Source organism: Triturus cristatus, chromosome 3_2 (assembly GCF_964204655.1).
Source record: "Triturus cristatus chromosome 3_2, aTriCri1.1, whole genome shotgun sequence".
NCBI classification, from domain to species: Eukaryota; Metazoa; Chordata; class Amphibia; order Caudata; family Salamandridae; genus Triturus; species Triturus cristatus.
This window is the reverse complement of record NC_140584.1, coordinates 1,086,885,542-1,086,957,630: the sequence shown is the minus strand read 5'-3', so window position 1 is coordinate 1,086,957,630 and position 72,089 is coordinate 1,086,885,542. Positions and strand designations below refer to the sequence as shown.

Sequence of the window (72,089 nt, the reverse complement as noted above, 5' to 3'; positions counted from 1 at the left end):
GATAGCTTATGTAGGTAGAGGAAGACCCCATAATAATACCAGAGGCTTTAATGATCCGATACGTGCGATACGTCCAGAATATAATAGACATTTTCCAAACCCTATGTTAAATACAAAATTCCCTGAACACCTATTCCAAGCCGCTGATAAATTACTCCGAGATCGAAGGGGGTACCACATGCTCGATTCCATGGACGAACAAGAATTAGCCAGGTCAGCAGTACAATGGGCTGACAGTCCCGGCGAATACAATGATGATGTACTTGCACACACGTTTCTGAATCTTGACCCATACGAACAGCGTTTAGCTAGTATATATATGATTCAACACCTCCTTATATTATATAAAAGCCAACACTCCGATCCAGGACCTTTACCTGACATATTGACAGAACTACTCACGAACATATGGAGAGGGTCAGGTACTGATTTGATTAAGGAAATTCTAGAATTCAGAAACCAATATTTAAATTTCGTATGCCCAGAACACGTTCCAGTTCCCATTATGGGAAGAAAAATGTATCACATAGATAGACAGAACCCGTTACGCGAAGTACACCCAATAAGAGGTGACGGTGATAATTTTACACGCGTGTTTGTGTACACGCCTATAACTAAACTGGAATTATTAGAAATGAAGAAAGTAGTACCCAGCCATGACAAGGACCCAGCAGGTTTCCACCGTGAAATAAAGGACATGTTACTCATGGGAGAGTATACCTACCCCGATATTATGAAAATATTAAAAGTCCTATTACCCGCCGGTGTTTATGAGAAACTCAAAGAAAAGGAATGGGAGGTGGGAGACCAAAAGATAGATTGGACAGCATTGGAAAACGAAGAAAGGGCCCGAGCTGCAGGAGCAGGGCTTGGGGAAAAGACTACAGCATTAGCAGGATTACTAATACAGGTACTGCCACGTTTATTAACTACGAAAAAGGAAGACTGGGGTGCAATCTCAGCCTGTAAACAAAAGCCAGATGAAGACACTAGTGATTTCTATTCCCGATTTGAAAAATGTTTTGGTATAAATAGTGGCATAAAAGCCAGTAGTGAGTCACATCCACATCTGTTTGTGACAAAATTAGTTGAAAATTCTCTGCTGCAAGACAAGAATAGAGTATTGAAATTCGAAAGTACCTGGCAAGGTAATACCCCATCACAGATGTTACAGATGTTACAATATCACCACAATAGAATTAGAGAAGAACAAGAACACGAACAAAGACGTATGAAAGATACAAAAATGAAAATGCTTGTTGCACAGTCAGTTCCAGCCGATGGTCATCAAAAGGGTGATTCCGCAGGTCCTACGAAAGGGACATGCAACTATTGTAAACAACAAGGTCATTATATACACGATTGTCCAGTCCTGAAACATAATATTGCCACAGGTAGAACCCAGGAGAGACCACGTCCACCTAGACAGGATCAGAATCAACAACAAATCCCTCAGCCTGCACAACCTAGGTTAGCTCCGCAACAACTAGCTCCACGACAGACAGCTCCACAACAGATCGTAGCACCACCACAAGCGCAGCCTATTGCTGCAACACAAGCAACGACACAACAGATGTATCAGTACGCACAAACAGATTATCCCGATTATCAGCGATACTCATGAGATAGCCTAGAGAGGGAAGTTGGCTTACCCCTTATAGAGGTTCCTGTAGACCAAGAGGGACCTTATGTACATAGTGAACTATTAGGGGAAGACAGAAAGTTTTTACTTGATACAGGGGCAAGCAGAACAACTATAAGACGCAGTGAAGTTCCAGGGGCACCCCTCTCAGGCTCACAGAATATTTCCCTTGGATTCTCAGGAAAACCTATAATAAATGACGTAACACAACCTCTTCCACTTACGGTCGGTCCATTGACATGTACTACAGATTTATTGCTTACTAAATCATGTCCAGAAAACTTGTTAGGCATAAAAACATTGAAAGCTCTAGGAGCCATTATATGTTGTTCTCCGGAAGGAGTACGACTATTTTTACGTGACTTTAAAGGTCACTACGTGTCCAGAGACATGGATCACCGACTGCAGAATTTACCTACACATTTATGGGCACAAGGCCCCACTGATGTCGGTTGCATGAACATTACACCATATCGAGTTACACTGAAAACAGGAATAGTACTACCACGAATGCGACAATACAAGTTACCACCAGATGCTGTAGTGGCTTTACTGCAAATCATTGACGAGCTCATTGCACAAGGAGTGGTTGTCGAAACCGACTCCAATGTATGTAATTCCCCGATAATTCCGATTCTTAAAAGAACGGATCCAAAAGCACCACCAGTATATCGATTAGTTATTGATCTGCGCGAATTAAATAAATGTATTGTACCACAATACCCTGTGGTCCCAGATATCTCTTCATTACTAACAGCTATTGACTCAGAAGCAACGTTCTTCACTGTAATTGATCTCAAGAATGCTTTCTTTAGTGTCCCAATCGATCCGGAAAGTCAATATCTGTTCGGATTCAGTTTAAATGGACGAAGTTTTATATTCACACGCGCACCTCAAGGATTTACAGAAAGCCCCAGCATCTATAGCCAAGCACTGAAACGAGAACTTGACAGTATCCACATGCCAGTTAACACTGCCTTGCTTCAATATGTCGATGATCTGCTGATCACCGCCCGAAGCGAACCTGAATGTGAAAAAGCGTCACTGACGGTTTTGAAATTTCTGGCCGACAAGGGGCACAAGGTGTCCCCTTCTAAGCTGCAATTCTGTGTCCAGCGAGTTGTTTACCTTGGGCACTCGCTGTCCAAGGAGGGAAGGCAGCTTACACCCGACCGTATCCAGTTAATTGCTAACATGCCACCACCCAAGACACAAAAGGAGGTGCGGGCTTTTATAGGCCTCACTTCATACTGTAGGCAGTGGATCCCTCAATATGCATTTCTAGCAAAACCACTCATCCAGTTGACAACACAGGAGGCAGCCACATCGACTGTCCTCCCTTGGACTGAAGAACATACACACGCCTTTGAAAGCTTAAAGAAAGCTTTATGCCAAGCACCTGTCCTAGCAACACCATGTTACAGTAAACAGTTTACACTCTTTGTTACAGAACGCGAAGGTACTGCCTTGTCAGTACTCACTCAGGAACAAGCAGGATCACACAAACCATGTGCTTATTTCTCTAGTACGTTAGATCCAGTAGCTCAGGCACTTCCTGCGTGCCTGAAATCGGTGGCAGCAACAGCTTTAGCAATCAGACAAAGCGATGCCATAGTGTTAGGACACCAATTGACAGTACAAGTACCACACGCAGTAGAGGTTCTCTTGAACCGCACACAAACACAACACTTGACTATAGCGAGACTCACCGGTTACGAATTAACATTGTTTCAGCCACATATAGAAATCAGACGTTGTAATACGTTAAATCCTGCCACACTGTTACCAGTAGGCGGAACAGATCCATTGGCACATGATTGTGTCGAAGTCATTACTATCACGACGAAACCCAGACAAGACTTGACAGATATCCCTTTGTCAGATCCAGACTTGACATTGTATGTAGATGGGTCATGTATGAGAACAAGTACAGGAGAGTTAGTGGCCGCTTACGCAGTCACAACAGACACTGAAGTCATTGAAACAAATTGCATTAACACTTTGTCAGCTCAAGCAGCAGAGCTCATCGCTCTAACACAAGCCTGTATTCAAGCCACAAATAAAAAAGTCAACATATACACAGATTCACGTTATGCATTCGGAGTCGTCCATGACTTCGGCGTACTGTGGCGAGAGAGAGGTTATTTAACTTCTCACGGTGCCCACATCCAACACGGACCCCTCATTCAAGCCCTATTAGACGCGATTCATCTACCTACTGCAATATCGATTATGAAATGCAAAGCCCACACAAAGGTTACCGATATCATTTCTCAGGGTAATGACCTAGCTGACAGAACAGCTAAACAGACTGCTCAGAATCAGACTCACACAACTGACACGACAAAGACAATAGTTCCGACACCAACACATTGCATGACAGTTAAGGATCCCGCCCTTGATGTAATTGACATACAGACATATGCTACACCAGAAGAAATAAAGAAATGGACTGAATTAGGAGGGATCCAAACGGATCAAGGATGGATGACGAAGGAAAAATATATATGGTTTCTTCCCGACTCAATGGTTCAAGTCATCATTAACACTATACATAGTCCAGCGCACCTAGGAGAAAAAGCTATGCTAGACAGCATTCAGCACATTTGGTTCAACAAACATTTACGAGCCGCAGCTAAACAAAAAGTTCGTACCTGTATGATATGTTGTCAGTTTAATCCAGGTAAAAGCATCCCCGTAGAGCAGGGTGGATTTCAACCTCCCGATCATGCTTTTGAAGTCCTCCAGATGGATTATATCCAGATGGAACGATGTCGAGGATTCAAATATGTTCTCGTAGTTGTTTGTGCTCTTTCCCGTTGGACAGAAGCATACCCGGTTTCAGATTACACTGCCCCGACTACTGCCAAACAGTTAGTTCGAGAATTCTTCCCACGGTACGGTTTACCACGTGTTGTCTACTCAGATAACGGCCAGCCGTTCTCATCCGAACTAATGAAACACGTTTCCCTTCTGTTAGGCTACCAATGGAAATTCCACTGTGTCCGACATCCCGAGGCGGCAGGTCTCGTGGAACGCCATAATCAAACTCTGAAAATTAGATTGTCCAAAATATGTAGAGAAAAAGGAGTCGATTGGATAGTAGCCTTACCAGTTGCGCTCTTTTACATGAGAATGGTAGCACATTCTCGAACAGGGCTATCCCCGTACGAGGTGATCTTCGGTAGACCACCAAATATGTGGGGGACGCCTATACCTCGCAAAATCACTGATGTTGACTGTAATATGCTGACAGATTACCTGGCTTCCTTGATGTCTGCACTACAATCTTGTCGTTCACAGGTAACCGCAGCTTTTCCCGATAATACTGAGGTGAAGCCCCATGACGTGGTTCCTGGTGACCTGGTTCTGGTCAGGAATTTCGACCGGAAGACCCAACTGGAGCCTAGGTGGAAGTCGCCGAAGCTAGTTCTACTCACTACAAGGACAGCCGTGAAGATCGAGGGACGGAAAGGGTGGTTGTACTCGAGTCATATCAAGAAATTTTATGGACTACCATCCAGTGTGAATACTCAACCCTGTATTCCCTCACAGACAGACTCAAAGCTCCCCTTGGTTGAGCAGTCAAAACCAGAACTTTACAAACTAAAATTAAGGTCTAGTAAGTCAGACAATTTGATTGTTTAAGTCCTCTCCAAGGTGAATCGGTTGAATTTGTCTCTGACATGTATCCTCTAGACCGGAATAGAGAAAGAAATCATCTGATGCAGCTCAAGAAGCATGCGTATTGTAAATCATTTCGTAGTCACTGCACAGTAACATTATTAATTTTGTTTTTTCTAAGTCTTCTGATCATCATTGTCAGCATACTATTGCACATGTATTACCCTATTCTTAAGCGTGCTTACAATGTAACTGCAGAACATTCTTTTAGCGAATTACCTCCGCATGAGTTGTCCTATAGATTTGCGCTGCGCAACAACACATTCATTAGTATGTTACATCATTCCCATCAAACCAGCAATGCCACAAATTGTTGGATATGTGGCCGACTCCCTCCCTATCAGAACTATAAGGGAGTTTTGCCCCTCTTTCCCTATCCGTTCACACACAATGGCTCCTGTGGAGCATGGTTTAGTTTGATTAATTCCCTAGATTCAAATTCCGCAGTTTATCAAGACAACTGGGTATGGGGAAACCTGAACTTAGTTTTGCTTAAAGTCTGCTACCCTAACAAGGAGGGACTTCCCAGAAGAACAGGAACTGATCTAGAAAATGAAGTATATGGATTAGGTAATTTTACACTTAACCTTATAATCCTGAACGTTGAATCTGAAGCTACCCCAATCTTGCCCGCCATGTCAGTATTCCCAGTAAAAGGGGAATTATGTGTAAGAAAGAATGGTTCCATACACATGGGCCATAGTAAATGCACCACTGTAATAAAATTCAGTGATCAAGGCAAGTCTACATTTAGAGCTTCCCATCATTCCTACTTCATATGTGGCCAGACCGCATATATATGTCTACCTTTAGATTGGGATGGTACCTGTTACATAGCATTCCTTCTGCCACCTGTTTTCCTAGCTCCTCCTGATTATCATAGAAATACCCATTTAGTACACAATAGACAGCAGAGAGATCTCCCAATTGTCGATTACACTGAAACAGCATGGGAAAAATACACAGATTTCAATAAAGGTTTCTTTCCCTATATAGGTACAGTCACTAATAGTAAGCTGATACGTAGATTAACCAGAACCCTTGAAGCAGTAGTGAACGAAACTATTTCCGCCTTAGGCAATTTAACAGAAGAGCAGTCTGCTATGCGGATTGTTGTGCTTCAAAATCGTCTTGTCCTTGACGTCATCCTGGCCGATAGGGGCGGAGCTTGTAGGGTCATCGGATCAAGTTGCTGCATTTTCATACCAGAAAATTCGCCGTCAGTATATAAAGCCATAACTCGCCTTCATAAGATTGTAAGCCAGATACACCAGAGTCCAGGCACCTGGACATGGTCCGGTTGGTTCTGGGGCGTGTTGTCAGCCTGGGGATGGAGAATCCTATCCTTCCTAGGTATTGGCTTTCTCATACTATTCAGTTGCTGCTTATGTCTACAATGTGGGCCAGCGATTTGTGGTCTGTGTGCCACCTCGTGTATCCCACATCCAAGTTTTCGTTCGAGATCCCGGAAGAAGAAAGAAGAACAAATGATGCTATATGAACAGATCGATGGATTGATGAAGATCGATATCTCCTGAGGGTCCGTAGGGGACAAGGAGGGAATGAGGAAATATGAATTTTGTGATCAGTTATGTCCCCTATCGTAGACCCCAACGGCTCCATGTGCATGCTATAAGTACATGTATGTTCCCTCCTGCTCCAGTTTTGAAGACGCAAATATATGTGCGTCCACCGTCAACATGTCCTCTTTCAGATTCGCCATGAATGGGTCAGATATTCCATTCCTAAGTATGAAAGGCCACCGACTTTATGTGGTTCACTTTCCACATATTACAGATTCAGGCGAGTAGGCCCCGAATTCTGTCATCAAGCCTTTTCCTGCCTTCTGCTTCTGAAAGCTCCAGTCTGAGCCTGCATCTGTATCCATGAACTTTGTCCTACTCCCTGCGCGGCTAACGGTGCCTGATCCAGCCTGTGGCAGCCTGTCGCCTGCCAAAAACTGTATTTCACCTTCAAGATTATCTACTCCGCTCCTCATCCGATGCATTCCTGTCTAGTAGTTTAGGTAAACATTCCTCCAGCTACCGTGCAAAGGGCCAGGCCTCGCTGTCCTCATGCAAGTAATTCATAGCCCCGTTACCATGGAATATTCCTACCCCCTCGCATCTAGAGTAGACACTTAGACGCTTGTACACGCACTAACAGTCAGTATAGAATAGATTCTATCCTAGAGACCTCTCCTTTTGGATAACACAGTTCTTTAAACATAGGATATTAGATATGATTTGGGATTAGGTTGACATGACCCCCAGACTTCTGTCTCCACATGTAGAGCTAAATGTCAAGTCCCCTTCACCCTCTAGTTGCACGTCAATCACACGTCATGCGGCTGCGCGCGCATCTCTGCCAAATATTTCTGCTGACATTGCAGGATTCTCTTATGGATCCACCCACTTGTGACATCATGTATGATGACGTTTATTAAATAACGCCCATACATCCGCCTCTATTAGTTACGTATGCACCTTTTATCTATACTATCAGCTGTTACGCCTCTTGCATCTGTTTCACTGTAATGTATTTTCTATAAAACTGCCTATCTGTCAATAATGTATGCCCTTCCTTCCTGAACTTTCGTGGTGATGGAATAGAAAGCCTACAATTCGAATTGTATTCCTTTGTATAGGAATAAAGCCTTTTAAAACCTCTAATACCACGGATTCTGCCTCTTATATTTACTGAGTTATTCTTAATAGACTTTACCGCATAAAAAATAGTACCGGTAATGAAATATTTACCACAAGTTCATCGTGTGGATGGTGTCTTCTGTGTTGATCGGGGTCCAGGCGCTGAGGGTGGTGGTGGGGGGCGTTGGTGCGGTCGTGGGGGGCGTTGTTTGTGGGATGAAGCTGTTGTGTATGTCAGCGTGTTGTGGAAGTAGGAGGCGAGGGAGTTGCAGAGGTCTTGCGATGGGGTGATGTCGTTGTTTCCGGCGTTGGGGTTGGAGAGCTCTTTCACGATGTTGAAGGGTTCCTTGCCGTTGTGCGCGTTGTTGTCCAGCCGGTCCTTGAATGCTGTTTTCTTGGTGGCGTGGATCAGTTGATGGTGCTTCCGGGTGGCGAGCTTGAGGGTGGTCATGTTGTCCGGTGTTGGCTCCCTTCTCCAGGCTTTCTCGAGGGCTCGGCAGTTCTTCTTGGAGCTCTTGAGTTCGTCGGTGAACCATGGGGCCTTCTTGCTGCCGGGTCTGTTGGGCGGGGTCCTCAGTGGGGCGAGTTCATCCGCGCAGGTGCTGATCCACTTCGTGAGGTTGTCGGCGGCCTGGCTGGGGTTCTCTGAGCTGGCTGGGGGGTGCTGTCTCAGGGAAGCGGCGAGCTGGTCGGCTGTGATCTTGTTCCAGCTTCTACGAGCCTCCTGTTGCTGGTGGTGGTGGATCGTGGTTCTTCTGAAGGTGAAGTGGACGCAGCTGTGGTCCGTCCAGTGGAGTCCAGTGGCGTGGCTGAAGGCGATGTCTTTGCTGGAAGAGAAGACGGCGTTGAGTGTGTGTCCGGCGAGGTGGGTGGGGGTGGACACCAGCTGCTTGAGTCCGAGGTTGGCGAGGTTATCGAGCAGGGTGGTGGTGTTGCGGTCGTTGTTGTTCTCCAGGTGGAAGTTGAGGTCCCCGAGGAGGATGTAGTCAGCGGAGGGGAGGGCGTGCGGGCTGATGAAGTCGGCGATGTCTTCGCTGAATGTTGTGCGTGGTCCCGGGGGTCGGTAGATCAGGGTGCCCCTGAGGGTGGTCTTGGGGTCGGTGTGGATCTGGAAGTGTAGGTGTTCGGCGGTAGTCAGGGTGTCGTCGGTGTTGGTCGTGATGCGGATGGTGTTCTTGTGGGCGAGTGAGTGCAGTGCCATGCTGTTGGCTCAGTGGACTAAGGCATCACTCCAGGAATCTCTGTTTGACCTTATAGCCACAGTATCAAATCCTAGCGGGTCTACTCAGCCTTCTGATGCCGATAAAAGGAGTACCACTGAGGTGGGTAACAAAAGATCTAGTTTCAGTGCCAAAAGAGCCAACAGTGAAAGTGCACTTTACAGCTCCTAACGGAGAAAAGGCCATTGGAGGACTGGCCATTCGACAGCCCGCCCAATTCAGAGTGGGCAGCGGTACGGCCAGTTTTTAGGTCTCGCCTGACCCAGCGCATGCGCTGGTCTGGCAAGACTTTTTGAGAGGGCTCCAAAAAGTGCTACCAGGCCAGCCTAGAGCTACAAGTGCATGTGCGCGGGCGCGCGCACCGCGCTTGACCGCAATTACATTCACTTTCCGCTTTGATGTTTGATCGCGATCACTTTCGCAGCCGCACGGCTGCTTGGCATAGCCAATATGTCTCGCTTTTGGGACCTTATAAGTATCTAGTTATGCAACTGTTGCATGGCTAAACACTTATAAGGTCCTAAAGGCGAGACCTATTGGCTATGCCAATGCTTGTTACTTTCTCTTAACGCCATGAAAAGGTTTAAATGACCCACACACCATGGGAGAAAACCCCCATGATGTGAGGGCAATAGTTTTTGTTTAAAAAACAAAAACAAGTTAAAAAAGTTTGACGGGTGTTAGTATCATTTTGGCACGTTATGTTCTGTAGCAGAGACTGCTCATTTGAGGCCTCCTGGAAATATGCAATTTTGAAGCCGCTGTGTTTTCTACATAACTATGGATTTGCCACATTTGCCTCTTAATACAACATCTGCTGTATCATCTTCAGTCCCCTTTCTGTTGCTTATTGCTGTATTTGGAGAGTAGTTAAACTTGTTCTCATAAGGTGAAATATTTACCCAGACAGTGTAAACTTGAGTAACAATGACAAAAAATAGGGAAGTAATACAGCAATGCTATCAGAGAAAGTGCTGGATAATTTGTTTTTTCTTGCTGCATAATCCAGCCAGCCATGCAGCATAATTTGGTCCTTGTTTGCCACATAATTCCATTGGCCCTGCTCATATGGTGTTGTTGTGGACATGTAGCAATGCTTATTCGTTGGGTGGCGCACGGAGAGCGAGAGATAACTGTGCTCGTGGTTGCATCGACCAGTTTCACCTGGGTGTGGTGATGACTTCTGTGTTGTCCAAGGCTCTTAGTAATGGCAAGTAGCACTTACTGTGGCGATCAACTTGGAAACAGCCAGGTCATTAGAATGCATCGTTCCATGCCTCGTCTTACATCATCAGAGAGATCCAGCATTCCTTCTCAAACGTTTGTCCGTGGTGACCTCGTACATGAACGAAAATAGCAGAAGCATTCCCCAGACCTGGATTGGTTGGTTTAGGCTTCTCAACGGCGACAGAGTACACTCTCCGCCAAACTGAAGGTCTACCTGACTGATATACAGGGCCGGACCTTAAGTGTGAAAGCAGTAGATACTACTCTGTCTCTGTCACTGATATACTCCTGTGTCACTGATATACTCCTGTGTCACTGATATACTCCTGTGTCACTGATATACTCCTCTGTCACTGATATACTCCTGTGTCACTGATATACTCCTCTGTCACGTAAATACTCCTCTGATATACTCCTCTGTCACTCATATATACTCCTGTGTCACTGATATACTCCTATGTCACTGATATACTCCTGTGTCAGTGATATACTCCTCTGTCACGTAAATACTCCTCTGATATACTACTCTGTCACTGATATACTCCTGTGTCACTGATATACTCCTCTGTCACTGATATACTCCTCTGATATACTCCTATGTCACTGATATACTCCTGTGTCACTGATATACTCCTCTGTCACTCATATACTCCTGTGTCACTGATATACTCCTGTGTCACTGATATACTCCTCTGTCAGTGATATACTCCTGTGTCACTGATATACTCCTCTGTCACTGATATACTCCTGTGTCACTGATATACTCCTCTGTCAGTGATATACTCCTCTGTCACTGAAATACTCCTCTGTCACTGATATACTCCTCTGTCACTGATATACTGCTCTGTCACTGATATACTCCTCTGTCACTGATATACTCCTCTGTCAGTGAAATACTCCTCTGTCACTGATATACTCCTCTGTCACTGATATACTCCTCTGTCACTGATATGCTCCTGTGTCACTGATATACTCCGCTGTCACTGATATACTCCTCTGTCAGTGATATACTCCTCTGTCACTGATATACTCCTCTGACACTGATATACTCCTCTGTCAGTGAAATACTCCTCTGTCACTGATATACTCCTGTGTCACTGATATACTCCTGTGTCACTGATATACTCCTGTGTCACTGATATACTCCTCTGTCACTGATATACTCCTGTGTCACTGATATACTCCTCTGTCAGTGATATACTCCTCTGTCACTGATATAGTCCTCTGTCAGTGAAATACTCCTCTGTCACTGATATACTCCTCTGTCACTGCTATACTCCTCTGTCACTGATATGCTCCTGTGTCACTGATATACTCCTCTGTCACTGATATACTCCTCTGTCAGTGATATACTCCTCTGTCACTGAAATACTCCTCTGTCACTGATATACTCCTCTGTCAGTGAAATACTCCCTTGTCACTGATATACTCCTCTGTCACTGATATACTCCTGTGCCACTGATATACTCCTCTGTCAGTGATATACTCCTCTGTCACTGAAATACTCCTCTGTCACTGATATACTCCTCTGTCAGTGATATACTCCTCTGTCACTGATATACTCCTCTGTCACTTTTATACTCCTCTGTCAGTGAAATACTCCTCTGCCTCTGATATACTCCTCTGTCAGTGATATACTCCTCTGTCACTGATATACTCCTGTGTCACTGATATACTCCTCTGTCACTGATATACTCCTGTGTCACTGATATACTCCTGTGTCACTGATATACTCCTCTGTCACTGATATACTCCTGTGTCACTGATATACTCCTCTGACACTGATATACTCTTCTGTCACTGAAATACTCCTCTGTCACTGATATACTCCTCTGTCACTGATATGCTCCTGTGTCACTGATAAACTGCTCTGTCACTGATATACTCCTGTGTCACTGATCTACTTCTCCAAGTGCCCTACGGAGTAAGGGCCGTTGGAGGCTTGGCCATTCGACCGCCCACCCAATTTAGAGTGATAAGTCGAATACCTAGTTTTTACTCTCTCCTCCAGCCATGAAAACCCTGGTGATAAAGGACAATAAAAATGTTTAAATGACCCATACATCTTGGGGGAAGACTCCCATGGTGCGAGGGCATTAGTTTTTGTTTGAAAAACGAAAATAAGTTACAAGGTTGACAGGTGTTATTGTCATTTTGACAGTAGCGTCTGCCACATTCCTAACTAATTGACAGGAGCTGCCATGACAGCAGTTCCTGTCAATGCTTAGAGATGTCTGCGGAGCCAGGGGACATCTCTAAATTCGGAGTACGGATACTCACCATGGAAAAACACTTTCTCATGAAAAAGTGACGAGTGCTGAAGTAGAATTTCACCATGTACATATGCATATGAATTTTTGCACAAGGTGGAAAATCTACATCTGTAAATTACCCACATTGAAGTATGACTGGCATAACAACAGCAAACTTTAATGTTTTTGGCATTAGTCATGACAAACAATATTTAAAATACCAGTATTATTAATAAAAAATAAAAGAACATTGATTTCATGTTTCTACAATACATGCACAACAATTAGTAAAAACATTAACAAGACAATATTCCTTAGGTAATTGTAAAATACACAGCAATAATTGGCCTTAGAAACCATGCAAAATTTGTTATAATCTTTACGTTAATTTTGACTTAGAACTTCTGCAAAAAATGGTCCTCGTGATCACAATAATTTCAACTGCATTAGCCTCTTCTCAGAGTAAACCAACTAAACCATATGTCAGTAGCTACCGCATTGTAGATCATATGGTGAGCTGTGATATAGCAAAATGCTAAATCTTCAGTATGAAGTTTGATGGCAAAGGGTTTAAATAACCGAATCAGCAATTTTTGGGGAGCATCGTGTGCTCTTGTGCAAAAGAACATAAAGTGCTTTGTCGTATCTCTACCAACGAAATCACAGCTACAGAAATTATCGCTCAGGGGAGGCCTACTCCATTTTGCCAAGCAGACACTGGCAGGCATAACAGTAAAACTTTTCAACCAGTAACTGGAGTGAACACGTTTCTGCCAGCCTTCTGAAGTATGAGAAACCGATTGGACAACGGATGAGATTTTGATTTCCACTTTGTGAATGTTTAAAGTGTGCAGCAGCACAGAGCATGAGAACTCGGGAATTGTCTTATTTTTCCTATAGTGCGTATTCCCATGTGATGAGTGTACTGCTGGGAAAGGCTTTCAAGACTGTGTGCTGTTTTGAATATATGTTCTTAGTTGTTAAAAGTACCCTATAATTATTGAACCCTCATCACGTCCTGAGGATGCCCCCTAAAAACAACAAAAGGGGGACCGAAACGTCGAGTATGAGCCCCAAAGGACAGCCGTGAGCTGGGATGAAGGAAGATATTGGATTCTCATTTTGAAATATCAAGAGCACGTCACTTCCTGGACAGTTGATCCCCTTGGCCCTTTAGCTTGGTTCCTTTGTTTGTTTTTAATTTTGCCTAGATGTTTTGTGTTTATGTTTTTTATAAGGAAGGTGTGATGGAGTTTGATTCCTCCATCTTATGGGGAAATATTTAGGGTATTTACATGTCAATAGCACTTTTTCTATATATAAAATAAAATAAGAAGAAACTGTAATTGTTGAGTCGCTTTCTTTTTGAAATAGGAGTTTTGAAATAGAAAATTTAGTTGAGTGTCTAAATCATGAATAGATTCCGTTAATGTCCAAGGGGCATTTAGTTGAGTTAAATATCATCTTAAATAGTGTCCTTCCGCTGCTTACGTGGTGATTGAGATACTATTTTTATATTTCTTCTACCCGTCGTCTTTGTATGTGTTGCTTCTTCCCCGTTCTGTCCTGTTCTCTGTGTTGCTTTTTCCCTCCCTCCCACCATCCCGCTGTCCATGTTGTTTCTTCCCTTTCACCCCATACCCTAGTGTTGTGTGTTGCCCCACCACCAGCCATTAGCATTATAGACATATTTTTGTTAAAGTCCTGTTCCCGACCACCCTCCCTCCTGTTGTCCGTGTTGCCCGTCCCCATCCGCAATGAGGAAAAAAGCGATATAACGCTTCATAGAGCTTTTTTTCTAACTTTTAACTATGTTGCACAGCAATCGCGCTGCTCTACAAAATGGCTGCAAGGCACTGGCAATGGCGATAGCTCTTGCGTAGGTGAGACCTATTGGCTTAGGCAATGATTATTCTTCAGAGTGATTTGTGTTTAAATCCCTTCCAGGAGCCCAAAGTACTTTTGAAACTCTTGGGGATCATTGTAAATATCAGATTTGGAATCAAAGTCCACCAATACACATATTTTGTCAATTACTCTAGGGTTCAGCATGATACACATTTCTCTTTGGTGACACCACCTCAACAAATAGTCCCCTCTTTCAGCCAGATACAATAATTTACCTACACTTTCTCGATCTTTGAACTGTATTTTCATTACCGTGTACCCCAATAATCAATCCAAACACCACCATCGCCCACAAGGTTGATATCCAAGGGTAACAAAACAATGTTCTCATTAACAAAGGTACTCCACCAATTCCTTCACCTATTATGGTGTATGGAGAACCAAAATGAGCAGGAAAATGTCTGGTCTTTTCTTCTACCAACGTCTCACACTCTGGCATGTCAAGCGGATCACAATCAACACTCCCATCACTCTTGATACTCAAAATCACTTCCTTGGCAGTTTCCACACAGGATATTTCTTGTCTCTTCATGCGTTTACACACTCTGGCATATTTGACCCTTTTTGCCACATTTTTTGCAAATGGCAGACACAGCAAAATGCCCCAGACAGTTGGAGAAATGGGCATCACTGCCACAACTGTAGAATTTACCATGAAATACTTTGTTCTCTTTGTTTTAACTTCTGCTATGACCAGTCACACGTCATACACAATCATCACTAATCTCACCAACGTTTTCTTTGCTCAAGGATGCACCCTTAGTTAGCGTTGACCATACTCTCTCTAAACGTACGTACCCACAACATGGTATTTTCTATTCCCTCTATAACAGCAATAGCCTCTTTGAGATCAGGATCTCTAGCAAGATATTTCTTCTGTACTCTGTGGCTATTAGTGCATCGTACAAGTTGATCCCCAATCAAGGGATAAGAGAAGTCTCCAAATTTATAATTATGTGCTAATGTCTTAAGTGAAGCAACATAATTCCCAACTTTCTCTGTTTTTCATTAAACTCTTGTGGAAAACGTATGTCTTTCCAAAACAATGTTAACTGGTGAACAAAAATGTTGCTCAAACATCAAAACCGACATTTCATAAAAGTCACCAGGTTCACCTTCGCCCTTCCTACAGGTATCTCATCCAGGCTCTCATAAATGTTCCTTCCTTCCACATCCAAATTGTGAAGGAGTACAGCTTGTTTCCTCACCACTGAAAACATTTCTCCACCAATGGCAGGAATGTAAGAATCAATTAGTTTCTTTCAATGCATCAAAGTAAAAAAAAAAGGTCACCATTTTCCAAAAGAAACTGTTGAGGTCGTGTCATACTAACTGATACCATATTTTACCCTTGAGCAAATAAAGATGATCAGTTTCCTGTTTTAATATTTGCAGAAATCACAAAGATTGATGACAGTCTCACCTCAAAAGATCATCAAGGGAGGATGGGGGATGGGAAGGGGGGGGGATTGTGTTCTGCTGGGGTGTTGATTGGGGGGGGGGGGTTTACTGCTTAGATTTGGGGTGTCGGATACGCGTGCGGGGATTCCACAGCTTGTATTTCTAGCTCTCATTTACTGTGTTTTTTCCCCTGACCCACCGCGCTACCTATTGCCAACCCTCTGGAGTTGCACCCTTTTTCTTTGACTGTATTCCATGTATCCTGCCCTCCTATCCCCCTCCCCCATGGTTTGTTTTTGTCTCAATAAAAAACGTTTTAAACATAAAAGATCATCAAAAACGGTACTGCTGTTCCTCCTATTTTACGAGAGCTGTCTGAACATCAATTCGCTATTCGCCTATCATGCACGTCATCTGTGATACAAGGGTTAATATTATGAGTGATTTACAAAAACAGGACTGGGGCAAGAGAAATCGCACCTGTCACTTTTAGTAAATTAATCAAATCAACGTGGTGCACAGATCTGGAAGATCAGCCTCCTAATCTTCCACACAAGAGTACAACTCCATAATATTGTTACAAAGAAATGATCAGCACACACTAATCATCATGTAATGTATTTAAGAGATACAGATCAATTAAGTCATACGGTGCACAGACTCCATCCACGTTTTTCTATAAAAGATTTCTTTACATGGCCCCGGTGTCTCCACCGCTGGCGAACGGGTCCACCTTTGAAGCGCTAGAGAAGGACATAAGCCTCTAGGAGGTCCTCCTCACAATCCAGAAACTAAAACCTAACAAGGCTCCAGGCCCCAATGGGTATAGGGCGGAGTTCTATAAGCTCTTTGGTGTACAGATAGCCCCCATTTTGGCTAGGGTGTACAACTCATTTAAGGATGGGGAAAAGCTGCCGGAGTCGATGCTCCATGCAACCATCATAGTGATCCTGAAACCAGGGAGAGACCCTAGGGACCGCGCATCTTACAGCCCAATTTCCCTCTTGAACGTCTATGCAAAGATTTTCACTAGCGTCCTAGCACTCAGGCTGGCCCCCTACATGCAGGGATTGGTGGACTCGGATCAGGCAGGTTTTATCCAGGAAAGGGGTTGTAGCAACAACACAAAAAACTGTGCAATCACCTGGACAAAATACAACAGACAGTCCCCAGCCCTAGCGTTAACCATCGATGCAGAGAAAGCATACGACCGCGTACATTGGCCTTACCTATACCGGGTGTTAGAGCGATTCGGATTTGGGCCCAGACTTTGCGGCAGGATCCATTGCTGCTACTCTGCCCCCCAGGCGAATGTACAAGTAAACGGCATAAAGTCATCTGCCTTCCCTATTAAGAGAGGAACCAGACAGGGCTGCCCTCTGTTGCCACTACTTTTTGCGCTCTACATGGAGCCATTTGGCGAAAGAATAAGGTTTAATCGACTTATCTCCGGGGTCAGAATGGGAGGCAGGGAACATAAGATAATGTAATATGCGGATGATGTGCTTCTCACGCTCACGGACCCAGACACCTGGCTGGATGCTGTCTCTGTCGATATGGATGCGTTCCGAGTGGCCTCAGGATTTAAGATCAACCCTCAGAAGTCCTTGCTCCTCGGCCTTACCATCCCAGATATAGAGCGCACTCAGCTGCAGGGCAAATATCCATACCAATGGGCAGAGGACAGCATACCATACCTCGGTCTACGGGGGCACTCCACTGCCACAGCCACAGTAGCCCACAACTATAGGGCCCTCCTAGCACTTGCGAGGCATGGTCTCGCCAAATGGAAGAAGCATAAGCTCTCATGGCTGGGACACCTTGCAGCAATTAAAATGACACTCCTTCTTAAGCTCCTCTACACCATGCAAACACTGCCCCTCCAGCCTCCCACACGTGTCCTTGATAGGATACAATCTCTCCTGTGGGATTTCATATGGGAGGGCAATCGAGCGTGAATGTCTAAGGCTGGAGTTTACCTCCCTCTGGCCGCTGGGAGCCTGGGTGTTCCAAACCTGCGGTATTACCAGGCAGTGCAGCTCCACTACATGGTGGAATGGTCCTGTGCACTTACTGAAAAACATTTGTATTTCATCGACCAGGCCATCGCAGCCACCCATATTTGGAAGATACTATGGTTGCCAAAAAGCACACAGGCCGATGGGCGTGTATGTCTCCCCAGTTATGCGAGCCACAGTCGGGGTGTGGGATAGGGTACAGCAACGACACAGGCACTTCACTCTAATTTCACCGCAAACACCTGTGATTGGCAACCCAGACTTTCCACCGCCACTCACAGGGGCAGCGTTTAAGCCCTGGGAGGAGGCTAACTGTAAGCGAATAGGGGACATGTTTGGCGCTGATGGGCTTATGGATTTGCACACATTGCAAACCCAATACAACTTACCGAACTCAACACAGTGGCAATACCTTATGGTGGCCCACTGGGTGACTCAGCCCTGGATCCGCCCCCATGCTAGCAGACCCTTGACGGCATTCGAGAAGTGGATCCTCACCAGAATCTCAGATGCCAAGCCACTCTCAGACATCTACGCCTTCTTGGTAAACCCGATCCGTCCCCTAGCCACACAGGCCCGCGTCATTTGGGAGAGAATGTGAGCTTACTTTCACGGATAAGGAATGGGCTAATATACTCCACCGGGCGCGCTCCTCCGGGCTAAACACTACTAGCAAAGAGATGCTCCTCAAGATCGCCCACTATTGGTATCACAAGCCTAGCAGAATGGCTGCGTGGTACCGGTCCGGAGATGGGAGATGTTGGCGCCAATGTGAGAATCAAGGTACACTTACGCACATACTTTGGCAATGTCCCAAGTTGGAACCCTTTTGGTCCAAAGTCTTGGAATCAGTCAACACCATATTTCACATTGATATACCCAAATTCCCGAGCTACATACTATTAGGCCTGCCCAATCCCCTCACATACCCGCTGAGATCGTACAGAGGCAGAGTGGTCACCCTATTGCTGGGTGCAGCAAAACAACTTTTGCTTGCTAGGTGGGGAACAGATGCGGTGCCAACAAACCTAGATTGGCTACATAAGGTCTGGGATATATTGGGCATGTAAAAGTCGATGGCTATAGCCACACAGCAATTGCTTTGCTTTGATAAAATGTGGCACCCGGCATACAGCATTTGTCAGACGAATTCCGAGAATTGTCCTGCCCTCAATATTTGAGAATCCTACGCTTAATGACACCGACACCGGATGTGGCTTCATAAGGTACCAGAGACCAAACAAAAAGCCAGGAATGTTGACTTCACTCCCGCATCCAAACTCCCCCACAACCAAACCCTTCTTTTCTCCCTTCTTGGGTGGGATCTTTATACTCTTTTGTTTTCTTTTCATTGTTATTGAAAAACACTCAGTGCTTGCTAGAAGTTCCATCACCGCCGACCTGCGGATGTAGGTGGTCTGTAATGTATTGTGTCAAAATTAATAGAGAGATTTTAATCTTAAAAGATTTCTTTATTCACATCTTCTTAAAAAACGTTCTCCAATCCAGCCAACACGTTTCGTCTCTTGAAAGAGACTTCTTCAGAGCTTGATATCATATTGGTGCCTGTATCAGTTGTTGGTCACAAAAAACTTGTACATTATTCTATTGAGAGCCAAAGTTTACTGCGCGGTTTGGTCGCCAATCAACAAAGTCCACACAATTGTTTTATGACTCATCTGTTGTCATTAACTTTATAATATCTCTTATCTTTATGTATTAATCCAACAGAAGTCCAAGCCTGTGTCGGCGTCAGAATCATGCACATAGAGTACGGCAAGTCATGCGGAAAAGCCAAATTTGAATTTGTTGACCACCGGCGCATAGCTTGACCCGTGGGATTAATACATAACAATAAAAGTCACGAGTCATAAAACAAATGAGTGGACTTTGTTGATTGGCTACCAAACTGGTAAGTGAACGTTGGTTCTTATGAGGAGAATGCACAAGGTTTTCGTGACCAACTGACACAGGTGCCAAAAAGACATCAAGCCCTGAAGAAGTCTCTTTCAGGAGACAAAACGCATTGGATACATTGGAGAAAGAGTTTTTTAATAAGATGTGACTAAAGAAATCTTTTATATAAAAATGTGGATGGAGTCTGTGCACCTTATGACTTATTTAATCTGTATCTCTTACATACTTTATATGATGAATGGTGTGTGCCGATCATTTCTTTGTAACGATATTAATGGTTAATATTACTTTGGTTCACAATCAATGTGTGTTAACCATTGACCCCAACAAAATAATGTTTGCCTACGTGAACACACATTATGTCGCAGTCACTTTACATGTCACGCACAATGTTGTAAGAGTTCTTCAAACCCGATATAAAATGGTCACTGCACATCTGCCGTCAAGGTTGTGTGTCATACACACACCACCCTTCAAGCTACAAACACTGCTGGTTCCTTGGCAGCGCTCATGCAGGCTATGTGATGTTACATGCCTTCATTATTTCCTTCTAGTTCAGCGTCTCGTAGGGTCATGCGTGGTACGAAATGGCTTGTGAGTTTCAGCACAGATATTCTAAGGACATCTCAACTTGAAATATAAGGTGTCCTCCACAGTCTACTGAAAGTCTACTGAAAGTGGTGTGCGCTCTGGTCAGTGACACTTGTCCTAATGAGGCGCTGATGGGTTCGCGGTTTATCTGGTGCTCTTTGTTTTTCCTTCAATGCTTCCTTGGTATCCTTGTTGCTGGTGTTAAGTGCTCAAACACAACAGGAAGGAAGTGTGCAGGTAAGTGACATTTATTGCAGTTTAAGAGTCAGGTAAAGAGCACCCGCCCCATATAGCTCTTCCAGCAGGATCTGATACATTCAGAATCATGGCTTCCTAAAGACATCCCTAGGATTCCATGTGCAGGTGCATGTACATCGACACAGCAAAGTAATAAAGTATCAATAACTTTGCATGTAGATCATACTAGATGTCTTTCAAAGAGTCCAGCACCCACCTCTGAGTATGGGTTTACTAGGAGAGTCAAGGGCCTGGCTTAAGGAAGGGTCTTTGAAAGCAGTTCTCAATTATTTACAGTTCCCTGACATTCACACAGGCCGAAGTTCAGCATACGCTTTTTTTGCCTATGCACCTGCAAACTGATACTGAGGATTGTATGTTCATACGTCAACATGCATGAGTGATTGGCCTAAATATGGCTTTGGCCTTCTCTAAATGTGCAGGACAGATCCACTTCCAGGTAAAACTTATACCTAGAATACTATTGACACATTCGAGGCGGTGACCGCTCACCAGGAGATGTCTTCCAAGGAGGGGAACAGGCTTCATTACCATTCTATCTCTGTAACGTTGATAGTCCAGCCTTTCTCCTTGCAATAAGGAACGAAGTTGTCCACCGACCTGCACATTGTGTTCCTGATCAAAGATAACAAGATGGCCTCATCTTTAAGAGCAGTACAGGTGTTTCCCTGTTGCATGATTTTCGTACATCAAGGTAGGATTCGCCCAGATAATTCTAAACATCGTTTAAAAACAGACTAAATAACAACAGGGCGCGAACACAACCTTCGTCAACACCTGCAGCTGTTAAAAAGTTATCACTACATGATTCACCATACGGGCCACAACAAGCTCGCGCAGTTGCATTAACAGTTGTCAACAGACTTTTCAGCTCCAAGCTGGTTTAGCGAGGGCCATAGTTTGTATCTCCTGATCAGGTCGAACACTGATGTTGTCTATGAGTGTCAAGTACAAAGGGGCTGTTTTATTTTAGCACATTTTACACAAACACTATACAGACGGATCACCTGGTCAAGAGGCCCTGTTACCTGCCTGAGACTGGTCTAAGAGTCAATCCTCGGCTATGCCAAGGATTTCTAAAAAGTAAAAAATGGTGTGAACTAGAGGCGTATTGATCAGGAGCAGACTTCTAGACGCTTTCCTTTGGGCGTTGTTAATTGTGCCCATTCAATTGAATAAATACGTGGCCTCTCTGTCCTCCCAGGGGTTCTCCCTCACTCTTGTAAGGAGCAGGAACCAGTGGTGTGACGTAGGCCTACAGCGAGGGATGGCCCTAAACCCTCCAGGGGGCCTCGGTCTTTCTAAGGGGCCCCATTCAGTCCATGTGCCATATCTGTGAGACATGGGAGACTCAGGGGCCCCTCGTCACATGCTACAGGAGGGCCCAATCATTTTGCCACTGGTAGGAGCGTGAAGACTGACTTGTGAGCGAGCACGCGGCCCCTCTCTTTCTGTCAAGTTCCCTCAAGAGTCAGGATCTGTGAGCGGCATAACCTCTCTTTACACGCTGTATATTGAAGCTCTTTTTACAGCATCTTTTGGGCATTAAAAGGTACATCTTGCAGATGAAATAAACATGTTGAAAAATATATACCTCGGGGTTATGCGTTAATATATGCAGACACTACCCTTCTAGTAATAGTTTAGAGATCAAAGCCACAGCGGCGCACCTCCCATGACCCCCTCTCTCACCAGACTCTGGCAGCATGCTCAGCCCTGGACCAAAGCCCACAAAATTGTAACCGAGCTGCCGACTTTGGAACTGGGAACCAGGTTCGAATCTCGGCGTCTGCTAACATCCTGCGACTCTGGGTAAATCAGTTAATCTCCCCGTGCCTACGAAAAAATGAATGCGTCCTTGTGTGAGCCTAACTAGTGCTCATGTAAAGCGTTCCAATACCTTCGGGTCGAGTTCGCGCTATAAAAAAAAACTGCAGAAAAAAAACCTCATCTACATGTTGTACGTTATGGCAGGTCCCCCACATCCCGAGCTCCCAACCTTTGCTGTCACTGTTCGCACGCAGTCGAACCAGTGAAGCCACGTCCCGGGGGGGAGGGGGCGGCGCGCGTGACGTGCGCGCACTGCATAACTTGGCCCTCCAGAGACAGCCTATGTATAACTAATAAATGATTCCGAAAACTGGGTCACTGCATCCTTTCTTTGCCGCATCTCTTTCTGTTGAAATATGCAGAAGGGGAGGCGCGCTACCTTCCCCGCCCCCCTCTCCAGAGTCCAGGCGGACGGGCTGGGACGGGGGCCAGGCCGGGCCCACGGCTGCGAGGACGGGCCCACCTCGGGCCTCGACAGCTGCGCCGTGTTCCTGAGACCCGGGGCGGGGCAGCCGCGCAGACAGGTGCCCGCCGCCTAACTTTAGCCCCGAAGATTACGCTGGCATCGGGAAAGAATGCGTTTAGGTTAATCCACCTTTGTGCCTGCTGAAAACACCACGTGGGGCCCCGCGAAGAGCAAATGAGGCGGGAAATCTGACAAGACTTTCTTCTGCCTTTTAAGGGCCGTCCTGGGGATACTGGTGATGCGGAAACCAGGTTAATGGGAGAACCGTACGACCGCACTAATTCATGGTCTCTCACTGCTCTTCTTAAAGGGGCCACCCAGCCTAGGAATAAAGGCTCTCTTTCCCCCGTCCTGCCTCTCTATCACCCACAATGACGTCTGTTGCGGATTTCAGATCTATTGTGACATCATTCACCGGCTGTCCTCTTAAAGGGCCATGCCATTTCTTTCAAACCTGTACACAACCACAAGTCTCCATTGTGCTCCTTAATTATAGGGGCCCACTAAACACTGTTCTGGAACAAACTGGAAATGCACAGAAGGTTTTACACAACATGTATGAATAATCTCCGTCACACTTTAAAACATTTTTAAAAAAATCCCATTTATGAATTGTTTGTCATGGTATTTACATATAACTCTATGCATATAAAACCACAATCAAGAATTACAAAAAAAAAAAAAAGACTGTTGCTTATTCAGCATATAACTGCACTCCTTTCAATCACAATAATACACAGAAATGTAAAACAATCAATGTAAACAACTGTCAAAACTCACAGTAATACATATTACATTTGAAAATAAACTATCATTTTCAAACGTAATATGTTGTGTAAAAACCTTCAGTGTATTTCCTGTTAGTTCTAGAAGTGTGTTGATTGGGGCCCATATAATTAAGGTGCACAAAAAGGGAGTTGTGATTGTTTATATGTAGACCATCCTGTCCCTTTTCGCAGTCTAGGGGGACTCCTTTTCTTTAGAATTTCTTTCAAACCAACATCTCCTCCATATCTCACCCTTCACTACTGCCGTTGCGGCAGTCAGTTGTTAGCTCTAGGCAGGGGCGAAGCTTTGGAGGGTGGGGGGCTGTTTGCAGTTTTACCACCCTTAAAAAAAATGTATAAATGTTGGTTAGTTTGCAAAATGCTGTTCTTTGAGTGCCCTTAACAATCCGTCTTCCTTTCTCTTTCCACTGCCCCTTGAACCCACCTCGTGTCCTGCTTGTCCTGCTTCTCATATAAGATATCCCAGGGTGATTGTAGGTAAATCTGAAGCTCACCCCCCCACCCAATCTTAGTGATCAAGCTACACCCCTGGATCTAGGTATATCTGTTGCTTTTCTGCAAGATGGCGACTGGGTGTTTTCAAAATGGCGGCGATCAGACAGAAACGAGCAATCACTCTGTTGCTTATGCTCTGCTGTCTTCTGAATTCTATATGCACATCGTCCCAAAGTACATGTCCTAAGCGATGCGCCCTGATGTTGACAGCTGCCACGGTACACCCTCGCAAGGAGCGCGCTACATATGACTGAAAATTAGCAATGTCAGCAAGATTTCTGTTTATTACATAAGTTTTAAAGAGCACTCCATCTTTCAGTTACATCACAGTGCTTAGCAGAGGGATGAACAAATACAGAAGGGCGGAAGGAGAGAGTGGCTCGCCTAGGTGAGCATCCATGTCCAAAATTCTTCCACCCTGACTCCTGATCTGTTTTGAGTTCAGTTAAAAAGCAAGTCCCAGCGGTTCAGTTTTCAACAGTTTACTGGACCGCTCGTCGTTGGGTTCAGATCTCAAGTTTGGGCATTCGAGCCTCCACATCCTTGTACACCCAGCGATCGAACTCTGTTTCATTCTCTTAGATGGTTGTTGGTTAATCTGATGGGTGAACACTGAACACTGAGCACCGGCCTGGGGCGCACTGAGGTTCTAGATTTTGCAGGTGAAAATGTAAATGTAATGTAAATGTAGTTGAGCTTATATAGCGCACAGCTACCCGCAGTGGGTTTCCCGGCGCTTGCTTAGGGAACCCGTCCTGGTATTCCCCTGTGAGATAGCAGGGTATCCACAAGGTGAAAGTCAGGCATCCCGCCGCAAGGGGCCGTTGTGGAGATTAAGCAAGCTATTGCCCAGAGTCGCAGAGTGTGAACCCGTGAGTCGAGGAGGCACCGGGGCGAGAATTATCGAGTCCGTGGAATTTTTAGCCCAAGACCCGCCGAGGCGGGGAATTGAACCCTGGTCCGGGACCGATCTCAGCTTCCGGGTCTGCCGCCTTGCTGCAGTATGTTATATGGACATAATACCTTAAATTTGATTCTGGGGTCAAAAGGAACCAAGGGTTGGCTTGAAGCTGTCACACCCGTACAGGTTAGGTCACCGTCTGGCTGCCTCATTCTAAAATCTTTGGACCCTTTCGATGAGATTTTGGAAAGATTGGATCAGATGAAACTGCAGGAGTTTACAATTACGTCTCTAGTCAGCTCAGCTATATGGTCAGTATAGAGAAACGGAAGATTTTTTACGCTGTCAAGAGACCTCCATGTTCACACCAACAGCCACTCTGTTGACTTGGGGGTCAAACAAAAGGCCTGCATAAAAAAAAAACGAAGCTCCTTACTTTATGAGAAGTACAATGGGCGCTTCATGGCCTTGTTTCCCTAATGGAAATGACCATTAATGTAAGGTCTGTTTCATTTTGGGAAAAGAGCAAAAAATTTGCTTTTATGACTGAACCATTTTAGGACAGATGAGATGACTATGCCCACCACAGCAGGTGCACTTTCTAGATTTCAAATACCAGGAGTGCCCACCCAACATTTTATGTTTTCATGGACAAAAGATTACTACCAATGAGATGGCTGAATTTACCATACTTGACCAGTAGGGTTAGTTAAATACTCTGTTCTCTGACGACTTGCTCCAGTTTGTAGTTATACAACATGCCGAGGAGGATCTGCAGCAAACAGTTATGCAATGTACTGAAGTTTTATTCTTAAAAGTGGATTTTATCATGCAAGTGCAGCTTCCACCATTCAACTGGTACTGTATCCGTGCTCTGTATGAGGGAAGCTTCCCCTATTGAAAAGAGTAATGTATCTGTGCTCTGTATAAGGGAAGCTTGCACTATTGAAAATGGTAATGCACTTGTGCTCTGTGTTTAAGGCAGCTTGCCCTATTGAAAATTGCAATGTATCTATGATCTGTATGCGGAAAGCTTGCCAAACTGTAAAAGGCAATGTATCTGTGCTCTGAATGAAGGAAGCTTGCCCTATTGAAAATTGTAATGTATCTGTGCTCTATATGAGGGAAGTTTGCCCTTTTGATCATGGTAATGTATCTATGCTCTGTGTGAGGGAAGCATGCCCTATTGAAAATGGTAATGTATCACTGCTCTGTATGAAGGAAGCATGCCATTTTGAAAATGGTAAAGTATCTGTACTGTGTGTAAGGAAGCTTGCCCCATTGAAAATGGTAATGTATCTGTGCTGCATGCTGCTGCCCAATGTACGGCACATCTTATGGTAAGGCGTGTGTTCAATCAATCAATCATAGCATTTGTAAAGCGCACTACGTACCCGTGAGGGTCTCAAGGCGCTGGGGGGGGGGGGAAGCTGCTACTGTTCGAAGAGCCAGGTCTTGAGAAGTCTTCTGAAGGTAAGAAGGTCTTCGGTCTGCCGTAGGTGGATGGGGACGGTGTTCCATGACTTGGCTGCGAGGTGGGAGAATGATCTGCCGGCGGCGGTCACTCTTCGGATGCGGGGTACGGTGGCGAGGGCGCGGTCTGCGGAGCTGGCGGGTGGGGGTGTAGAGGCTGAGTCGGCTGTTGAGGTACGTTGGTCCGGTGTTGTGGAGTGCCTTGTGTTCGTGGGTGAGGAGTTTGAAGGTTATCCTCTTGTTGACAGGGAGCCAGTGCAGGTCTCTCAGGTGGGGTGTGATGTGGCTGCGGCGAGGGATGTCGAGGATCAGGCGTGCGGAGGTGTTCTGGATGCGTTGAAGCCATTTCAGGAGTTTGGTCGGGACTCCTGCGTAGAGTGCGTTTCCGTAGTCCAGTCTTCTGCTGACGAGGGCCTGGGTGACCGTCCTTCTTGTTTCGGTGGTGATCCACTTGAAGATCCTGCGAAGCATGCGAAGCAGGAGGAGGAGACAGTGTTGACCTGCTTCGTCATGGAGAGGGTAGAGTCGAGGATGACCCCTAGGTTGTGTGCGTGGTCGGTGGGTGTTGGGGGTGTTCCTAGTGCAGTCGGCCACCAGGAGTAATATTTGCCCTGCTCAGTCTGGAGATGTGAGGTCACCTGACAATATGGAGTTATGACGGGATTGAGAAGTATCTGTGACCTGTATGAAGGAAGCTTGCGCTAATAAAAATGGTACTCTATCTGTGCGCTGTATGAGCAATGCTTGCCCTATTAAAAATGGTACTGTATCTGTGACCTGTATGAAGAAAGCTTGCCCTATTAAAAATGGTACTGTATCTGTGCTCTGTATGAGGGGAGCTTACCCTATTAATAGTGTTACTGGATCTGTGCTCTGTATAAGGGAAGCTTGTCCTATTAAAAATGTGAATGCATATGTGCTATGTACGAGGCAAGCTTGCCTTATTGAAATGGTACTGTATCTGTGCTCTGCATAAGGGAAGCTTCCCCTATTGAAAATGGGACTGTACCCGTGCCCTGTATGAGGTTAGCTTGTCCTTTGAATAATGGTACTGTATCTCTTTTCTGTATGAGAGAAGCCTGCCCTATTAAAACTGGTATTATAGCTGTGCTATGTGTGAGGGAGCTCGCCCTATTGAAAACAATACTGTAACTGTTCTCTGTAAAAGTTAGGCTTGCTCTACTGAAAACTGTACTACTGTACTGTATCTGTGCTCTGTTTAAGTGAAGCTTGCCCTACTGAAAATAGTAATGTATCTGTGCTCTGTATGAGGGAAGCTAGCCCTCTTGAAAATGGTAATGTATGTGTGCTCTATCTGAGGAAGTTTGCCTTACTGAAAATGGTACTGTAGCTGTTCTATATACAAGTGAGGCTTGCCCTATTTAAAAAGATACTGTGTCTGGGCATTGTATAAGGGAAGCTTACCCTATTGAAAATGTTACTGTGTCCGTGCTCTGTATGAGGTTAGCCTGGTCTATTGAAAATGGTAATGTATCTGTACTCTGTATAAGCAAAGCTTGCCCTATTACTAATGGTACTGTATTCCTGCTCTGTATGAGAGAAGCCTGCCCTATTAAAATGGTAATGTATCTGTGCTATGTGTGAGGAAGCTTGCCCTATTAAAATGGTACTGTAGCTGTTCTCTGTACAAGTAAGGCTTGCGCTACTGAAAACGGTACTGTCTCTGTGCTCTGTATAAGTGAAGCTTGCCCTACTGAAAATAGTGAGATATCTGTGCGGTATATGAGAGAGGCTTACCCTATTGAAATTGGTAATGTATCTGTGTTCTGTGTGAGGTAGTTTGCTCTATTGAAAATGGTACTGTAGCTGTTCTCTGTACAAGTGAGACTTGCCCAACTGAGAATGGTACTGTATCCGTGCTCTGTATGAAGGAAGTTTGCATTATTGAAAATGGTACTGCATCAGTGCTCTGCATAAGGGAAGCTTGCCCTATTGAAAATGGCAATTGAGTTGCTGCTCTGTATGAGGGAAGCTTGTCCTTTGGAAAATTGTTCTTTATCCATGCTCCGTATTAGGGAAGCTTGCCCTTTTGAAAATGGTACCGTATCTGTGCTCTGTGTAAGGGAAGCTTGATCAATTGATAATGGTACTTTATCCGTGCTCTGTATGAGGGAAGCTTGTCCTGATGAAAATCGTACTCTATTTGTGCTCTGTATGAGGGAAGCTTGTCCTATTGAAAATGGTAATGTTTCTGTGTTCTGTATGAAGGAAGCTTGCCCTATTAATAATGGTACTGTATCTGTGCTCTGTATGAGGGAAGCTTGCCATATTAAAAATGTTACTGTAGTAGCTGTTCACTGTACAAGTGAGGCTTGCCTTACTGAAAATGGTACTATATCTGTGCACTGTTTGACTGAAGCCTGCCCTACTGAAAATAGGAATGTATCTGTGCTCTGTATGTGGGAAGCTAGCCCTCTTGAAAATGGTAATCTATCTCTGCTATGTGTGAGGAAGCTTGCCCTACTGATAATGGTACTGTATCTGTGCTCTGTATAAGTGAAGCTTGCCCTGTTAGCAATGGTACTGTATTAATGCTCTGTATGAGGGAAGCTTGCCCTCTTGAAAATGGTAATGTATCTGTGCTCTGCATGAGAACGTTTTCCGTATTGAAAATGGTACTGTAACTGTTTTCTGTACAAGTGAGGCTTGCCCTATCAAAATAGGTACTGTATCTGTACACTGTATAAGGGAAGCTTGCCCTATTGAAAACGGTACTGTATCCATGCTTTGTATAAGGGAAGTTTGCACTAATAAAAATGGTAATGTAGCCATGCTCTGTATGAGGTCGGCTTCCCCTATTAAAAATGGTAATGTATCTGTGCTGTGTATAAGGGATGCTTGCCCTATTGAGAACGGTACTGTATCTGTGCTCTTTATGAGGGAAGCTTGCCCTACTGAAAATAGTAATGCATCTGCCCTGTATGCTGCTGCTCTATGTACGGTGCACCTTGTTATGACTGAACTGAATAGTGAGTTGGAAGCACCATGTGCACAAAGGGGACCGTTTCTCTGGTAGCTTGATGTACGCTTGAATGAATAACCCACAAGATGTGTTTTGTTCCTACTGAATAAGGTCGTGTGCTTGCCTGCAGATAGTCATTCCTTCTTGACGATGGAAGCAACGAGAAAGGGGACATTCTTTGTGCTTACATGCTTCTGAGCAGTACACTTTGGAGTAACTCTTTTATTGTCTGATACTTGATTAAAGAGTTACTTTACCCCTTTGCAGCACAGTCTCTCTTGGGGCTGCTCCTCGCCGTCTGTGGCCATGACACTGCTGAGCAGACTTACAGACGCCCTGTCGGCGGAAGCCTGCATCACCCCATCAGTAAACTACGCAAGACAAGTTCAGTTTATGAGGCGTTAAAGAGTATTTTTTATTTGTTAAGGTAACTTTTAAGTAGTTATTTTGTTATTGGCAATGCATACATATCTGAGTGTAACACACACACGGGCCGAGCCACACAGGCAAGCCAATGTGTAAGACATCGCAGCTGTGTGGCTTCTGTGTGTGAGTCTGGTTAACAGAGTCATTCCTTACGTTGTGGCTCCCATTACTTTGTGGTAAATGTAGTGCTTGGAGTTCCATCTTGTTGTCATTTTGATATCTACAGTTCTTCGAGTAGGATCCTTAAATGATGTTTGGTTTCCTTTTAAGCGCAGCAGAGGGCCACAGCCTGACACACGTGATCTGGGAACACTAGGCCCAATCTTTTACCAAGTGAGCAGATGCAACAGTGCGCCTTGAAGCTGGCACTGCCCGCTTTGTAACAGAAGGAAGGGGACTCCTTCCTCTGAACATTATACAGCAGCACCATAATAATATACAGCGCTATCCACTGAACACGGTGAGGTTACAACAATCCAGACAAGTGTAGCACAATGGCAAAACGAATACGGGGTGATCTCCGCTGCCGCCTCCAACAGACCAGTAAATGTCCTTTTCCTAAGGATGGTTGAGAACATGTGGGGCCAAGTGCCCATGTCTGTGCCAGAGTGAGATGGCGTCTCAGGTAAGGCATTTTAAAAGGGTAACCAACCCAGAAAAGGCATAAAAAGAGGTCATGGGGCAGTGGTAGGGGAATTCCCTTCACCCTGAATGCGCGACCCTTATCATGGGACAGAAGAGCCACCATTGATGTAAATAAAGAGAGGACAGACGTCAAACCAGCCTTTAGTGGGGCTGCGTGCCAGTCTAATCATACAAGGATACAGACATGAGATGGGTGATTTTTACAAACCCAGCCAAAGAAAAGCTAAGCATCACCTCAGGGGACCCACCACAGGCCATAGAGTTACAATTCAGACACATACTGTTCCTGTATCATATAAAACCCAGAGTGCATGTGTCGTTGATTTATCTAAATACCAGGGGTAACGAAACAGATATCACATAACTTTGTCCCTAACTCCCCCACACCTCACGACATGACGGCGTTGATTTGCAGTTCTGCCATAAGTGCAGCATCCTAGCGCTGCATCCTTAGCAGCATCCTTAGCAGCATCCCAGCGCTGGATCCTAGCGCAGCATCCTAGCGCTGCATCCTTAGCAGCATCCTATGCAGCATCCCAGCGCTGCATCCTTAGCAGCATCCTTAGCACCTTCCTAGCGCAGCATCCTAGCGCTGCATCCTAGCGCTGCATCCTTAGCAGCGTCCTTAGCAGCATCCCAGCACTGGATCCTAGCGCAGCATCCTAGCGCTGCATCCTTAGCACCATCCTAGCGCAGCATCCTAGCGCTGCATCCTAGCGCTGCATCCTTAGCAGCATCCTTAGCACCTTCCTAGCGCAGCATCCTAGCGCTGCATCCTAGCGCTGCATCCTTAGCAGCATCCTTAGCACCATCCTAGCGCAGCATCCTAGCGCTGCATCCTAGTGCTGCATCCTTGCGCTGCATCCTTAGCACCATCCCAGCTCAGCATCCTAGCGCTGCATCCTAACACTGCATCCCAGCACTGCATCCTTAGCACCATCCTAGCGCAGCATCCTAGCGCTGCATCCTTAGCAGCATCCTTAGCAGTATCCCAGCGCTGGATCCTAGCGCAGCATCCTTAGCATCATCCTAGCGCTGCATCCCAGCACTGCATCCCAGCGCAGCATCCTAGCGCTACATCCTTAGCAGCATCCTAGCGCAGCATCCTAGCGCTGCATCCTTAGCAGCATCCTTAGCACCTTCCTAGCGCAGCATCCTAGCGCTGCATCCTAGCGCTGCATCCTTAGCAGCGTCCTTAGCAGCATCCCAGCACTGGATCCTAGCGCTGCATCCTTAGCAGCATCCTTAGCAGCATCCTAGCGCAGCATCCTAGCGCTGCATCCTAGTGCTGGATCCTTAGCACCATCCCAGCTAAGCATCCTAGCGCTGCATCCTAACACTGCATCCCAGCACTGCATCCTTAGCACCATCTTAGCGCAGCATCCTAGCGCAGCATCCTAGCGCTGCATCCTAGCGCTGCATCCTTAGCAGCATCCTTAGCAGTATCCCAGCGCTGGATCCTAGTGCAGCATCCTTAGCATCATCCTAGCGCTGCATCCCAGCGCTGCATCCCAGCGCAGCATCCTAGCGCTACATCCTTAGCAGCATCCTAGCGCAGCATCCTAGAGCAGCATCCTAGCGCGGCATCCTAGCGCTGAATCCTTAGCAGCATCCTTAGCAGCACCCCAGCGCTGGATCCTAGCGCAGCATCCTTAGCATCATCCTAGCGCTGCATCCCAGCGCTGCATCCTAGCGCTGCACCTTAGCAGCATCCTATTTACTGGTCATTGGTTAGATGAAGCCATGGTTGCTTGTGTTCCTGCTGCTGTCTTCATGGCAGCTGAGACCAGAGCTGTGCATGGGATGCCCACGGCGAGTGCTCACAGCTGCAGTCTCTGGTTCCCTGTCATTGGGATCCAAGTGCAATCTATGGCCATGGATCTGCCTATGACTCCGATGAGGACCCACCTTCGGTGCTGTCCCATGAGACTGCTCTTGCGTCAGGGTGCGAGTAGGAAACATACAAGGCACAACTGAAGTGCTCCCAGGCCCCTCTTTATGCTTCTTCGACTGAGAAAGAAAGATGTGATTTTTTGAGCAGTTATGGAGGGCGAGTTGTGTAGAAGATGTTCTAAAGGGTTGCAGACACTAAAGCATCAACACAATAAATAACCATGGCAACAAATGCATCATCTGGATTATCACATAGGTTACAGGTATCCAGCATTATTAACAAGAAAAACAGACCATCTTAGACAGTAAGCAGGCATAATGCAAACATTCCTATGCATGTCTTTAACACGTCCCACCTTCCACGAAAGAGGTAGAAAAGTATGAAAACAGATGAATACCATACGATGGAAATGGAAAAGGTGGAATGGGGACAGTCGCAGTGTCAATGAACCCCTCCTCTCCCTCCCCCGAGGCTGGGCGCGTAGGAGTGAACCCACAGAGGGAGGACTATGATTAGGGAATGTGATTTGGAGAGGGATTGGCAGAAACCAGACAGCTCCTTACCCTCCTGGCAAACTTTAATGAGCATTTTATAATCTTTCTACCATCCATATATTATAGGGGGTGGTAACACTACCAATAGTGGAAGACACTGGGGCAGTTTTACATTCATGTATGTTCTACATGTTGCCCCTTTTTTGTTTCACTGACTGTACCTTATTGTTCCAAGCAGCTGTTATTGAAGGACCTTATACATCAGTAGGCACATTGGCTTCTAAGCTGAATCATAAAATATGCATTCTAAATAAACGTTAGCAGGATCCATCTTGCATAGAGAGACACTTGGAAAAGTACCATCAATCCAACCCAAAGTATAAAGCTCCGGTGGTTGGGCACAGGGGCAGACATGCATACAGATACGCTAGCCTTGCCTTTCAGATACTGTTTCTTCTACAGAGAGGAGAGTGCAACTTCCCCCACAAGCATCACGCAAGCCATTCATTTAGATTGGGGTAGTTCATTGTAAGCACAGGGTGACCGGATTCAAGCTAGAGTTTTACGTTATCAAGTGTTGTAAATTTACATACAGTTGATCTAAATGGAAATTGTTTGCAAAGTCTGCTGACTGTCTTGACGATCTGGCGTGGATCCGACCCTCCTGGACTTACATTGGACACACCCGATTTAGACCTACAGAATACATACATCAATAGAAAACACAAACGAACGACTGCTAGGACAAAGATGACACATTATGAATAGGAAACAATATTTATTAGAAGAACCAAACAAAAGTTTTGCAATCAAACAATACTTAACTGTTAATAAGATGAATCACTATTCTCCTCTTAAAACTAGATGAGGCGCTTGGCCGTTATGAAAGAGGGATACACTTTTTAGAATCTGTTTTATTTATGCACCATATGTTGTTGTCACGTAATATAATACCATTTAAATTTGGATTATGCTGACTTTTTCCATGTAGCACATGGTGTCATTATCTCATGTCATATACGTTCAGCCTTGACAGACCGCTCTTTTAGTTTGTCTGCACCGTTTCTGCATATATTGTGATCCCTCCGTGGCTGGTGAGTAGGGGATCACAGATACTATTTTCTATATAACTGCACTTAATTAATAAACAATAACCATTTCTTGGGCTCCGGTGGCATTGCTTATTAATTAAGTGCTGCCACATTTGTACTATCTGTTGTACACCATTCTGAGAACTCGCCTTCTAATAACCTTCCCCTTCTGTAGTTTCTGGACTGGGTAGGATGATGACCATACTTTACCCTACTTGCTCACAATCCACTAGTAGTTCCCTCCAGGTGCTAACTATGGGGGTTTTATCTCATGTCACTACATTCTTCTGCCTTCAACACAAAACTCTCGCTTTTGCCTCTTTGCATGTGTCTCTTCTCTAAAAATCTCCTACATTACATTGTATGACTATTCACCCTTCAGCTAATATCAAAGTCAGAGCTAGGAACTACTACCAGCTCTTTTCCCTCTGGGCTGGAGAAGTCATTCTTAGAGCATACCTCTGGTGCGCATTTAATGTCTTTGTCTATTGCCCTTTCCAATGTGTCTATTAACCCTTGCTAAACTAGAGTTAGTACTTCACAGCGCCACAACATGGGGAAGAAATCTGCACCCTGTAATTCACATCTCGGGCACATTTGTGTGTCTGTCCCCAACATCAGATTGAGTCATTTAGGTGTTAAAAAGGTGGTTTGTAAGTAATTTGAAGGCTACATATATTTTGGTTTTTGGTTTAGTCTAAAAAAATCTTGCCAAGATGCTTTCAATAGAACATCATACTAGGGATATCTGGACTATGAAAATGGATTGACCAAGCCCAGAGATCCCACAGCAAAAGTATGCATATGTATTTTTAAAGTTTTTAAGATCAATCAGGTATATAATGTGTGGGACCCTAGTATTTTAAAACACCCCAAAATTTAGACACTCCAAAATTCTCCCACAGAAAATAATTACATTAAAAGGCACACAACCCAACATCCCTTTAGCAGAGTATCAAAATAAGTAAATGGGCCCGCTTAATGACTGAGTTCTAGCAAAGGAAAAAGTTAAAGGGTACAGAAGAAATACCATGAAGGCTCCAAATTCAGAGTTAACACAGAATACTCAAAAATCAGAAATTATTCTAAGTTCAAAATGAGCAGCAACATCAGAAGGAATCGGACAGCCTTCTTATTAGCCTTTAGGAATGTTTAGAAATGTTCTGGCTTATCCTCGAAAATTCTTGCATTGGAAATTAGCTGAAACCGCAGATTCACCGTGGCCTGATCCCATGTAACAATTCTTTAGCAAATCGGAATGATTCACATCAATAGCATCATACGTTGGCACCATCCCATTTCAAAGACAGCGCCCTGCTTTTCTGTGTCACTGTCATCCGGAGATGTTCCAACAAAATATGCAACATTTTTAACAAAGGCGATTCACAAATGAGTAAGATTGAGCTGAGCTACGGAAAGCAGCAGAAGGGACCTTGGATGTTTCAACCGGTCTAGTACACAAAAAGTTTCACAAATCAGCCTTGTATTCATAACAGTCAGGAAAACATGACGTCAGCGGCCTTTGCTCTTGGAGTGAGTGCCTGTGGGGAAAGAAGATGCACAGGGGAATCGGAGGAGAGGGGGTGAATGCAGGAATGAATGACAGAGGCAGCAGCAGCATTCATTAATTGTATCCTAAATAGAGTTTTCATCAAAATGCGGCGTGACTTAAATCATATGAATAAACACAACTCCAAACCTCATATTAAACTAGTTTCAGCTGTAAACATATCAATTCATCTTTGCATATTGAATCTGACTTAGCGTCATTAATACTCACTGTTATTTGTTGCACAAAAAAATAGGCTTTAAAATCACTTCAACAAATGCAAAAGTGTGGTTTAAAAAGTACATTGGATTTGGAAAGTTTCTAGTTTGATTGTTTCTGGGCCCCATCTCCATGGTCTCTTAGGGTTAGGATCATTTTTGAAGAGGGTGATGAAGTTTACTCCGGTGCATCAAGAGGTTCTATAAACATATCATGTCACGTGGGGAAACACCCATTACAACGCAGTCAATACATCGCACTGCTTTTACAATGCAGCTATTACAACGCAACTGCCTTTACATCGCATGTCATTACAACGCATGCCATTACAACCCATGTCACTACAACGCATGCCATTACAACGCATACCATTACAACTCATGCCATTGCAACGCATTATAAGGTAAGCAATAAAGATTTTTTAGTTTTAGGGTGGGCATGGGTTTTGGGGTAGATGGGAATAGTAACTTTTACCCCTACAGTATCCAACACTTTCCCTACTGTTGCACTCACTGGAGTGGGAATAGTAATTTTTACCCCTACACTATCTAACACTTACCCTACTGTTGCACTCACTGGAGTAGGAATAGTAATGTTTACCCCCACACTATCCAACACTTACCCTACTGTTGCCCTAAAAGTATTATGCGTTATAATGGTATGCATTGTAATGGAATGCATTGTAATTGTAGTTTTTAAAAATGCGTTGTAATGGCATGCGTTGTAAAATCATGCGATGTAATGGTAGTTGCGATGTAAAAACCGCATTGTAAAAGCAAGGGTTGTAATTGTTTGCGTTGTAACGTCATATATTCGTCAAGTGATTCAAAGACCTGGCAGGCGTTGGTCAGTGACCTATAGAAGTGAAAAATGTGTTCAATTTTCTCTGTTAAAGCTGGATGGAAGTTAATCACCACACAATCCAAGAACTTTAACCCGCTTAAATTGTGCTCTAGTGTTTTCATATGAAGTTTAATTGTACAAGGTCTTGCAATCAAAAGCTAATGCCTGATTATTAAGGGCTATGTTTCTGGTGACTCTAAAGGAAAGGGTACCCCAGCATTATACATTCTACCTACTCCTTGTGCATGGCTAGGGGGCATACACATCACAGTTTAGGCTACGCCATCTCCGCATTGCACTGCGCTAACCTTAAACCAATCCACTTGTGGCCGGAGTCAAAATCTGGATTTAAAGACACAATAACATAACTACAGTCTGTTGCGTCAGCAGAGCATGGGTTTAGCCATCACACCATTCCCCCGTACTGCTAGTCTAGAATGGTATTGTTGCAGTCACTTGCAGCATGAGTGCCAGTACATCAACTTTACCCCATTACACAGCACTGCTGTTAAACCTTAGTATTGCTGTACCCGGCAGTGCTGCCATTATGGGCTCCGATCTGAGATGGAATCCTCAAACCTTGGGTGAGAAGATACCGAATAAAATGGTGCTTTAAAGCCACACCAATGCATATTAAATGTCAGATACATTTGTATAACTTAACATTACACATTGACATTACTGCAGCTGATCACAACAGAAAGGATTGCACCTAGATCTCACCCTGCCTTCACCCTACAATGTCATCATTCTATGACATCACTGCAGCAAGTCATAGCATTAAAGCATGGGTTTAGAGCACACCACTTTGCCAAGCACTGCCCTTATACTTTGGCATCGCTGCAGTCAGTGGTAGCATTATAGCGGTGGTTTAGAGCTCTTCCCATTGCCCAGCATTGGCATTACACCTTGCCATCACACCAGCATGCTGCATTATCAAAGCATGAGAATAGAACTCACCCCATCAACGAGCCCTGCCTTTTCACCTTGGCATCTCTGCAGCTAGTCACAGCATCAAAGCATGGGGTTAGAACTCATCACATCACCCAACACTGCCCTTATACCTTAGCATCACTGCAATAGGTTGTAGCATTAAAGCATAGGTTTAGAGCTCACCCCATTACCCGGCACTACCCTTACACCTTGGGACTGCTGCACCCAATTGTAGCATTAAAGCATGGGTTTAGAGCTCACCCCATCGCACTACGCCTCCAGTACAAAATGGCACCACTGTCGCAGGTCGCAGCAACAAATTATGGGCTTCATGGACTTACCACATCACCATATGCTGCCCTCACACTGAAGTATACAAAAAGTGATGGATGAAATACCTGAGTGTAAGAAAGTGCCCTCTTTTTGCATAGTTGCCCCCACTTTTTGCCAAACTGTTGATGTACTTTGACTCAGTGTGCCATGGATTCCTGACAACCAGGTACTCGGGCCTATGTTCTTTCCCTAAACGGCATTGAAACCAAACCCAATTGGCACTCTTGGCCACATGTCAGTCCCTTGTAAATAGTACTATAGGTACCAATGGCACTGTGGCCAGGGAAGGCCTCTAAGGCCTGCATAACTTATTGTGCCACCCTTAGAGGCCCTGTAGCTTTACACACACACATACTGCCATCGCAGGCTGCGTGTTTTGGTGCATAATAAAGTGAAGAGTCAAATGGCACACATCCCTGTGTGTCATGCCTACAACCCACTGCCCTGGCATATGTTAGCCACCTCTGTAGCTGGTTGCACTATACCAGTGGTGAGGGTACACGTGCATGAGCCCTGTACCCCTACAGTTTCTAAGCCAATTCTTAGAGATGGTAAGTGCAGTAATACCACTATGAGTATATGGTACTAGAAGTTTGCCATTACGAACTCCACAGGACCATGATGGCTTTACTGAAAACTAGGAAGTTTAGTATCAAACTTTTCAGCACATTAAACCCACACTGATGCCAGTGTGGGATTTAATGAAAAATGCACTCATCCCCTTGAAAAACGACCTAATTCTAGTGTCCTAGGTGAGTGGCTGCTTGCCAGCTGCCACCACCAGACATATTTCTGGACCCCTGGGTCGACAGCCTGCTGCTCTCAGGGGTCTGAAACAATGCACATCCTGGGGTGAGGTGCCAAGCCTCATCCCCCAGGATAGGCAGGGTCCACGAAGGGGAAGCTTCAAAGGCTTGCCGCCTTTGTGAGCTACCCCAGCCATTTGATGCTTTCAGTAACTGGCCCCCACCAGTTCTGACCCCCACTGTGGGCAGGAGAGTTGGCAGGAAAACCAAGTGAGGAAGGGAGGTGTGCCCACATTTGCCAATCCCACCCCTCAGGTGGGGGAGGCGAGGTGAAGCACAACTCGCAGATGGGAGGACCCCGCCAACAAGAGAGAGGCGTATGCCCCCCTCCCACTGGAGGGTGGTATTAGGGTGTGTAACCATCCCAAGGAAGGGACCCACTACTGTGTACCGGATGAGGTAGCATTGGTCCTCCCTGGGCTTTATGTTCTTTATCTTTGCTGTTGTCATGTACGCACTGTTTCAAGGCGGCTCTTCTGGTTAAGAGATATGATAATTACTTGCAGAATGTTTGACTATTGAGTGGGTTGTTTCTTTGTCTGTTTCTGTGAATTAACAACCATATGATAAACAAAATTTGAAAAAAAAAAGAAGAGGAAAGGGCCTAGTAGCATGGATCAAGGGAAGAGCGACCCCGTTCCAACCCTTAGAGTAATTCGCCATTGAAATCGAAGCACATGCTTGAATGGTCAATGCATTGGGTCTGAATGGGAGGAGTAGCTGCGTGACAAGTTGAAGGCTGTAATCTCTGTCAGCACTGGCCCCCTGGTCGAGCAAATAAGAGCCTTAGAAAAGGTGATTGCTAACATGGAGATTTTACGCATGGGCATAATGCAAATCCAACCATTGAACCAGCTGGGAATGCACTTTCAGGCACAGCTTTGCCTCTGCTGATTGAGCACCATCAGAAGACTATCATGTTAAATGCTTCCGAAGGGTCCACCAGCCGGCTGGCGCAAGATGCGCCTCAAAACAGCTTTCAGCCCGACCGGGCTTGTGCAGGTGGCAAGGGTGAGACCAGGATTGCTAGCCTGGATCCTCCTGATTGTCCATCTGAAGCAGATACAATGAGGCTATAGATTTGCCACCAGAGCATGCCCAGATGTGGGCGTGTGGGCAAACGTACCCTAGTTGGCGCAATCTGCCACAGAAACCACCGAGCAACTAATAAGGTTTCTCATTGACTCTCTGAGAATGTGAATTTTAATACTGCAGATTATAGATATATTCTGTGTCTAAGGAGAGTAAGCTGGTTAGGCCCAATGACCAAGAATTTTGCTGGTGAGCATGTGATAACCAATTTCAGATATCCAGTGTTAGTGCTAAATAGTCTGTCCCGTCACGCTAACAGCTGGCCGAGAGGTGCATTGATTCACCCCGTCCCTTGGCTACTCTTCTAATATTATGTCCACCATGCGAAGTTAGGACTATATATGTATCGGATGATATTAAATTAGCCCCCTCCTACTGTGGCTGCCAGTGTGGTCTAATCCCACATCAAACAGGGGCATCGTTGAGGACTGTCTTGTGACCTAGGGTAAACAATCCAATGGTTTAAGCATGTGAAGCAATTATGTAAGAAAAATTGGGGTGACCCGACTTGTATTTCACACAAGCTAAAGTAACTCCGGAAAACAAAAGCTGAGTTATTGGGTGGAGAGGGGCAGGGCAAAGGTAGAAATGGTCAGACCAACTGTGCAGGAATACTTAATCTTCCAGAATCCCTGTGGCCTAGCCTCTATCCAATAACTCAGCTTTTGTTTCCCGGAGTTGCTTTAGTTCGTGTGGAATACAAGTCGGGTCACCCCAATTTTTCTTACATAATTGCTTCACGTGCTTAAACCATTGGATTTTTACGTACCCAACAGGAATCTCCGCTCCGCTGACCACACCCTGGCCACGGTCCCACGCATCCGGAGAACCACTTCCGGAGGCAGGTCCTTCTCCCATCGCGCCGCCAAGACCTGGAACACCCTCCCCCTCGACCTGCGACAAACCGAAGACCTGCTGACTTTCAGGAGACAACTCAAGACCTGGCTCTTCGACCAGTAACAGCACCCCCCCCCCCCCCCACAACCCCACCAGCGCCTTGAAACCCTACCGGGTATGTAGTGCGCTTTACAAATAATGTGATTGATTGATTGATTGAAGGTTAATAACGAGTGGAAAAGAGTTACTGACTAGATTTCAGTTAGACAGTGTAAGGAGTTCTTTATCTTTTCCCTATGGCCGAACGGATACAGAGTCCATCCGTGCGCGTGCGATGAAGTCGTATCATCTCAAACACTGCATCACCTTACTTTTTAAAAAAATTTTATGCAAACCAGCACTTTATTTTTTAAACTAATTTCCTGATAAAGGTGTTTGCTGCTCTATTGGTGCTTTTTGTAAGACGAGTGGTGTATCCAGGCACGCAACGCCCATTGGGCTCAGAGGGCTTCAGTACCCCACCCTTACCCCCCCCCCACCCCCGTCGTGTGGGTCAGCCTGGACACTCAGCCGCACCCGAGTACTTCACAGGTCTTTAAATGACCATTTACCTGATAACGAGGCTTTGAAGTTTTGTCACCCCTTCTTGGAGCCCCTGCATCTCCACTCAAGGCAAACTTTATGTAACTTTTGCACAAATGTCAACTTAAAAAGTTGACACTTTGTTGCCCAAAGTTTTTCAGTGATTATTTATGGTTGCTGACCACCAGACGGCCTTCTGCTCTCCCAGGAAGGAACACAAAGGGCCTGCCGTTGGAAGAACCTGTTTTGTATACATATGTTTATTTCTGTTCCATTTATGTTTTCTCTACTATTTTGTATCCTTACAGACGGGTTTTTCCACTTTTTATGTTGTGGCAACCCCACTCATCAAAATTTCTATAGATTATATCTTCTTTGGAAACTAAACGACTATTATTTCTTCATATTTCAATAAGTAGGAACCCCTCTTCATACTTTTTTCGTCTGTTTCTGTCCTGTCCTTCCTACATTGTCTATAGTACTAATCACCATATACTTTGTATATATATATATATATATATATATATATATATATATATATATATATATATATATATATATATATATATATATATATATATATATATATATATATATATATAGCTTATCCGCACTGTAGGAAACTGGCTCTATATATACTACACCAACATGAGGTATATTGTGTATAGAGTCCAAGTGACCCCAGAGGTAGGCAGAGGTTAAAGTTAGATAGAACCTTACTTTCTATTTGTGGTAGAGTGGTCGAGCAGTAAGGCAGTATCAGAGGACAGTGTTAAGCATTTGATGTATACACTCAGTTATCAAATTAATTCACACACTCAATAACTGAACTCTAGGCCAATTGTGTTTGTATAAAAATATATGCTGTTGTTTTATTTTTAGAACCAAGCAAGCCTGGCACAGGTAAGCATTAAATACTTTTCAGTAATAAGTTACTGGATATAGGACAGTCTGAAAATGCAATAGAACTTGTACTTTGTTTGATTTACTGGGTATGCAGCAGGTTGCAACACTTAGCAAATACAGTACATTGAAATGAATAGGCTTTTTCAGAAAATTACAGGTAAGTTACTTTTTCTACGTTACTTTTCTAACTCAGTGCTGGATACCTAGATTCAGCACTGGGACATTTCCTGTAAACAGGTAAGTAATTACGTTTTGGTTATTCGCATGATTTTTAAAGAACATCTTTAGATTTCAAAACTCCACACCAGTCGTTTTTTCGAAGAAAAAGAGTGCATTGAAAAGAATAGGCTTTTTCAGTAAATTACAGGTAAGTTACTTTTTACGTTACTATTCTAACCCGTGCTGGATACCTGGATTCAGCACTGGGACATTTACTGCAAACAGGTAAATAAATACATTTTGGTTATTTGTGCGATTTAAAAAAAATATATTTTTAGATTTCCAAACTCCACACTTAGAAACTTTTTAAAAGAACATTCTCAATGTTATCCTATAAAGGAAAAACAGGTTATCGGTTTGTAGGTAAGTAATCGACTGTGGGAGTTAAGGTTCTGGGGTTAGATTCAGGGGTCCCCCAGGGTCAGTGATGCACTTTTGTGTCACCCTCAGCAGCACTAGGGCGGCCGGGTGCAGAGTGTTGAGGCCCAATGTTATCCTATGGAGGATAGGAGGCCTCCGGTTGGTGGCTGCTGGCAAGCAGGCAACGGGGCTGTGGGAGCAAAAACTCATAGGGTTTAGGTCAGGGCAAATAGGGAACCAAATTAGCACCAAAGGTGCACCCTCAGCGGCACTAGGGCGGCCAAGTGCAGGGTGCTGTTTTGAGGTTGGGTGCCCTTTTGCTTTCAATGGAGAACCTCCGGTTTGCAAAAGCGCTGCAGGCAGGGAGACAAAGGACTTCTGGGTGCGACTACCACTTCGAGAGGTAAGTTGGGAAGTTAAGGGTTTGTTAGGCGCATTGTTTCGGCACACAAGGCAGTGGGGCGTCGGATGCAGGGTGCTTTTTGGGGTAGGATCTTCTTACCAGCTCCGGGTCGCGGTCAGGGGGGCCTTCTGAATTTAGGCTGCAGGCATCGGCTGGAGGCTTGAGGCAGGTCAGGGGTCGCCGGATCTCGGGTCAGGATCACCGGGGGGACCTCCTCATTGTGTTTTTCCACTCTAGCTCAGGCTGGGTTCGGAGGGTACAGAGTGGGCTGGATTTGCGGTATCCGGCCGGAGCCAGAAGCTGCAGTTTGAACAAATCCGGTGTTCACAGGAGAAGCAGCCTTGGAAGTGAAGGCAGGCAGGTCCTCCAGGGTTTTCGAGGTTGCTGGCTGCAGGACACACTGAGATTTGGTAGGAGCAGGTTTGAGCGGAGACAAGCCGGTAGGGCTGGGGCCAAGTCAGTGGGATGTCATGCTCTTGTTAGCTGGCTGCACGGCTGTTCGGTCCTTCTTCTTTTCTTCTTGTTGTCAGGCTGGATCTGAGGAAGCAAGGTTCAGGGTACTCCCTAAATACTAGATTTAGGGGCTTTACAGGTAGGTAAAGGGCAGGGACCAATGGGTCCCTTCCCTGGGGTGGGTACACCCCCTATTCTGCCACTCTCCAGTGGGAGGGGGGCAGGAGCCTGTCCCTGGTTGGCTGGGTCCCCCCATCCTCAAGATGGCGGGGACTCGAGGTTGTGCTTCACCTTGCCTCCATCACCTGAGGGGGGGAGTTGGCAGAGGTGGGCACACTTCTTTTCTTCACTTGTCTATTTTTCCCGCCGGTTCTCCTGCCCAAAGTGGGGGGTAGAACCACTGCGGACCAGTTGCTGAAAGCAGCAATGATCTGGGGAGGCTCACAAAGGATGTGAAGCTTCCCCTTTATGAACCCTGCCCATCCTGGGGGAGGAGACATGGCACCTCGTCTCAGGATGTGCATTGTTTCAGGCGCCCGAGAGCAGCAGGCTCTCAACCCAGGGGTCCAGAAACATGTCTGTTGATGGCAGCCTAAGCAGCCACTCAGTCGGGACACTAGAGGTGGGTTAGTTTTCAGAGGGCATCTCTGAGATGCTCTCTGTGTGCATTTTTCATTAAATCCCACACAGGCATCAATGTGGGTTTAATGTGCTGAGAAGTTTGATACCAAACTTCCCAGTTTTTAGTGTAGCCATTATCCTGCTGTGGAGTTCGTCATGACAAACACCCAGCACCATATACTCTTAATGGCAACACTGCACTTACAATGCCCAAGAATGGACTTGGGCACTGTAGGGATACAGGGCTCATACCATTGTGCCCTCACCACTGGCATAGTGCACCCAGCTGGAGGGGTGGCTGACCTAGGCCAGGGCAGTGCTTTGTAGGCATGGCACACAGGTGTGTTATGTCGACTTTTCACTTTGTTCTGCACCAAAACACGCAGCCTGCAAAGGCAGTGTGTGAGAGTAGTGGTACAGGACCTCTAAGGGTGTCACAGTAAGTGCTGCAGCCCTTAGAGGCCTTCTCTGGTCACAGTGAGATGGAGTTCAGGCAATCATAGCAGGTACAGTAGACATTATCATGCATATTGGCCATACATCTCAAATTGTAAACAGCTCCGGTCCTTTCTATCGAACGAGTATACATATGAATATTATTTACGTACATGCTTTCGGATGTATACTGCATGTGAGTTGCACTCGTATGTCCAGTAAGGGGGCAATATTTTTTGCCTTACCCTGCCCTAAAAATGCAGTTTATCTCAGTGCACATTCGGCATTCCTTGTGATCGTCCGTATCGTGTTTCCTGTTTCGAGAATATAGTTTGATGCAAATATGATACAGTTATTAGCCAAACAATGAAACAAAGAAAAGAAAACATTGTCAAACCTTCGCGTCTGGGTCATGATATGTGAGAAAGGAGGCTATCGTCTCATCTATACTGTACATGTTTGCCGTCCTCTCCTTTTAGCTCACTATGGGGTGAGTGAACTGTGGATCATGGGGTAGCTAGATGTCACACTTCCCAGGAAGTTGTCATCAGGTGGAAAAGACCTGGTAGCCCAATTGGCTAGTTAGCAGCCCCATCCCCCTGAGCTCGTAGTGACACCCCTGGCACCCAGACCATAGATCAGTGTACTGAAGAGAGGTTTGGACCCAGCAAAGAGATGCTGCACCAAAGACTAGACTGCACCTTCTGCCCCTTGGGCTATCAAAAAAGAGGGCTGAACCTGCCCTGCTCAAGGAAAAGTCATCCCTGATGCTCAGAGAGTAGATGTGAATGAGTCAGTTGGCTGACTTTCTTTTACAGCTCAGGGACACAAAAGCTGAAGAAGCCTGTCTTGTTGAGCAGGTAGTCAAGAACATCTGTCTGCCACTGATTGCCAAAGTGCAGCCTGGGAGTCCGAGTTCCAACCACAAAAGTTGCACCAGAGTCTGCTGGACCCAGTCAGTGGACTGCAGTTTGATTGCCCATCAAGGAAGTAATTGCTAGTTAAGGGGAACCAATGGTTTTGCTGTAACCAGAGACCAGTAGACCAAGGGCAACTGTTTTTTTGCTGGTCCTCACCCGAACTTCGAGGGACAATGACCCCCTGTCGCCAAAGTTACCCCACCATATTCGTGGATCAAGAGGTGTCACCAGGAAGACCTGCTTCATCAGATCAGCATCTTCAGCGTTTTTCATCATCTTCAGCTTCCTCGATCTTCCACATCAGGACCACTCCATTGAAGTTTATGGCAGTCCGTCCATACAGCCTGGAACTGCAATGGAGACTGCTTTGACAGTGAGGCAACAGTCCAACTGGACATCTGTGGTCCCTGTGACTCGTTCTCTGCCGGAGTTGGTTGCGGAAAGTGGGCCAAGGAAGTTATTAACAACTTTATAAAAGTTTTACAAAGTTCACCAATAGTACAGTCCATTGCAAGGTTGCTGGCTGCAGGACACACTGAGATTTGGTAGGAGCAGGTTTGAGCGGAGACAAGCCGGTAGGGCTGGGGCCAAGTCAGTGGGATGTCATGCTCTTGTTAGCTGGCTGCACGGCTGTTCGGTCCTTCTTCTTTTCTTCTTGTTGTTAGGCTGGATCTGAGGAAGCAAGGTTCAGGGTACTCCCTAAATACTAGATTTAGGGGCTTTACAGGTAGGTAAAGGGCAGGGACCAATGGGTCCCTTCCCTGGGGTGGGTACACCCCCTATTCTGCCACTATTCTGCTCTAGCTGAAAAAGCAGTGATTTACTATTCTTTTGAAAATTCATATCTCTGGACTCGTCTAGTAGAATTTTGTCATTGAGGTGTCTATTTAAAGATAAAAATACAACATATTGTTATTAATTGTTCCCGCTTATTCAACTGTTTTGATACTTCTTAATGCTTTACACTTGTTCCTTTGACAAAGCGTGTCTGCTCAGAGCCACAGCTACCCAGGATTGAGATAAGGTTTTGCAAACAATCCGCTAGGCTGCGCTTGGTGCAGCTCTATTATCTGCATGCCGCATATCTCACCCCTGCATGCCTTCATCGCGCAGGGCTTGGTCCGTCCTCAGCTTGTACCAGGTGTGGATATGACCCTGCCGACTTCTTCCACATGGTCTGGGCCTTTCCCCTCTTGACGGGATTTTGGCAGGGCATCGAAGACGAACTCTCTGAGGTTCTGGGGTGGGAGGTTCCCCACGACCCTAAACACACGCTCCTGGGCATCACTGATGGGCTGGATGGGCCACGCAACGAAAAACTGTTCTTTACTACAGCTATGGTGGTAGCTAAAAGAGACATTTTGGCCTCTTGGAAATGCCTGAAACCCCAAGTGTAGGGTGTTGGCGGAATAGGGTGGACTGGTGCGCCACACAGGAGAAAGTTATGTATGCAGCATGGGGTTGACCCAAGAAATACCGCAGAATTTGGGGGAAATGGTTGGGAGGGGGGGTCTAACTGTGAGGGGTTCGACTGTTTACATCTCATTCTTGCCTTATTGATGTTTGTACATTAGATATTGGGAAATTGTGATTGCAATACTCAATCATTGCAATACGGTGCGGATTGGCTGGTGCATTCCTTCAGTAATATGAATAAAAATGTGTTTATAAAAAAAAAAAGGGTTTGCAAACACATCTGACTGGACCCAGTACAGGTAGTGAGTTTATTACATGGTGAGTGTGGTATACTAATGTGTTATTTATTCACTGTTTCTTTAATTGTTTAGAACCTTTACTTAAGATTCTAGCTATGTCACGATTATTCTATGAAGCAGCAGTTGCTGTTATCTTCCCATCTTATCGGTTCCATGTTCTCCTCCACTATACCTGCATTGAAATAAAATAGTGGGTTACATGCAGCCAACCTCCTTGGATTTATTGGCGTCTCCCTACATACTACAATTGGTACCAGGAGTGGGGTAAATCGCCAATATTCCTGATGATTTGGTTGCCAATTTCTTGAAGCCCACCGGACCAGTGCTGTCGTGTTCCTGGGGATTTTCTGCTTCACATAAACTTTCTTGTCCCTGCTAGTCAGGTTGGTGAATTGTATTTTGGATTTCCCTGCTTCCAGGATACGCGAACGCGAGACGCGAGAAAGGCACTTTTGAAAGTCACCTACCTGCTCGCTTCGCCGCTCACGTTCCAGTCTCGTTCCTCTGCTGAGCCTCTGTCATTCCGATCCTCTCCAGTGCCGTCATCAGATTCTTCCTCCCATCAGCCCCTGCGTGAGCGTCCTGACATCACACGCTCACTGGCGGCCATATTGGTTTGGTAATGAAGCGATTCCACCGTCAGTTGTAAAAACGAAGCAGTGTTTCTTTTGTGGATCATTTACTACATCGCTTCTGTTCGGTGTGACGCTGGCATCGGTGATTCGCACACCTTTTACCAGACCGTTTGCTTCACAGTGAGTTTTGCCTGCAATTTTAAGAAAAAAAAAGGGGAAAATTATTACTTTTATTTGGCAACAAATATCTAAGTCTTCAGTTTTACTCGCTTACGGGAATAATACAATTACTTTTTACATTACATCTGCAACTCAGTTTACGACATTCGCCTCATTTGCTAACTTACTTTTGGTGATCAAACTTGCCATCATTTACTGCCTGGTCTAGTGTTATAATGGCATCCACTCAAGGAGTGATCCAGCCAGCACCTTTCCTAGTATAACCTGGCAAACCTGAATTGAAATGGTCTGAATGGTTGAAAGATTTCGAGAACTATCTTACTGCCATTGACGCTGACAGTTATTCTCCTACAAGGAAACTGGCTCTTCTAGTCAATCATCTTGGCACAGCTGGTCGCAGTCTTTGACAACCTTCCACGTTACCCTTCTCCCGCGACCGAAGACACTGTATGGAATGTCTTCATCGAAGCTAAATTGCGCATGGGTAAACAGTACTCTGATGCTACTAGCGTTCTCTTAGAGAGATTTAATTTTGCCAAGTGCAAACAATCTCGTGAAGAGTCAGTGGAGGACTATATTGCAACTTTGAGGGTTTTAGCAGAAAAATGCGAGTTTGGACCCAATGTAGATATTTACATTAGAGACCAGTTTGTTTTTTGGTGTCACTCCAAGAAAGTTCAAGAACGTCTTCTCACCTTTCCAAATCCAACTTTAGCTGAAACTATTGATGTTGCCAGGAGTATTGAACGATCAATTGTCACATCTAAAGTACTGTCTGGTCATGTTATTTAAAATGCGAATGTTTTTTCTCCTACAGAATCTTCAAATGTGAGCCTAATTTCCAATGATGATGCTGTATGTGCTATAAATACAAACACTAAACAAACATACCACAAGAAACAATTCACCAATCAACCATTTAGAACTCAATTGGTTTGTTTCCGCTGCGGCTCTAGGAACCACATTGGAAACCATCCTAACTGTCCCGCCATAGGAAAAAAATTTACTAAATGCCAAAAAATCGGACATTTTCAAAGTGTTTGTAGAAGTAATGTGTACAATGCACCTTCTAACAGAGTAAAGATTTCTACCGTTTCTCTAGACTCATCAGACACACAAGAATACAATTCTCCATTTTCAAACATTGTGGTTACTATTGAAGTTCCTGAATTCTCAGAGAAACCTATAAAAGGGCCTTTAGTTAACATTTGCATTGATAACAAAACTATCCTAGCCATGGCTGATTCAGGAGCGCCCGTCACAATATTGGCAGACATTACATTCTACAAACATTGGCCCAACAATACACCTCTCATTAACCCTGATATCAACCCCAAAGCCTTCGGCGAACAAGACATAGATCTCATAGGGTTTTTCTGGGATAAACTAGAATGTCTTGGCCGATCAGTTAAAACTAAAATATATGTAGCTATCAAAGGTAGAGATATCATTGGACGGAAAGACCTTGCACTATTGGCCATTATTTTACGTCCTGGCCAAGATCCTCCAATTGTTTTAGGTGACTTACCTTCGAATATTCTGTTGATCAATGACTCTAACTCAATGGTTGAAGACCTGTGCAAAAATGTTCCTGAAGTTTTCAAGAATTCTGTGGGCACTGTCAAAGGCTACGAACACACCATAGTATTAAAAAAAAATGCTATTCCCATTACTCATAAAGTTAGACCGGTACCTATTAGCATCAGAGATGATCTGAAATCACTACTTATTGACCTGCAACTGATGGTATCATCTCTCCCATTGATTCATCAGAATGGATTTCTACGGTTGTTTTACGGAGAAAAAAAATGGCGATTTAAGATTATGTGTGGACTTGAGGTCTTTAAATCAAAACATATTAGTTGATTGCCACCCTTTACCTTTAATACATGAAATGCTCGCCAATATCGGTAAATCCAAATTTTTCTCAACCATTGATCTACACTCAGCATACCACCAAATTCAACTTACCACTAATTACCAAGCTCTTACTGGTTTTGTAACTCCTTTTGGAGCTTTCAAATATTTAAGATTACCGTTTGGTCTTGCCTCGGCCGCAAGCGTGTTTCAAAAACTTATGGACAATTTATTTGGCAACATTCCCCAAGTACAAGCTTTCCAAGACGACATATTAGTTCAGACCGAAACCAAGGAAGATCATTTAAAAATACTCAATGAAGTATTCAACATTTTACGTGACAGAGGCATGACAGTAAAAGCCAATAAATGTAAACTTTTGGTCAATGAAGTTGAATATTTAGGTCACACTATTTCTTTTAATGGGATTAAACCAAAGTTTTGTAACATAGAAGCAATACGCAATGCTCCTCCTCCATATGATAAGGATTCTTTACGTTCATTTTTGGGGCTATGTGAATACTATGCAAGATTTGTACCTGGCTATGCTCAATTGGTTCAACCTTTGAGGTGTCTTCTCAAGAAGGGTGTTAAATTTGAGTGGGCTGACAATATAAATGACACATTTGAAAAAACTAAATTATTAGTTATTGATGCCCCTGCACTACACCCTTTTGTTTCCAATGCTAAATCTTTTGTATCTGTAGATGCCAGTCAAAATGGTCTTGGAGCAGTCTTTGGACAATGGGTCGATGGCAAAGAAAACACTATTGCTTTCGCCTCACGTGCCCTGACTGCTACTGAGTGCGATTACAGTACTATCGAGCGTGAGGCCCTGGCTATCGTATGAGCAGTGCAAAAATTTAAAACATACATCTGGGGTAATCAATGTGAAATTTTCACTGATCACAAGCCTTTAGTTTCATTACTTTCTGGCAATGGTCTCGGCAAATCCTCTGCAAGATTAGTCAGACTGCTTTCCAAACGACAAGAATACAATCTTATAATAAAATACATTCAAGGAGGCAAGAACATTCGGGCCGATTGCCTTTCCCGAATTCCTCTATCTGACTGCAGTGATGGTGAAGATGATACCAACAAAGATTGTGTAGTTGGTTTGGTTGATGCTATTTCTTCATGTAATGGTAGCATATCTCAAGATGAATGGGCATCTGCAATGTCATCTGATGAAACCCTTAGGAAAGTTGAAGTGTTTATTAAAAGTAAATGGCCTAGTAATAAGAATTTAAGTGATGATCTGAGACACTTCGCACAAATCAGTGAAGAGTTATATTTTGAAAATGGCGTTTGTATAAGAAATGGGTTGTTTGTACCCCCAACTTCTCTCAGAGAAAGAATCAAACAAATTGGGCATGAGAGTCATCCAGGAGTTTCTGCTACTTGCAAGAAATTAAAAGACATTATTTGGTGGCCAGGTATAGATAAGCAAGTGGCTACATTTATAGACAATTGCCCAAATTGTGTTGTCTCTGATAAGCATTGGAAGACTAGTAAGAAACCATTACTGCCAGTTCCATTTCCTGTTTCTTCATGGGAGAAAATCGCATTAGACTTTTCAGGACCTTTTGTCATGTTACCAGCTGATAAAAAATATTGTTTGGTTGCTATCGATTATCATTCCAAGTGGATATATTATTCTTTCACACATGCAGCCAATTCTTCCACTGTTATTTCTTTTCTTTAAAGGTTGTTCAGAATCGAAGGTATTCCCAAATGTGTCATTACTGACAATGGCCAACCTATTCGCTCACACCAGGTTTCTAACTTTATGGAAAATTGTGAAATTAAACACTGTCAGGTGGCACTGTATAGTCCTTCCTCTAATGGACTTGTGGAGAGGGCCAATAGGTTCTTAAAGGAAGGAGTTCAAACTGCTTTGGCAGCTAATCTTGATGTGGGAGATTTTTTACAAGAGACAGTATGGAGTTATCTCACAACACCTCATTCGACTACTGGTGTTACACCATTTAAGGCCTTGAGAGGCAGAGAAGCTAGATTTAAATTGATGCCACACTGGTTCTCTAACTTAGCTGCAGGTTCAGCTTTACAGAATAAGAGGAATGCTGCACTAGATCCACAAATTGTAAAAGACAGAGTAGCTGCCAAAAAGCTAATACAAAAAAAAGCATATGATGGCCCTCACATATCACCTAGTCCTGACCTCAAATTTAATGATTGGGTTTTGATTAAGAAACCTTACAAAGTATACAAAGGCCAATCTAAATTTACTCTTCCTGTTCGAGTCATCAGAGTCACAAAATCTTCAGTCCTTTTAGAAAATAAAGGTTGGTGGAACAAAAACAATGTGGTGAAAATTACTGAGAACCAACTTAACATATTTAACAAAGTATATGCCAATAAATCTGACATCAATGATTCTCACTTTAACTTTGGACCTGATTTTAATATTTCTGAAACCGCAATTACGCAAAATGTAGACTCCAATTCAAATTCTTCAGTAATCTCTTCCCCTAGTCATCCTAGTGATTCACTCACCCCAATTTGTAATTCACCAATATTACCATCACGTGATCAACGAGTCTGTAAATTACATGTCAAACTTCATGATTATGTGTTATATTAAGTTGTTTGTTTCATATATGGGGAGGGTGTGTGTGGTATACTAATGTGTTATTTATTCACTGTTTCTTTAATTGTTTAGAAGCTTTCCTTAAGATTCTAGCTATGTCACGATTATTCTATGAAGAAGCAGTTGCTGTTATCTTCCCATCTTATCGGTTGCTGTTTCCGTGGGTTCTTCCATGTTCTCCTCCACTATACCTGCATTGAAATAAAATAGTGGATTACATGCAGCCAGCCTCCTTGGATTTATTGGCGTCTCCCTACATACTACAGTGAGGTAGCACAGCCACACCATATAATAAACCGCTTTCCTCACAACCCTCATGCAAGTTAGTGATGAATGTTGTTAAAAACAGCACCTGTCTGCAAGGGATATGATCAGCTTGTTGCTGTGAGCAAAGATGTGCAATAAACTTGCTGTGCACTACTGAAGCATTAATTTGTTTGAAGGTGTGTCATAGGGACAATCCTTACCCCCCTGTTCAATACTATACACAAATCTGGCCAGTTTCCTAGAAAATGGAGAAAGGAATCTATTCTTCCTTTCCTCAAAAAAACAGAACCTCGATCCCAAAGACATGAACAATTACAGACCAATCTCGCACCTCCCGCTACTGGCAAAATGATTGAAAAGGCCATGAATGCCCAACTCAGCTTATTTCTCCAAACAAACAATATACTAACCCAGCACAGTATGGGTTCAGAGCTGAACATAGCACGGAGCTGGCCCTGATAAAGTTCACAGAGGAAGTTAGAGAGGACTTGAACCAAGGAGGCAAAGCAGTACTGATCATGCTGGATCTCTTGGCGGCCTTCGATACAGTCCATCATAAAGTTTTGATGGATCGGTTATCAGAAGCCGGGGTACAACAGAACGCCTGGAACCTTCTGCAATCCTTCCTCTCAGACAGAACCCAAACAGTGGACTTAGACAAAAACAGCTACAAACCTTTTTCCATGTGGGGTACCACAGGGCTCATCCCTCAGCCCAACACTTTTTAATGTTTATGTGTCAACGCTGGCGGCCCTGATAAGATCATTTGGCTTTCAATTGACCTCCTATGTGGATGACACGCAAATAGTGCTGTCTTTCCGTCGTGGGCAAGAGGCTGAAATAGGAGGCTGAAACAGGAAAAAGATTTCATGACTGTATGAAAGCCATTTTGGAGTGGATGTCCTCTGATTGCCTTAAACTTAACTCGGGCAAAACAGAGGTCATCATATTTAGGAACAATCTGCACCTCTGGATGCCCGATTGGTGGCCAGAAGAATTGGGAACCTACCCCGTACCGACCAAGAAAGCAAAAAACTTGGGGGTTATTATGGACAATAGACTTACCTTCGGGGACCACATAAGTGGGGTGGTTTCAGCGCGTTTCTTTATCCTTAGAATTATAAGGAAAATAAAGTTCTTTCTTGCTGAAAACAGTCTTAGGACAGTGGTCACGGCACTCATCATGTCATGGTTAGACTACTGTAACAGTCTTTATTTGAACAGCCAAAAAAACACCTTAATAGACTTCAAATCGTGCAGAATGCAGCGGCCAGACTGTTGACAGGGACACCGAAGTTTGTCTCGGTTAAGAAAGAAATACAACAACTACACTGGCTCCCAGTCAAACAAAGGGCGCAATTTAAAGTTCTTTGCACTGTCTTTAAGGCCCTCAAGGAAGTGGGCCCCGATTACTTAAACCAAGGATTTCAATAGTATGTTCCCAAAAGAGCCCTTCGGTCCACGGAAGCAAAAAAAGTCAAAAAAGTAAGTTGGGGGGTAGGAGCTTTATTACATGTGCCTCCAAGGTCTGGACGTTCTACCTTCTCACCTCAGAAACTCAACCGAGCTCCTTTCCTTTAGGAAGAGGCTGAAAACTTGGTTATTCACTCCATAGTCACCCTATGTTACAACAACCAATTAGGCAGAGCTCAGTGCCAGGACACCCTAGGGTAACCATTGCGCTTGAGAAGGTTAATTAACATAACATAACATGTTTGACAGTGTTTGGAAGGGTCATGGTCAGAAAACAAATAGCGCTCTAGCCAACCCAAGGCGCAGACATCCTACCCTGTTGAAATTTGCATTACGTATCTGCTTCAAAACGAAAGACCTTTGTTATGGAACCTGGGACCATCTTACAGGAAGTAGAAAGGTTTCCCCAGATGGGGTCACCGCCCCGCTCCTCCTAAACTTTGAAGGTGCCTTTTGGTGGGAAGAACTGAGGGAGGTAACTCGCGGCCTTGCTCTGCCTTCCTGTGAGGTGGAAGGCTAGCTGATGAGAACAAGAATGTAAAGTGGAAGATTACACTGGACAGTTTTTATTCCTGAGCTCCCCTGCACGTTTATCTGGATTCCTTTATTGGGGAAGAGGGATACAGTTCCTAGATGGGGAGTTTGAAAGACTCTAGGATGCAGCTCTATCCCATTATATATTGCTAATTTAATGCAGTGATTTCAACAGACCAACTGTTCACATCTTTTTCCTGGATAGTATCATTGAAGGACCCCAGGTGTGTTCTACAGGTACTCACCTTGTGACCCTAATGTTATCCAAAGAGCTGATATTGCACAGAAGATGCTACATCTGGGAGGTGTTAGGCTACCTCCAGAATAACATCATAGTCAAACAGTCAATTAGATGTTCCTTGCACAGATGATAAAGTCCTGAAGGGGGTGCCTGCTTGCCAATCTCTGAGACAAGTGGGGGCACTACTTGGCAGGGCACTATCAACTGGCCGCTAGAAGGAACGTCATGTGTGCCAGGTGGTGGCGCCTTCCTTTCAGCCCTCATCAAGGGACTATGGGAGGTGCCACCCTACTTCCTGTTTTCAGAGTTACTATTTCAGCGTGCACAAGAATTGGAGTGGAGGAAGCTGCATACTCAAATCACTCTGCATACGCACCTGTTGGAGTCTCCCAACACAGGCTACCGTAGCCAACACTCGCGTCACCATGTCTACAGCAAGTCTTGTAGTTAAGCTGGCACAAATTGATAACTGATTTTTAACGAGAGAATGCTTATGCTGAGAAACCATAGTGACTCGCTGTTGGGAAGACTTGGCATCGTTCAGTGGGCACATATTTTATCAAATGTATTTTTCCGGTCCTCTATTAAGCTGAATTGCTCTTCATAATATATGTAATTAACATCTTTTTGGTGTTTTGAATTTCTACTGCTTGAAAAGGACTTGATCCTAGGGGTGCTCCCACAAGACCCTAATCTGTGGTACTGTTGTCAAAGATAAGCTCAATATTTGAGGTAAACGAACTGAACCAACCAAGAAAGTGTGTCACTTTGGATCCTGCAGAGAAATTTTCAGCCTAAGCATTCACGTAGCTTACTTTAACAAGGGTGACTGTCACATGACGTTGGTATCAGTATTCTGGACTCTGTCTCAGGGACCCGGGTACCCTGTTGCATGGACTGCCTCTTAGCCCCAGAGAGAGAGTCAGAAACATAAAATGGTTTTCTATGTCTATTACTCCACCAAACCACTGCAGATACCTGCAGTTCCTCCCACACCCTTGCAGTTGATCCTACACTGCCACACATACTTGTGTTCAAGAAAAAATGGGGTAACCCAGTAACCCAAGGACCCAGAGAGAAATATCTTTCTGTTTTAAGATCTTAATACTACACCTTATCTACCAACAACTTGTCATTTCACATAACAAACCTTTGATGAGTTATTCAGTGAGTTGTATACTCATGAGGATTGAAGGACTATTGCCTCAAATTCCTCCGGTATGTCAAGCACCCTCCCCTTTTTTTCAAAATACATTTTTCTGGTAACGCAATACCAAGGATACTCACACATAATTGTTTTTTTTCTTTCGGTGTCTCCTTCAAACTTCTGTCCTGATGATGACCCTTTTCTGATTAATTTGGCATAGCGGGTCAAAAGGTCAACAATTTATAAATGTGGACTGTTTTTAAATTACATTTGATTGTGGATCGTGACACTCCTAATACGAATGTCATAAATAACTTCACAATATCCCTGTCACTCACATGTACATAACATTGTATACATCACTAGCGCACTATTTATTCACCTTATCACCTGTTCACTGTGCCATCACTTTAATAGGAGCATCTTAGTCAGGCTTTGAAATTATCAAAAGTTTATTTTGATTTCAGGTAATAATACTTTTTTGAAATGAGAAATAAATACATTAATTGCATGAAGACACCTCATTTGTAAGAAGGGTTCCTCAATTTTCTATTGCAGTGGAAGTCAAGGCCCACGTATGTGTTACTAATTACAGATACTCTTGTGTCTGGCTGACTCTTGCAGTTGGTCCTTCGCTGCTACAGATACTCTTGTGGTTTGCCGCACCCTTGCAGTTGGTCCTTCGCTGCCACAGATACTCTTGTGGTTGGCCGACTCTTGCAGTTGATCCTTCGCTGCTACAGATATGCTTGTGGTTGGCGGCACCCGTGCTGTTGGTCCCGCACTGTCACAGATACTCTTGTGGTTGGCCGCACCCTTGCAGTTGGTCCTTCGCTGCCACAGATACTCTAGTGTCTGGCCGACTCTTGCCGTTGGTCCTGCACTGCCACAGATACTCTTGTGGTTGGCCGACTCTTGCAGCTTTTCCTTCACTGACACAGATACTCTTTTTTTTTTTTTTTTTTTTTTTTTTGAAACCGTTTATTGCAGTCTGTAAAAATTTACAGGTATGGGCCTACAACCACCCGGCCGGCCGCTAGAGTGACAAAAGCATATTGCATACATACAGTAAGAGCCTCTTGGCAGTGCAGAGTAGCGAAACAGGAGATATCAATGTTGCAGGCCGCATAGCTCCATGCCCACAGTACGGTTCCCTTTTCTCAAAACAAAACAACACGAAAAACCACACCCGCAAGGCAACCCGCGATCCAAAGTGACAGCATGTGCTCCATAAGTGGGGGATCCAAACCAGCAGCAGAACTCTGACGAGGGGAATGGGAGTAGATCAGGGACTGGGGGACCGCGTGCCCACGGCCGAGGGAGGGGGGCCATCTAGGGAGACGGAGCAGGCGAGGCAGCCGGTAGCAGTGGCGGCTCACAAATACCCCCGCGGTAAGCGTTCCAGGGGCCCCAGATTTTCACCCACGCCCCAGGCTTACCCCTCGCCACATACACCACCTTTTCACGAAACATACACCAGTCCATATGCTCTTTCCAAGCCAACACCGCAGGGGGCCTCTGGGATCCCCACAATTGAGCAATATCACGCTTAGCTATCATGTATCCCAGAGTCACCCACCGCGTCTGCGGGACCGAATAGTCATTTGGTTCCCACACATTCAGCAGGCATCTCCTCGCTTCAGGCAACAGCGCGACACGCGTAACCACACGCAGGACCTCATGCACACCACGCCAGAATCGCTCCACCTTTGGGCACTCCCACAGTATATGCATGAAAGTTGCCAACGCACCACAGCCACGCTTACACATTCCGTCACCAGCAAAGCCCATACGTAGAAGCCTTGGTCCCGTCACGTAAACCCGGTGAAGGATCTTAAGCTGGACGAAACGAAGGCGAGCCGGGATGGCCACCTCTTTTGGAGAGGCCACCGCGGAAATCCAATCCTCGTCGTCCAGCTCTAGCCCGTCGGCGACCCAGGCCTCGCGGAGACTAGTCAGCAGGCACGATCTGTCGTTGATCAGTTTTTTATATACGAGGGAGATCGTGCTGTCTGGGACATGGCCATCCAGCACTCTGTCCTCCAGGGGGGAAGACTCCGGAATGGACGCGACATCCGGGAAGACGGAGCCCAGCGCATGGCGGACTTGTAGGTACCGAAAGTACTCACTGCCCTGCAGCTGAAACTCCGTCTGCAGCGCCGCAAAAGTCTTGAATCCCCCCCTCGTCCAGAGATCTCCCACCGTGCTGATTCCGATCGTGTCCCACTTCTCGAAGCCCTTCGACGTCCACAGGGAGCCCAACCTCTCAGACGCGTACAGCGGTGACGCTCGGGTCAAACGGTCCTTCCACCCCATGGCTGCATTAGCCGCGTGCCAGACACGCACCATGACACGCGTCGGTCCCGTCAGACGGGAGTCGGGCGCGGCAGAGTAGAGCGCTCGATTGTAGTCGCCACCGGGCAGGAGCATCTTGTCCATCTCAAACGCCGGGTTCAAGGCGGGCCCGTAAAGGCCATGATTAATTGCAGCCAGTTGGGAGGCCCAGTAATACCGTTTAATGTCCGGGAGGGCGACCCCCCCATCGTACCACGGGAGCGTCAATTTAGCTAGAGCAATGCGCGGCCTCCCGTCCCAGAACAGGCGCCGCTGGAGGCCCTCCACCTCACGGAAATAGCTTGCTGGAACCAAGTCCATAGTATTCTGGAGGGCGTAGAGGAAGCGCGGCAAGGACATCATTTTAAACAAGGCCGCTCGGCCGAGCGGCGAAAGCGGCAGACGCCGCCAGCGCACCACGTCCTCCTTCAAGCGCTGGAGGGGGGGCAACAAATTCCGCTCATAGCGGGCCTCCGGGTCAAGAGTGATATATATACCCAGGTACCGAAACCCCTGGGAGGCAATCTGGATCGGACAGTCCCGTGGCAGGACCGGAGCCTCCCCGGAAAGCACGTATACACAGGATTTCGCCCAGTTGATGACAAGTCCTGAGTTGCGACCGAATGAGCGCAAAACATCAACCAGGACGATCAGTGATTTACGCGGGGAGGCGAGATACAGGAGGATATCATCAGCATAGAGGGACACACGGTCCTCATGCTCGGGGGTCCAGCGGAGACCACGGATGGAAGGGTGCCACCGCAGCCACTCCGCCAGGGGCTCCAGGGCCAGTGCAAACAGGAGAGGTGACAAGGGGCAACCCTGTCGCGTGCCCCGCCCCAGCGCGAATGGGACCGAGACTCGCCCATTCACCACCACCTGCGCCAATGGGCCCGAGTACAACAATTTGACCCAGCTGATAAAGCCCGGTCCAAATCCAAATTTCGCCAGCATCGCCCAGATGTATGGCCACTCCAGCGTGTCAAACGCCATGGTGGCGTCCAAGGACGCCAAGATGGCCGGCTCCCGCACAAATGGGACACGCGCGAGCACCCCGTGCAAGCGCCGCAGATTGAGCGCCGTGTTGCGGTGTGGTATAAAGCCAGATTGGTCTTGGTGGACCAAATCGCCCACCACGCCAACCAACCGGTTGGCCAACACCTTGGCGAGGATTTTGGGCTCCGCGTTCAGGAGCGAGATCGGCCTATAGGATGTGACCCGTTCACGGGGCTTCCCCTCCTTGTGGAGCACCACAATTGTGGCCAGACGCTGGTCCGGCGGGAGGGAACCCTGCGAGTGGGCCGCCAGGAACATCGCGCGCAGGTGGGGCGCCAACACATCCGGGCGTAGCTTGTATAGCTCAATGGGAATACCATTGGGGCCCATGGCCTTGCCGGATGCAACCGAGCGAATAGCCAAGGCAATTTCGTCCGAGGTGGGAGGAGCGTCCAGCGAATCCCTGTCCTCCACCGTAAGGGAGGGCAGTGCGATGTCCCGAAGCAGGGCATGGGAATCTTCCTCCGAGCAGGGGGAAACCGGGGAGTAGACTTCGCGGAAATAGTCCGCAAAGCAGGAGACAATGGCTTCCGGCTCGGTGACACACGCACCATCCACACTCTCAATCAAAGGAACCACGCGGCTCGCTCTCTCCCTCTTATCCAACCACGCAATCAATTTGCCAGCCTTATCACCCACATCATACAATCGCCCCTGCTGCTCTCTACTGAGGCCCCTGGCCGCCTCCGTGACGAGGGCCCGATAGGCCGCCTGCTTTAGGTGTAGAACATGCAGCTTGGCGTCTGTTACCCCGCTCCCCAGGTCACCCTCCAGTTCTGCAATCTCGGCCTCCACCCGGGTCACCTCCTCCCGCTCGCGCCGCCGGGCATGGGAGATAAAGGAGAGGGCCTCCCCTCTAAGAACTACCTTGAAAGCCTCCCACAGGGAGATGGCCGAAGGGACCGACCCCACATTCTCGTCGAAATATCGCTGTAAGGATTTGATCAAATCGGCACGAATGGTGGGGTCGCGCAAATACCATGCATTGATTGGAGCCACCCTGCCATCCCCCCTCGGGAAGACATCGAAATGTAACAGCAATGGGGAGTGGTCTGAGATACCCCGCGCCAGATGGCGCACCTCCCCCACCCTCCCTGCATGGGCCGCCGGGACAAGGATGTAATCAAGCCGCGAGAGGCTACCATGGGCGCCCGAGTGGAAGGTGTACTGCCGCTGTGCGGGATGCTTTAATCGCCAGCAATCCACCAGGCCCAGCGTGTCTAAAAGGCCGGGCAGCCACGCCTGTGCCCGGGGGAGGTCCCTAGGGGGATGGCGATCCATAGACCCAGAAGCTACCGCATTAAAATCCCCTCCAACCACCAGCAGGCCACTCGGAAGGTCCAGAAGGAGGTGCCCCAGATCCGCAAATGTGGTGGCTTGTAACCCAGGCGGGACGTACACTGATATAAAAATAAACACTCTACCCTCCATTCTTCCCACCAGAACAGTGTAGCGTCCCCTCTCATCATGGCGCACCTCATCAATCTTCAACGGGAGCGAGTTCCTGATCATAATGCCCACCCCCCGCGAGCCCAAAGTGAAGCCAGAATGGGCCGCCAAACGATATCCCCGCCGATTCATTGCATGAAAGGAGTTACCTATAAGGTGCGTCTCCTGCAGGAAGACAACATCTGGTGAAATACGTTTTAAGTACTGCAGGACCACACCACGCTTAATCCTATCCCCCAGGCCGTTAACATTCCATGACAACACAATCAAATCCCTACCCCCCATCATACGTCGAAACAATCGGTCGTCCCCCACCGAGCATCTTAAGAACAACAACACAGTAGCGGGTTTGCCTTGCGGTGCAAACAAACAACACACCCCCCCCACCCCCCCATCCCAACAGAACTCCCCCCTCCCTGCACCCCTGCATGAGCCCAGACAGCCCCCCCAAAGTGCAGTGTGCCTGTCGCCCCATAGCTAAAACTAACTAGTCCCCCAGAGGAGGAGGGAAGCCCCCAACAGACCCCGCATGACCTCCATAGGAGGGGAACATATGCAATCAATAAATGGTGAAGGAACATCGTCCAGAGCAAGGCCTATTCAGTCACCCCTCAATTCTGATCCGGCGGGCCCTCCTCGCCAGCCGCGCCCCCCCCGCCCCCCCGGCCCCGATCTCCAGGCAGAGTGTCCAACCAGTCCCCAGCCGCCTCGGGCCGGTCGAAGAAGTGCGTGCGACCATCCACCTCCACCCTCAGCTTAGCTGGAAAAAGCATTGAGTACTTGAGGTTCAGGTCCCGTAGGCGACGTTTAACACCAAGAAAACTCTGTCTCTGCTTCTGAACCGCCGGAGTAAAGTCTGGGTAGAAATGCACATCCATGTTGTCAAGCTTGACCGGTCCCTGTTGCCTGGAGGTCTGGAGGATAGCATCTCTGTCCCGAAAATTAAAAATCCGGGCAATGAGAGGCCGCGGCGGGGCACCGGTCTTAGGTCTGCCCCCAGGGACCCGGTGAGCACGCTCCACCGCAAAAAGCTTACTCAGCCCCCGGGGCTGGAGATGGGTCAGGATCAATTCTTCCACAAAAAGATCCGCCGCCTCCGCCTCTCGTCCCTCCGGCACCCCCACAATACGGACATTATTCCTCCGGGCCCGACCCTCGGAATCCTCCAGTCGCCGGTCCATCAGGGCGCTCGCCTGGCCAAGCCGGCGCACCTCCTTCTGGAGGGCCACCACGTCCGTCGTGAGGCTCGTTGTGGTGTGGGCCAGGGAATCGACCCGGTCGTTCGTTTTGGACAAGTCTGCCCTCACAAGGCTCACATCCACCAGGACCGAGTCTATTTTTTGCGCTAGGGTGTCGAAACGCTGGTCCACCGAGGCCTTCATCTCTGCAATGGCGCCCATGACGTCCCGGAGGGTCAGATCCACCGGATGAGCAGATGCCTCCGTCGGGCCCACCGGGGATGCGCGCAATGTCTCCGGAGAACCCTTCTGGAGCGTGTAGCGGTCCATACTGTTAGCTTGGTGCGCCGTGCCACGGCGGGTTGTCTTCACCTTCGCCCGGTCGCCATCTTGTTTGGTGGACATGCTTGCTCTCCCACCGCCGTGCCAATCTCCTCAAACGGGCCGCTATATTCACGGGCTCCGGGGGGGGGCGGGGGCGACCACCGAACCGCAGGTCAACCCACCGCCGGCGGGTCGGCCGGGCTCCTGGACAAGACCACACCACCGCACCCGGCTCCGCAACCCAGCCTCGCTTGAGTGCAAGGAGGGCGCAAAAGCGAAAGTGAAAGTGCGGGGTACGCGAGTCACCCAGCCCTGCCCGCCGCTGTTGTTCAATATGTCCCCGGATCGCCCCACTACTCCAATCCGGGGGGCCGGCGAGGAGAAGGCCGCAACCTTCGATCGGTGCTCCCACCGGTGTCCGGGGTCCGATTCGAGCCCGAAAAACGGGTGGCGCCTCTGCTCGGGTTCCCCGACACAGTCCCCTCAACTAGGACAGGATATCGCCAGGATTAATTCAGGAGGTCGCGGAGGTCCTCGGGAGCCTCGCACCTACGCGGCCATCTTGGTTGCGCGCTAGGCTCCTCCTCGACACAGATACTCTTGTGGTTGGCCGCACCCTTGCAGTTGATCCTTCGCTGCCACAGATATTCTTGTGGCTGGCCGACCCTTGCAGTTGATCCTTCACTGCCACAGATACTCTTGTGGTTGGCCGCACCCTTGCAGATGGTCCTGCACTGCCACAGATACTCTTGTGGTTGGCCGCACCCTTGCAGTTGGTCCTACGCTGCACAGATACTCTTGTGTCTGGCCGACTCTTGCAGTTGGTCCTTCGCTGCCACAGATACTCTTGTGGTTGGTCACTTTAATAGGAGCATCTTAGTCAGGCTTTGAAATTATCAAAAGTTTATCTTGATTTCAGGTAATAATACTTTTTTGAAATGAGAAATAAATACATTAATTGCATAAAGACACCTCATTGTAAGAAGGGTTCCTAAATTTTCTATTGCAGTGGAAGTCAAGGCCCACGTATGTGTTACTAATTACAGATACTCTTGTGTCTGGCCGACTCTTGCAGTTGGTCCTTCGCTGCTACAGATACTCTTGTGGTTGGTCATACCCTTGCAGTTGGTCCTTCACTGCCACAGATACTCTAGTGTCTGGCCGACTCTTGCAGTTGGCCCTGCTCTGCCACAGATACTCTTGTGGTTGGCCGCACCCTTGCAGTTGGTCCTGCACTGCCACAGATACTCTTGTGGTTGGCCGCACCCTTGCAGTTGGTCCTGCACTGCCACAGATACTCTTGTGGTTAGCCGCACCCTTGCAGTTGGTCCTACGCTGCCACAGATACTCTTGTGGTTGGCCACACCCTTGCAGTTGGTCCTTTACTGCCACAGATACTCTTGTGGTTGGCCACACCCTTGTAGTTGGTCCTACGCTGCCACAGATACTCTTGTGTCTGGCCGACTCTTGCAGTTGGTCCTTCGCTGCCACAAATACTCTAGTGTCTGGCCGTCTCTTGCAGTTGGTCCTACGCTGCCACAGATACTCTTGTGGATGGCCACACCCTTGCAGTTGGTCCTTTACTGCCACAGATACTCTTGTGGTTGGCCACACCCTTGTAGTTGGTCCTACGCTGCCACAGATACTCTTGTGTCTGGCCGACTCTTGCAGTTGGTCCTTCGCTGTCACAAATACTCTAGTGTCTGGCCGTCTCTTGCAGTTGGTCCTTTACTGCCACAGATATTCTTGTGGTTGGCCGCACCCTTGCAGTTGGTCCTACGCTGCCACAGATACACTTGTGTCTGGCCAACTCTTGCAGTTGGTCCTTCGCTGACACAGATACTTTTGTGGTTGGCCGTACCCTTGCAGTTGGTCCTACACTGCCACAGATACTCTTGTGTCTGGCCGACTCTTGCAGTTGGTCCTTCGCTGCCACAGATACTCTAGTGTCTGGCCGACTCTTGCAGTTGGTCCTGCACTGCCACAGATACTTTTGTGGCTGGCCGCACCCTTGCAGTTGGTCCTACGCTGCCACAGATACTCTTGTGTCTGACCGACTCTTGCTGTTGGTCCTTCGCTGCCACAGATACTCTTGTGTCTGGCCGACTCTTGCAGTTGATCCTTCGCTGCCACAGATACACTTGTGTCTGGCCAACTCTTGCAATTGGTCCTGCACTGCCACAGATACTTTTGTGGTTGGCCGCACCCTTGCAGTTGGTCCTTCGCTGCCAAAGATACTCTTGTGGTTGGCTGCACCCTTGCAGTTCGTCCTTCGCTGTCACAGATACTCTTGTGTCTGGCCGACTCTTGTAGTTGGTCCTTCGCTGCCACAGATACTCTAGTGTCTGGCCGACTCTTGCAGTTGGTCCTGCACTGCCACAGATACTTTTGTGGCTGGCCGCACCCTTGCAGTTGGTCCTACGCTGCCACAGATACTCTTGTGTCTGGCCGACTCTTGCAGTTGGTCCTTCGCTGCCACAGATACTCTTGTGATTGGCCGCACCCTTGCAGTTGGTCCTTCGCTGCCACAGATACTCTTGTGGTTGGCCGACTCTTGCAGTTGATCCTTCTCTGCCACAGATACTCTTGTGGTTGGCTGTACTCTTGCAGTTGATCCTTCGCTGCCACAGATACTCTTGTGGTTGGCCGCACCCTTGCAGTTGGTCCTTCGCTGCCACAGATACTCTTGTGGTTGGCCGACTCTTGCAGTTGATCCTTCGCTGCCACTGATACTCTTGTGGTTGGCCGCACCCTTGCAGTTGGTCCTTCACTGCCACAGATACTCTTGTGGTTGGCCGCATGCTTGCAGTTGGGCCTGCACCGCTGCCACAGATACTCTTGTGTCTGGCCAACTCTTGCAGTTGATACTTTGCTGCCACAGATACTCTTGTGGTTGGCCGCACCCTTGCAGTTGGGCCTGCACCGCTGCCACAGATACTCTTGTGGTTGGCCGCCTCTTGCAGTTGATCCTTCACTGCCACAGATACTCTTGTGGTTGGCCGCACCCTTGCAGTTGGTTCTTCGCTGCCACAGATACTCTTGTGGTTGGCCGACTCTTGCAGTTGGTCCTTCGCTGCCACAGATACTCTTGTGGTTGGCTGCACCCTTGCTGTTGGTCCTTCGCTGTCACAGATACTCTTGTGTCTGGCCGACTCTTGTAGTTGGTCCTTCGCTGCCACAGATACTCTAGTGTCTGGCCGACTCTTGCAGTTGGTCCTGCACTGCCACAGATACTTTTGTGGCTGGCCGCACCCTTGCAGTTGGTCCTACGCTGCCACAGATACTCTTGTGTCTGGCCGACTCTTGCAGTTGGTCCTTCGCTGCCACAGATACTCTTGTGATTGGCCGCACCCTTGCAGTTGGTCCTTCGCTGCCACAGATACTCTTGTGGTTGGCCGACTCTTGCAGTTGATCCTTCTCTGCCACAGATACTCTTGTGGTTGGCTGTACCCTTGCAGTTGATCCTTCGCTGCCACAGATACTCTTGTGGTTGGCCGCACCCTTGCAGTTGGTCCTTCGCTGCCACAGATACTCTTGTGGTTGGCCGACTCTTGCAGTTGATCCTTCGCTGCCACTGATACTCTTGTGGTTGGCCGCACCCTTGCAGTTGGTCCTTCACTGCCACAGATACTCTTGTGGTTGGCCGCATGCTTGCAGTTGGGCCTGCACCGCTGCCACAGATACTCTTGTGTCTGGCCAACTCTTGCAGTTGATCCTTCACTGCCACAGATACTCTTGTGGTTGGCCGCACCCTTGCAGTTGGTTCTTCGCTGCCACAGATACTCTTGTGGTTGGCCGACTCTTGCAGTTGGTCCTTCGCTGCCACAGATACTCTTGTGGTTGGCTGCACCCTTGCTGTTGGTCCTGCACCGCTGCAGATTCTTTTCTGGCTGGCTGAACCCTTGCAGCGGGACCTTCACCACCACAGTTGCTCTTGAATCTGGCCGAACCCTTGCTGTTGGTTCTGTTCAAAGCTTCATATTTGGACTTTGCCTTTCCCATCAGTTTTCATCATCATTCTTCGCTGCACCGCAGGACCGTAGTAGCTCCACAGCATCGGACCACTATAGGACACGTACCAAAGGTATAGTGTGTTTTCAAAGTATACCTATTGATCCTTTCTAGAATGCTAGGGTTTTAGCTTTGTTGAAAAGTTCTCTTTATTTTTCATAACGCTGCCTGCCTGGGCAGTGCTTATCGACTGTGCATGAGTACCTTCTCCAGAGGATGACCTGTGCCCATGGCCCTGTACCAGACTGTGAGTCCTTTCTTGTTCAGCTTTTCTCCAAAATTCACCTGAACTAAATTTGGCGGGAAAGTTGGTCTAGTGTTTTCTGAGCCTCGTCTAAAGCTCATTGTCCGCCTTATAAAAAGGCACTAATCTTTTGTCGCACTACGTGATGAGTTTCCTTCGGTTGCAGCATTTTTGTACACATGAAAAATGCACACGAAAAATTCCATTCCATGCGTGCTGCGCTTTCATTTATTTCAAAAGTGTCCAACTTTTTTTCACTTAAAGTATGTTTAACACATGTTTTTTTTGTTATATAAATTGTTCTGCGCGTAAACACATTTTGACTGTGTCTATCCCCAACCCTGGCTGAACCAAAGCTGCCGGTGGCACCGAGCCACCTTTCTGTCATGTCTGCTAATCTGTGTGATCCGAGCTGCAGTGAAGCGGACACACCCGCTCCTGTCACATCAGATGCACAGATATTGACGCCAGATAAGGACTGCCTGCACCCCACCTTGTCTGGCTATGCCCTGTCTGCTGCACAGATACCTCCCAACTCTTTCTCTGCCTCTGTTTTTACCACCAGGATGCAGACCTTTCTAAATTAGTTAATTACAGTTAATTATAGTCGGTAGTGATAGATCAGAAGCTGCACTGATGTTGTCAGCACCCTTGCCAAAAATCCGGTGCACTCTGGGTTCGGAATAGTACCTCACTGTGATGTTTTTTGTTTTTTTTTAACTCGGTGGGCCTGTTCAAATAATTCGACAACTGTCATGCATTCAGCTAAATCGATCACCTACACGGTATTAACTCCATTATGGCATTGATCCTCATCCATTAATCAAAAGAGGGACTCAGAGGGGCTTTTTGGTAAAGTCCGGCATACATGCCCAAATATATCAAACAAGAAGGGGTATGCAGTTCCTGGGTGGGTCAAAGGATGGTTATAGTGGAGAGAAATGTATATAGGATTACGTAGTCCTATATCATGGAATGGGGAGGGGGAATTCTCACTTCGGAACTAGAGCTCTCACACACCCAGCCAGCTAGGTGTCATGCTTCATCATTGGGTCTGCTCCTCGTCGGGTCGGCGCTGCAATACCCGACGGGCACCCAATGAGGGGCTCTTAAGCGGAGATCTTTTGTTCCTGCCGTTTGGTGCGGTGCGGGTGAGGGGCCTGGGAAAGTGTAGATGTGGTGTAGTGAAAATGTAATCTAAAACAGGTTGGGTAGTCCAAGACCAATTTTAATAAGATGTCTCCTACCTGATTACAAAGGAAAGAGTGGCGACGTATCTGAATGTAATATTTCAAGATCCTAGCGCTCTACTCTGATAGGGTCAACATATTTCTTGCCTTAATCGTCCTAACGATCAGACGGCAATTCATCAGGACCATTTGTAAACTATCTACACCCCGTGGTAGTTGTGGACCAACCTACCTACCACGTGTAAAGGTAAAGTACCTAATCAGTGTTGAGGAGAATCTAAAAGAAAAAATATAATAAGAAAAGCATACATTATCAAGGACACAATAGTCAAGTATACTTAATAGCCGTGTGGCTCTCTCTCGATAAAACCAAATGCAGTGACCCAAAAGGGTGCCCATGTGATCAGGTGACAAGTGGCACACATGAAATTGTACACATGAATGTTTAAAATGTATGTATAAATCGCAATAGCTATACTTAAGGACAATCTGACTCACCAACAGGCTCTAGTAGCCAGGACTCAACAGTGTCCGGGGGGGGGGGAGCTGGGGGGGCGCTGTGACACCTCTAGGTGCAGTGTCCTAGAGGAAAGCATCATTAGGATTGTTAGGTTGTCAGCAACAAACGTAAGTTGGTGTCCCCTATAGGTTATATGCCCATAACGGGTGGATATCAAATGGCCCCTGACAGTTCTCAGGTGCCAAAAATCACGCCGCTATGCAAACAAGAAATGCCAGGTATCGTTGGTCATACGCGCAAGTATGCCATATAACGCCAGCATCGTCGTCACTCCACCCATGTGGGTGATGTCGCTTGCAATGCGAGTACTGACGGAACATGCCACTGCGTCTTTACTGTGGCCAAACAGATAGAAAGCACGAAGTGAAGCCAGCGCGCGTGTAAAGCCACAGAGATCAGTCAAGTCGGTCACCGTAACGTCACCAGCATAGTAGCTATGAATTTAGAAAGAAACGCTCAGCCGACATTTCTTTGAGGGCAACCCCACTCACCTGAAATCAGCGTCACTGCACTGAACGACCTACCCCTGCCGCCAGAACCGGGTGGTAATCAGCAGCGCTCGCTGCACTCTGTTATACTTCCCAGGAACCTGCGGCGGGCGGGGCCTAGGTCGGAAGTGGTGTACAACGACCACTAGCCTGTTGTTGAATGGAAACAGGAAGTACCTACATGGCACAAGCACGCCGTCATCTTGGAATAGTCGCGTGTATCTTGAATTGTATAGATGTAATATAGATACTGATTCTATACCATATGAATCTCGTGAATATAATCCTTTACAATTATCTTTTTTAGTGGTAGATCACTGATGTATTATGTCAGTGATGTATTATGGGAGGAGTTGTCAGATTGCACCTCAGTTATATATCAAGATATTTCAAACTAGCGCTTAATGGCATAATCATGTGTCTCTCAATTGGGACTAGCTTCTGTGTTATATGGATGTCGGAATTGAGATCATGTGTATTCACCCACACATCAGTTATACCGGAAAAGTTGGCACATCTGGGTATATGTGTGGCAATGAAGGGACACACCTGTATCAGGGAATGTGTCAATGTGATAGATGGTTAACCCATCTTAGGACAACTGAGATTTTTCAGCACAGTGCTCCCCACGGAATTTCATCATTTAAGTCACGTTGATCAGTGGATAGACGGTGTATCCATCTCTGTTCTATCCTAAACAACGCTCTTTGTGTAATGTGTGGGTGGGCTTTGAGTACCACCCATCGGATGGTATCTGGTAGGTGACCAGAATCTTTAAAATGCGCACACATCTTGGTAGATACTCATGGGCAATGAACATTACTTTTGTGTTCTATGATCCTTGTTTTGACTGCTCTCATGGTCATGCCTCTATATCTCATTTGGCATGGACAAGTGATCATGTAGATACACTACGTAGTGTTGCAGTTCGTGTGTTTTGTGAGGCACCAAGTGAAGGTTTCTGAGAACTCAATCTCCTTTGTGGAGGAGGTTTGGCGACACACCGAACAGGAGCTGCATGGATAATGTCCTTGCACTGGTGGTAGGACCCAGAGAGGTCTCTGATCATTGGTCTTAGGGATCCTTGGTGGCGTGTTCACGAGAATATCTTTCAGATTCCTCCTCCGTTTGTACGCGAATCTGGGTGTGGGTAAATTCAGTGCCCCTGTCCTCAGAATGCTCCAGTATTTCTTTATTATTTTCCTCATGTGACCTCAGCCTGGAGTGAAGGAAGTAACGCATGTGAGTGTATTTTCTCTTTCTTTGGGTACCACCTCCAATAGAGCTTCTCTGTGATTATTTCTGGCCCTTTTCATTGATGTCATGATGTGGTGCTGTGGGTAGTTTCTCTGTCTTAAATTGTTGGCCAAGGTATTAGCTTCAATTTTAAAATCAGTGAGAGAACTACAATTCCTACGAATGCGTAGGAATTGCCCAAAAGGCAGATTGACTTTTCAGGGCCCGCGGGTGGTGACTGCTATATAATAGCAAACTATTCCTGTCAGTTGGCTTTCTGTAGAGTGGTGTACTTAGTTGACCATTCGTTAGTATGATTCTGAGATCTAGAAAAGGTACACTTGTATCACATATGGTTTTAGTAAATTTGAGGCACTTGTTCTGTAGGTTGATCCAGCGACAGAAGTTTTTACAGGTGGCGAGGTTCCCCTTCCAAAAAATGAGGATGTCGTCTATGAACCTTTTCCATAGTTTCAAGTTGTCGAAGTATGGGTTATCAGGCTGTAGAATGACTCTCTCCTCAAATGCTGCCATATCCTCAACACTGATTAGGTACTTTACACATAGTTTACACATGGTCCTGATGAATTGCCGTCTGATCCTTAGGACGATTAAGGCAAGAAACATGTTGACCCTATTAGAGTAGAGCACTAGGATCTTGAAACATTACATTCAGATACGTCGCCACTCTTTCCTTTTTAATCAGGTGGGAGCCATCTTATTAAAATTGGTCTTGGACTACCCAACCTGTTTTAGCTTACATTTTCACTACACCACATCTACACTTTCCAAGGCCCCTCACCCGCACTGCACCAAACGGCAGGAACAAAGGATCTCCACTAAAGAGCCTCTCATTGGGTGCCCGTGGGGTGTTGCAGCGCCAACCCGACGAGGAGCAGACCCAATAATGAAGCATGACACCTAGCTGGCTGGGTGTGTGAGAGCCTTAGTTCCGAAGTGAGAATTCCCCCTCCCATTCCATGATATAGGACTACGTTATCCTATATACATTTTTCTCCACTATAATCATCCACCCAGGAACTGCATACCACTTCTTGTTTGATTGATCCTCGTCCAACCAGGGCACAACACTTGCTTATATCTTTATATCTTCAACCCTAAATCATTGCGCACTCAGGAGTCAAATCGGATTTTCAAATCGCCTTGAAGAAGTCCTAGGCTGGCAAGCCAACATGAGGCGAAACATGGCGGCTAAACCTATTCAATTGTTTAAAAAAATAGAAAAGACATGTATGTATATATATATCTATATATATATATATATATATATATACAGATATGTATCTATATATATATATGGCAAAGCTTGTATATAAAACAGCATATACAGCACACAATTTGTATATATAATTCAGGACACAACAATGGACTTTTGCTTGCACTCAAATTTGGAACTTATATGTTGTGTTATATGAATCCTTTGAAAAATTATATATATATTCCTATATATGTATGGGAACTAAATATATATGATGTATGTTAAGTATATGCAGTAGTAAAGTGTTTTGAAGCTATGTGTATCTAGCTGGCTTACAGTGATTAGTTGCATCTGAAAAGCCAATACCATTGGGTCAGAGTATCTTCTCTGATTCCATTGCTGCCTCAGCTCTTCCAGCCTCTAAGACCAGTGTGCCTCTAACAACAAGTCTTATTAACTTTCACAGAGCTATGTAAT

The 72,089-nt window shown here is 46.1% G+C and overlaps 1 long non-coding RNA gene across 1 annotated transcript; it reads right to left on the bottom strand.

Annotated features, from left to right (window-relative positions):
* Nucleotides 1–33,952: 33,952 nt before the first annotated feature.
* Nucleotides 33,953–69,243, bottom strand: LOC146859172 (uncharacterized). The gene is made up of 3 exons (XR_014979745.1): nt 69,161–69,243; nt 47,946–48,244; nt 33,953–35,793 (listed from the first exon to the last, which is right to left on the bottom strand). It is a non-coding gene; the product is annotated as an uncharacterized LOC146859172 (long non-coding RNA).
* Between the last annotated feature and the right edge of the window lie 2,846 nt (nt 69,244–72,089).